A 72089-nucleotide genomic window follows, 5' to 3' on the forward strand; every position below is an offset into this window, starting at 1 on the left:
ATAATCCTAGCAATAAAGTAAAATGGCAAAGAAGAGTATAGTCTCTAACAGGTGCAAAAAACCTTTGTACTCTAAGATATCTTAGCAAATAAAGTCTAAACCCCAGAAACAGAGGAGGGCTACAAAGAAAACAAAGCAAAAGTCCACTTTTGAGTTTTGAAGTTTGCAAGCGGTTATTAGGAGTCTCATTCGGCAACCTGTCACCACGCTATGGATGTGTACAGTCCCGGGCACGAGATCTGCATCAGCAGCCTTGTTGTGAAAGCAGCATTCACGAGGGGGCCTTTGGGGAGTCAAATCAAGTAGAACTTTGGCTTACGAGAAAACGATTCTTTATTACATGTCAGGTGAGAAAACATGCGTCTTGATCTTTGAATTTTTGGGTAGCCAGGGGATGCAATGACCATCTAAACGAATTACCCACCGTCCTCTTGGATATGGGGAATTAAAATAATTTGTTCTTTAAGAATACCCCTTTTTCAATAGGACTACCTCACATTACACAGCCACAGCATCAGGGTGCCCTCACCACGTTGTACACTTTTTCCGATATGTTTGGTCTTTATAATAACTTTGTGACTATGCAGAGCTCTTCATAAATATTTAATTCAAATTATTCTGCAGACAAAAGCACCAGGGAAGAGTCAGAAAGTGACTCACTGTTTCTTAATCAGAGATGAGTGACTAGGCAGCTCTGGCATCGCAGTGGGAGAGGGTTATTGGTGCTGATTAAATCATCTGAGAATGGATCCCATGTGAGCTTGTGGGTCGCATCCTGGCTCGAGCAGGTGGCTAGGCGTGCCGCGGCGGTGTGCACCGAGCATCTGGTACCTCCCTGCTACCATTCCGGAGCAGAGTGCACAATTACGCTTGTTCTTTGCACGCAAGGCTTTGTGACTTCTGACACTTTTTTCCTCCACAGCAGCAACCGAACCCCTCAGTTCTGGCATAGAAAAAGAGCAACGAGATGTGTGACTTCTTTCTAGGGTACCATTTTCATTAGATGAATGCATATAGGTCAGAGCACCATAGGTTCGAGCTGTCTTTATCGTTAACGGCTGACTCCGCAAGGCGCTTTGCCGTCGATGCTCAAGCGCCAGACTGCCTACCTTCCAGGCACTTGGTTTCACAAGCGCAACCCACAGGCTTAAGCCAGACAGCGTGCTCGTATCCGTTTAGGAAACAGAAACGCATTTAATTTAAAAAATCTTGTGGGATAGAAAAAAGTATTTCTTGTTCCATCAGCTAGAGTATTTGTGAGAAAACAAGCGCAACGTGTGTGCTGTAAACGAGCACAAATCACTTTAGCAGTAAAATAATGGTAGAAAACAGTAGGAGTAATTTATTTCAGCTTTCAAGAGCTTTAACCATGATATCATGGATGGAAATAAGAAATAAAAAGTGATCACACATTAAAATAATTGATTGCTCATTAAACACTTTGTGCAACGTACAGCCATTCCTGTGTTCTTCTGGTATGATTTAATTGATTTCTGTTTATACTCACATTTTTATGGAATTTGTTTTCATTGATTTGGTGGCCTATAGTAAATTTATCATATTTGATTAATTGCAAGAAGGTTTCAAAATAATACCAAGCATTAGCTTTACTTTTTGAGCTTAGCCAGTTAAATGAGAGCGGGTACACTAACAGCTACGGAGGTCCTGCAGGAAAAATCGGTGAAAAGAGGTTTTCCCGACATGACACTTTCCAGCTACACCTCCTTTGAGGTCTGGTTGTCCACAACCTGCCTCCCAGCCTGGAGGAAGCCAGCTCACCCAGAGACCGGCTTGTGCTCGTGGGTGTGAGTAGCCTGGCTTTATCTTTCTTTGGCTGTCCACGTGTGCACGCTCACGTTTGTGTCCCACAGGGGTAAAGGAGGGATCTGAGCTGCAGCTGGCATCAACCTGCAGCGACAGTGCATCAGCTCCTCCGCCCACATCGGCTGCAGTAATTCCTTTGCGCACGCCGTTCCCCCGAGGGTGGACACGTCTGACATACTCATGGTCACCCGGATTGTTCCAGGGCTTCTGTAACAGGTGGAGTTTCCTCAGGACATGGGGCTTTATGTCCCTTTGGATGTACATGGCATTGCTGTGCTCCCACTAAGAGCTCACCAAAGCCTGCATGAGGGCTTCCATCCCATCCCGTCCCATCCCATCCCATCCCATCCCATCCCATCCCATCCCATCCCATCCCATCCCATCCCATCCCATCCCATCTCCCATCCCACGGGTGAGAAGGTGACAGCCTACATTCAGTTGAGCCAGATACAGAGGTGGCTAAGCTGTCTGTGAAACTGCTTGGGAAACGCTGCGCTTACTATTCATTTTAAAGCAAGCAAGAAACCCTTTTTTCTTTTTTTTTACTTAAAGTACGGGTCTGCACATGGCAGCAGGTCAGGGAGTGCTGCAGAACATCAGCCACCGCTGCAGGGACAGCAAGCCATCCCTGCTCAATGCTCTGTCTTGTGAATTGTTCTTTAAACATTATTGAAAATGACTTTAAGATGGTTTTAGCCATCTTTTTCCACAGTTTGTGAAAGTTTCCACCCTGTAACACAATAAAGATTTTATTGAAAAAATGGCGATGCAAAGGACAGCTGAAAAATGACTAATCATCATTACGTCAGTCTCCTTGACTTATCCTCATTACATGACACTTACTTTTCCTGCGTATGAAGATGTTCTCTGCTTTACATACTCTTGTATCAAATTCTGCCTTCAAGCAAAAGTTTGAGCAACAGCCCAGGAAATAAATGAAACTATGGTCAGGGGTACCTGGCTAGAGTAACCACATATTTCTGTTTTCGGATCGACTACATTTTGAGTTGCAACACTGCCCTGGAAGTTATGGCTGCTGGGTGACAGTTATTGTTACGAATTGCTTTCACAGGTCTTTCGAGCCTGCAGGATGCTATCAATCCTCAGGGAAAGTGCTGAAGGGTAAATTCAAAATCGGTTCCCGTTTTAATTTTAAATTAGAAGTATCTTCATTGCGCGGAACTGCACACCAAATGAGCCTCCACAATTTCATGTAAAACACCCCGTTGTTTCCATTTCTTGTTGGTCCTACCGTCATTTGTCCGGCGCCGGCGCCAAGAGCTGGCCGCGGTCGGTGCCGAAGCGTTGGCCCGTCTCCCCGGGGGTTCCCCCGCGTGCTGCTCGGCGTGCCGCGAGCGTTGACCACGGGGATGCTCCTGGTTTCAGGTGCACGGAGCGGGTGTCTCCTCGCCCGAGCGAAGGGTCTCCCCGCTCGCTGGTGTCCAGCAGCAGGCTGCTCTGGCACGGCTCCGCTGCCGGGTCCCTCGTCCCCGCTGATGAAATCAGCCGAGCGTTGCACAGCCCGTGCCTGTCCCGAGGGAGGGCAAGGTGCACCGGGGAGCGAGCCGCTGGATGAACCCCGTCTGCCCCGAGAGCCTCGCTGGGCGCTGCTGGTGATGCTGCGGCTGGGCATCTCCGTGGCACCCGCCACCTGTACATCCTCCAGCGCTTGACGGAGGAAGCCTCTTATTTTCAGTGTACAGTGCTCCCGTCGAGGTGGGCTCACTCGTAGGCCCTTTCATTTTTTTTTTTATAGCCCCACTGGGCCACTAAGGAGGTACCAGTCAACCAGGAAAAATGGGAGTAGCTTCAGAAATAGACTCTTCCATATCCCCTCCAAAACATATCAAAAAATGTGATGCAATGGTTTATGCATGTAACTAATACGTTATGACCCTGTCATTAACACTTACAGCTAGTGTGTCTTCAGGCTACCGTAACAACTCAGACAGTGCATAAAGAGAAGTGCAAACCCTTCCATGTGGATTAGTGCAAATGTGCAAATTAATCCTTCATTTATTTTATATCGGCCAAAATCCTTATTTAGTTTGATGCTGTAATTTCACCAAGACTCGTTATATACGGCTGTATAACCTTGCTATATACTGCTATGTAACCTCAATGAAATGGCCACAAAAAATCAAAATAATGTTATCCATTTTGGATGCGTTGAAAATACAAATATTTCCTTTTCTTGTAACACTTCAGGAGTCAGAGGAGCCTGAGTAGCAAAAAAAAGCACAACTGCCTGGGCTGTTTTGCCAGCCAAGAGGGTGGCAACTTTGGGAGCAGATGAATGTATAGCCTTCTGAGAGGCTGTGCCACCGCAAGGGACTATTGCTGACACCAGCACCGGGCAGGCAGAAACTTTGCATCCGATTTGTAAAGCTGTAGTTCGGCTCAGGGAAGTGCAAACCCCGAGAAGGAGCCGGGTTTTGACCGGTGACTTTGCTCCCGCGTGGCCTGAAGCCTGCAAGGGAAAGCATTCCCAAAGCAGCCCGGTGACACCTCCCTGCCCGCCTGGGTGCCTGTGGCCTCGCTGCTGTCCAAGAGATGGAAATGGCTTTTATTGTCCCTCGGTAAAGAGCGCTGTCTGTCTCTCTGTCTCACGCACATTCAGGCTTCCAAAGCTCTGCAAGATCCAAAGAAAGAAAGTAAGATATAAAGTCAAGATACTGCTGTTTTATTCCCCGAGTCATGCCAAAGGGGGGAAGAAAGGCATTATAAATAGCTGCAAGCAGAGGAGAAGGCTGTTGTGCTCAACGCCAGTTTTATGATGCCGAGGTGAAGCTGGTATGAGTCACTCCTATAACTTACATGGGCATGACACAGACTTTTGACATTCAATATTTTCTTTTTCACTTACAAAAGTTATAATTACCCCTTGAAAGCTTGGATCCGCTATCTTTTCCTACCATTTAGTCCCTTTATGTTTGGCACTTTGCCATTTTTCCAATGCGCGTAATCCATCTGGGCACTTTTCTGGCCCTTATTGCTCTCGTCGCTGAGTGCTCGCAGGATTTATAGATTTTGTTCAGTCCGTATCTCATATTGTCCTTGGCAATTAGAGACCCAGGGAGTCAATGCACCAGGTCACAGTCACACCGACACTGTACGGCACAACCAGCATCAGCATCAGCGTGGGTGTATATTGTATTTCGGCTGTGGGATCAAGTCCATGCTTAAGCTCAACTTCCTTTTTAACCCAGGCTGCCCGGAAAGAACCATGATATTTAAGAGATCTCAAAAATAGGGCGGAGGAGAAAAGCTAGGTTTATTTCATTCATGAAGCAGACTCCATCCTGTCCCTACGGCTTGCTAACTTGTCGAAGCACAGTGTTGTGTCTTAAAAATAGCACTGACTAATTATATTATAATGGCCAGTTCAAACAAACGGAAGTGCAAGCAAGGAAAAATATTTTTCGTTCTTCCTTCTTGTTTTTTTTTAACCTCATCCTTCTTTTTATACAAACCCTTACAAAAAAGATACTTGCTAGGGTATTTTTGCTTTCTTTCTATGGGTGTACATGCATACCTGTGCATGCACGCGCGCGCACGCACAAACGTATCTATTTCTACAGCAGTGCACAGCATCACGCCTTGCAGATGTACGGTGGACAACATTTGGCAGACGAGTCTTGGCAGCGCATAAAGACTGGTAGGATGCGTAGGGAGCCAAAACTTGGGCTCCTCTTCCAGCAAAGCTGCTGTACTGCACGGAGGCAGAGGTGTCCTGGGGAGGAGGACAGGAGCAGGCGGGATGCAGAACCGCATCTGAACGCGCACCGGGGCTTTCTCCTCTCCCACCCCGCGCAGGCACAGCCCAGGTCTTCTGACCTGCTGCCGACAACTTGCACCAACGTGCTCCCGGTGCTGTGAAGCCCACGGCACCCCCTGCTCCCGGCTCCGTTGCGTCTGTATGGCCCCAAGTGTCCTTGGGCTGCTACCGCCAGCTGCACAGAAACAAGAGACAGTAAAACTGGGGTGACAAGTAACACGAAGGCACTGGGAATGAAAACCTCTGGGCATGCAAGCCCCTGGTTTCAGCGGAGCACCGTGCTGCTGTATGAACCGGCTTGGGGAGGGCTTTACAGGCTTGGGACTATGAGCTGGGTTTTCGTGTCCTTTCAGGACCCTTACATCCCTCTAAAAAATGCATTTCCCCATTTGTAGGTGTATTTACTTTACCAGAGAGGTGTTTACTTAGTGTCAAAGAGATGAAGATTTGAGCTCTCTGAGCTCAGAATCACCTCCCTGCTACCTCCTTTTGGGGCAGGAGAGGGGCCAGCCAGAGCACCCAGCTGCTACTTTCTTTCACAAAGAAATAGTAGAAAGAGGCAACTGAAGAGGATAGCAGTTTTGTACTGCACGTGGAAACACAGAGTATTTCACTTACCTTGTCAACCTTGAAGACTAAGCTTTCCAACAAGAAAATAGCACTGGTCATGAGGCAGCGCTTGATTACCAACAAATCACATGTAGGTAGCCCATGCCTGGGCTGTATATTGCTTTAAAACAGTTGCTCGCCTCTCATTTTTTAAATGATTTTAGGAAGGGGCATTCTCCCTGAGGGAATCACACCCTGTGCACCGGCCGACGAAGCTTCGTTCCCTCCTGCGTGTGAGCCCGACTTCTCCCTGTGCTCAGGTACGGACTGGGAGGACAGACGCAGACAGGGGAGCCATTCCTTTCCAGCTGCTGGGGTGGGTCATCTTTGCCCCACGCCGTCATTCAGCAGCAGCAGGGGGTCTCCGAAGACCCCTGGGTTTTATTTTTCTGTGGGAGCGGGCGAGCAGGAGGAATGGGGAGTGCTGTCGGGTTTACCAAGAAGCTGGCGAGTGCTGCGCTGTGTGTTATAGCCGCTCTGCAAAGACACCGAGCAAGCTGTACAGCATCAGCTGATGCTTTTGCAGTCCAGGCAAAGACGACATTAATAAATGATGAAGAAGCAGATTTCAGGTGTGTCCTGGTGGGCAGAATCTGCAAGATGGACAGCTTGGGGGATGGGCTTTGGCAAATCAGTTCAATTTTCTCTGCCTCTTTATCCATGAACGATGGATAAAAAAATACAGCTCTTTTGTAAAATGCCTTGTAATATCCATTACTAGTAATACTTATTACTATACCATGCTCTGTGAGAAGCATGGTGTATTCTTACCTATGGTCCTTTTTTTACCTAGGACTTTAGCAATAATTTTGCATTCCAAATAACGCTGCCTATTTTAAAGGACATTTAAAAGCTTCTTATTCTCTATAAAACTCTCCTTTTAAAATGCTTCTTTCCTTACAACAGCGTATTAGATAGCTGTGTGCATCAAGAATACTATTGACATATTCGTCGGGGTATTTTTAGCATAGTGGAAAAAATAAAATCTTGAGAAAGGTCAGTTCTTTCACTGTGCTAATTAAATTGCTGTGGAAGGAGATTATATCACGATGGTGACCAGCAAGCTCGCCAGAACATCACACGGCAGCCTGCAGCAGGTAGCCTTTGTGAGAGGGCTGGTGTGAGCGTGGCTGGCAGAGATGGACAAACAGGCTGACAGGTCGCCTGTGAGTCACTCCGCAGAAGATTTCTTGCTTTGATGTTTTCATTTCACAAAGCGGGGCAAGCAGACGGATCTCTTAAAAAGGGATCATTTTCGTCCTCTTTTTGTTACATTTCCTATTAACTAAGTGCAGCTTTGTATACGTGCTCTGTAGTAGCAGAACGTGCCGATAAATGGATGCGTGCAGGGTGATGCCCGTTCGTCACAGCTGTCCGTGAGCCTGCGCTTACGGACAGTGTGCTGCTAACACAGATTTTGAAAAAAAACCTGAGGATGCTCCGAATAAATGATGAGACAGTAATTTCCCCCCTCCGGTGTGATGGTGCCACACAGCCTGTGTGCGGTTCACAAGAGCTGACCAAATCCACGTGTGTTTTCATACCACAGCTTTCTCAAGTTTACTCGGTGGTAGCACACCCAGCCTTCAAGCTGCTCGTGACTTAACTTGTTTTCTTCCCTCTGCCGCCTGTGTCGCTGCCTCCAGCACCTTACCTGGCCAGAACAGCCGGGAACAGGCTCCGGTTTGGGGTTTTCATCTTCCCTTATGCGGGGACCCTGGCCGACGGCCGGCAGCTCCTTGGGAAGCGCCCGCAGCCGGAGAGTAAAGCGAGCGGCTCCGCAGCCACCGCCGGTGGGGTTCGGTCACCTGCGGTCTGACCAGCCCGAACCGACGGTCGTGCCAGGCTTTGCGTTCGTCCCTGCAGTCCTCTGCGCTCCCGTCGCACGTACTATCTCTTTCCAAAACTGTCTGCACCTTCCCACCCCTGCGCCCACCAGCGACTACTCCAACGTTCGTCCCGTAGCCCTGCTGTGGCCGCCTGCGCCCGCGTGGCCCTCTTCGTGGTTTCTGGCCGGGGACCGAGCAGAGACTCATTTTTCTGAAGACGTTCCCTGATCTCCTGCAGAGCCCTGTGCCAGTTTAGCGAAGACCTTTGCGGCTGAAGGCGATTTTGGCTGGTGACCGGTGAATGGCGCAAGGGCTGTTCCCCTGCCCAGCCAGCTGACCGCCACTTTCCAACAAGTGTGAGCACGTCTTCACGCTCCCGTAAGCAGACGGCGCGGGTTGCCGGGGATGTGTCTGTTCCGTGGGGGGATCCACCCTCTGGGGTGGAACTGTCACCGTCTTTCAAGACACGGATTTTAATAAATATCTGCACAAAGCATTTTAACTCTAAACTGAATTACTGGTTTAAATACGGCAATTAAGAAGATGAAGCGGGGGGGGAGGGTAGCCCGCATATCATGTTAAGTGTCATACACTTCACGAGAGTTCCCGGGGTGGGTGTGATGAACCCACGAGCAAATGGGGGGTCTGTAGAAAAAGATCAACAGAGTCAAACCCAGGCGCTACAGCCACGGACACAGCAAAGGGAGGTGATGGCTGGGGACCCCAAAGGGATTGACTGGGACTTCATTTGGGAAAATTAGATTTAGGATCGTAAATTACTTATGCAATCCTTGAACACATTATATTTAAATTCAAATTAATTGCCCCAATCTGCTGTTGGTTTTCAGAGCTGCTGACAGTGTGTCTTCACCCTCCTGGACACAGACATGAAGGAGGCTTCTGAAGGAAATGTCTGCGGGTGAGCTTTTGCCCTGCAAACCAGGGAGCATCGCTCCCAGCATCACGCTGCTGGCCTCTCTCCCCTCTAGACATCCTCTCGCAGACTTTCTGGGTTGGATGTGCAGAAGAATCACAGCCCAGCATTTCTGAGAACGTTTCACAGCAGCGATAATTACATGGTGAAATGCAAACTAACAAGCTGCATCTACTCAGTATTAAGGATTAATGATCTGCGCTTTAGTCTTTGCTTCCCTGCAGGGCAGCAAATTTCACCAAAATCATGCTTCAATAAATGCAAAAAGTGTGATACACAGCCTATGCAGAGTGTATGTATAGAAATAAGGTTCTTATTCTTCTTCCCTGTTATCTGAGACCGGACTGAATGCTCTGTAGCTTCACTCGCCTGAGGCAAAACAAAGACGCTGACTTGCCATCACCTCTGATACAAACCCCGCTCTGCTCTCCCCAGGGGTGTTTGTCCCCATTTCTGTGCCACCTTCACCAGCTCTTTCCCACCATCCTTCATATGTTTTTCACATGGGTGAGACGATGCTTCCTGCACGCCGCGGGCCACACCACACAAAGGACTCGCAACACAAAGCTTTCCTTTTGAGTCCTCTCCGTTGTGCCACTTTTTACAGCAAAGATGTGGTGCTTCACGCACCGTTGGTCCTGACCGGCTGTCTCTGCCCGGACCTTCCTTCGGAACCATAGCACACTGGGATACCGTGTCTGCTTGCTCTTTTGATCTCATTGGCATCCCTCTCCCGTCTGCCCGCTGATGGTGGGCTCCTCTCGAGCTCCCTGGTGCCGGTTGGATGGGTGGCAGAAGGCAACAAGCTCAAATGGCAGACGCAGGCAGGGACTTGGGTGGCCAGCCTGCTTCAATCCAGCTCGGTTTATCTTCATGCCCAGGTTTTGAGCCTTCTCCAAAGCTACACGCAGCTGCCATGGTACAGAAGGGAAAATGTGGTTTATCAGAGTATGTGGAACATAGGTCAGTATGAAAACAGAGCTGCCATCCCTGTGGAGTTTCTGATAAACCCACCTCTCCCATGCCGCACCTCTGGTAGGCAATGTGCGTGTAGAGGCTGGTTTGGGTCATCATCACCATGAACCAGAGCAGAAAGAGATTCAGTCCCTCATTCAGTTTGACTTCACTTTAAAGAGACTTGCCACTTCAAAGCAAGCCTCAGTCTCTGTTTGGGGCCACTTGTGTCGGACACTTACCAGAGACAGCAAATCTCCAGGCACTCCTGCAAGCCCATGAGCTTGAAAACACTTCAAAGCAGAGTACGGGCTCTAACCATAAATGCAACTGAACCTTTTGGGTAGGGTTTTGCTGGCTGTTTTTTGTGAAAGCTACTTGAAAACGCTGCTCTTCCTTACCTTCCTTTATTAGCCACTACATGGAGTACTTTATTTGCATGACCATGGACCTGAAGTGCACCAACGGGGCATTTGTGCAGGCATCCAACCAGCCCAGCTTACCTATACCCGCTCTGTGGGAAATGGTACACACACTCAGACCTCCCCAACAGATCCAAGTGAATCGTCTGGAGCCTGTTTGAGCAGAAAAAAGGGTGGGAGAAAGGAAAAAGTGGTATTTCTGAATACAGAGAGAGCTGGGTTGCCTGGGTCATATAGGCAGGACACACCAGAGCTGCCTCTGACTCCAGATTTTGCAGTCCCATCGAGCACCTAAGGGAGAAGTGGATCCCTCCTCTCCTGGAGCACAAACCCTCTTGCCAGGCTCGCTCCCTAGCTAGGATATCTGTATTCTGGAAATACGCTGAAGGTTTCTTATTATGTCGTTTCTGTGGCTGTTTGTGTGAGTAAATCTTGTAGTCAGGCGATGCGTGAATAGTTTGGCACATATAATTTACTCAATGTATTCAGATGCGGTGTCCTGAATACTAAGCACCATGCTCTCATCAATGAAAAGGGCTGATTTTAAATGTTGGGTTTTTTCTTTCTCTTGACAGTTGGGGTTATATGTAAATCTTGCACTTGCGTGTACGTTTCAAATAAATTGCTCTGTTTTTTTTAAAAAAGAAATAATCTAGCCAGAGTTGCAATGAGACAACTGGCCTGGCAAGTCAGACTCCAAGGAGAAATATGGGAGGAAGAGAAAAGGCAGCTCTGGACTGAAACGGATGTGTAATCTCTTGCCTAAAGCCTGGAAGAAGTGTGCTCTGTCCCACCAGCCCTTGGACCCAGAACATTCAAGACTTTTCAGCTCCTAGAAGACAGTGCCAAATCCCTATCACTCACATCCAATTCTGTTAGCCATTATCAGTGGCATTGCCATTAACGCAAGAGTGCCCAAGGCTCCTTTCATTCGCACCTCTGTAGACCAGAAGCAAATCCACAGAATGAACAGAGAGTTAGAAAAGAGTAGGAGAACCAAGCCAACACACTTTTTATGAGAGCCTTGATCTTTATGTTAGCTTATTCTCTCTCTTATTTCATTCCGGGATCATTCCCCTTGGATTTATACCGTGGCTCAGCCCCCTCCAAGGATGCAGCCTGATGTCCCTGCCCGGGGAAGCCTCTCACTGTGGGTACCAGCAGCTCTGCTGGGTGAAGCCCATGGGCAAACCCTTCGCCCCACAGATGTCCGAGCCGCGATCTCCCGGCAATTTCAGAAAGGCTCCGCTCCCATGGCCATGTCTGGTAACACTTCTGCTCCCCATCCCTGGGGAACAGCTAGAAACGTGTTTGCATCCATGCCGAGAAACAGAGAGTGTTTAGTATGCAGAAAGCTTCCCTTCTTTTTTTTTTTTCCTTTTCTTTTTTTTTTTTCCCCCCTTTTCTTTTTTTTTTTTTTTAATTAGAGAGCCGGAGAGCACTGTAACACTGAGCAGCTATTATGCCACAGCCTGTCAGCTGCAGCGCTGGCAGGCGGGTGTCTGCGGGTTGTGTCTTGGGTTTGCTGATAGGAACCTTGCACAAAGAATATCTCCCGCCTTCATCAGACCCTCTGAACCAGCCTGCCGGCTCTGGAGACGGGGAACAAGGCTCAAGCCATGATTGCAAGCCTCCAGCTCCCGCCGAGGAGCAAGGAGGATGGAAATCAAACCCTGGGGCTGATTTCTAATTGGGAAGACAATGAGACATTTGAAATAAGATAGCTGCAATTAGGATGAGAGGCACTACAGAGACCAAGAGAAATGCTTCTTCATAAGAACAAGCTGGTGCTTCTCTCAAGGGGAGCATGCGGGGGGGAAAAGGTAGCCTGCTTGAAATGGACTAGCTGTATCAATTAGACAGAAAACTCAATACACAGACAGAAATCTTCTCCTCCTTTGAGCTCGCAACTGATTTCAATGGAATCAGGGCTCACTGAAAAAATAAATTAATATTATTAATCTGGCACCTTGCTGAGCAATAAACAACTGTTATTTTTCTCTTACCTCCATGTTGGGAACATAATTTTTAACTCCTTGTATAATTTTCAAAGATTCACGGAGGAGCATGGGGCCACTGCAACCTTTGAGAAGGACGAGACAGCATTTACGAATGCAGCAGTGGAAGTTAATGGTTGGTCAGGCAGCTCCTCTCCCAGGCCAGTGGTCCCAAGGGGGCTGCTCACGGGGCGGTGGAGATGCGGGTGGTGACCCCACGTCATGCGGATGGTTGCCATCCCTGGCTTGCTTCTTTCACCTGCGCCTTTCCTCTCAAAGACGGGTCAACCAGCTTGGGAACGAAAAGGGCTCGGAGGTGCTGCTCACCCAGTGCTCACACCTAGGAATGGGGGAGGAGGACAAGTGTTAACTACCTAGTCACGGCAGATGACAACTGAGATCAGGGCTATTACCAAAATTTCTGGTAAATTAACTCTTCCCAAAATCAGTGATAGAAGGCGTCCTCCACTAGCACAAAGCTCTTATCAGAAATCTCACTTCACCTTCTTTATTTCCTTCAGTGGTAATTTTAGTCTTCCATATTTAACACGGTCTGCAGGTTGCTGATATCTATAATTTTCTGATGCCACTTCAGTCGTAACACAGCTTGGATGTGACCTGTTCATCCACAGGAAGCTGGAGATGAAATTTCAAGCATTTGAAGAATACTGCTTCAGCATATGCTGAATGCAGAGCAGCTGACATTTCCCTAAAAGTTACTTACAAGCAGCACTAATTATCTTATTTTTCCGAAATTTTATGAGTGGCGTCAATGCTTAAAAAAAAATCAAGACAATCTGGAGCAGAAGGTTTTGCTGGAAATGTCGAGCAGAGCTCAGAGCTCTAGATGTTAAGGTCACAGGAAAAGGGAGCACAGAAGCTGAATTCCTTCTGACAGCCTTCCTGGTGCAGCAACGCTGAGTATCATAGAAAAGCAGAGGTTTCCATCTCTAAAAATAAATTCAAATAAGAGCATCGTGAGAGCATCTTAGTAGCACAGTGCAGCAGCAGCTGTGGCACTTTCCATGATCTCCCAAAAGCTCCAACTGGAAGGATTCAGGCCACTCTCTTTCATATATTGTTTAAATTGAAACCCTCAAAACAAGCAGCCAATAAGTGTTTTGACATGAAAAACTTGCCTTCAAGGCTTCTGCTTTTTCACATGCAATTTTTTTTTTTTTCTTCCTCATCCTACTTGTGCCTTGTTCTCCAGCCCTTATTAATACAGCAGCATTGGGTCCTCTCACAGACAAGGAGCCAGAGAGCAGCCTTGATTCTCATCTATTTCAGATCAAAGGGAAGAGAAAAAGAAGACATAACAGCATCGCCTGGACGGAGCACAATGCGTCCTTTAAAAAAAAAAGCCAGGATCAAGCACCTCTTTATGTTAGAGGAGTGCAGCAGATAGAAAGTGGGCTCACAATTAAGCAGCTGCCTCAAGCAGACACCCCTAACCCAGCGTTGTCCTGGCCCCTCGTCGCACGCAAGGGAACAACCCCATGGCAGCCCCCGCGGCAGCCCCCGGGGAGGGGACGTTGGGGTACCACAGGCAGATGAGGGGCCATGCGCTCCTGAAAACCTTGCTGCTGCATCCCCAGGGGATGGGGAAGGGGGTTTCTGTCCTCTCCTTGGGGCACAGACCCAGCCACGCGGGCAGCGCCTGGGGCCACCCAAGGAAGCGACGTGCAGGATTGCTGTCAAAGTGACACAGCCATGAATTCTCCCATTTTTTGATGACCACTCTCCTTTGTTTAAGAGACATACACGTTTGGAGGGGCAATTCAAATCCAGTGTCACTTTTTCCCCGAAATGATGCCGACATGATCACAGACAGAGATGGGACTTGACATACCTATCATATTTTATCTCCTGCCCTCAGTAAAGCTTAAAGAAGATTTTTAAGGAACCATGGAAATTAGGATGCAGATGTACTTGAATAATAATCAAAACCAGGTTTATGTTCGGCAAATGAATCCCCATATTCACACTCTACGTATGTCACCAAGCCGGCAGTGTCTGTCGTTCCCACGTACGTCTGTTCACCGCGGCACAGGGAAGGGGGTGTTTTAGTGACCGGGGCCATCGTGGTGGTCTCAAGTGCGAGCTGACTCAGATCTCTGGCTTGCTCTCCCTTGGCAAGGAGCTGTAGGAGTAAGCTGTATTAACAGCTGTACAACATGTTATCATCCCCCTCCTCTGCCGCTTCGCCTGCATAAACAGCGGGGGGACCTTACAACTGCTCCTTGCCCCCCGAAATATAAAGTCTGGCATTCCCTTCAGACAGTCTTACCAGGAGTTTAACCTGAGGCATTCAGCTTTGCCCTGAAGTGAGGCAGGAACGCATATTCCCCAGTGCCAGGAGAGATAACCTCCGCCACGGGCTGGGGCAGGCGGCTAGCCGAGCCACGATGCCTACCACTGCGGCGGCAAGGTTTGCAAGGTCCCCATTCATTACTCACCTCAGTCGCAAGTAAAGCTCAGGGTAAATGCAATGGCGTCGGTGCAATTTATGTTGAGGACGTGGTGTTATAAGAACAGATTCAGGTTATATATAAGCTTTCTGTACATCCTAACAAGTTTTGTGTCTTTCTGCAAATTAAATCATCTCTTAACACTTTCAGTAGGTACTAATGCTTTCTTTGCCCAAAGTAGAATTTGTTGCTGCTGTTCTGTGGACGTATGTTCAGTTTTGTTTGGTATCAGTAAAGTGCACTGTAGAGAATGGGATTTGAAAGCTCTGAAAAATAGTGATTGTTGGTTATCAGTAAATATCTTATCCACCTTCTCCTCCCTTTGGAGGGCAAAGGTAACTTGCTCCAAGAGAAGTTAAGAACATTCTCAGTAAGGTATTTCATTGCTTGAAAACTGACTTCCAATGGATATGAGGAATGAAAAGCACTCTGCATTTTTTATGTTAACTCACTGTCTGGATAGAGCACGGGCCTGGGACTTGGGATGCCTAGATTTTGTCTGCCTTGCTGCATGGTCCCTGGTAAGTCACTGCATCTCCCTGTTTCTCCAGCTTCCCTCTGCATAAAAAAGAAATAACAATTCTGTTCCTCATTGTAAAGCGTAAGCTGATGAATCATGCTGTATTAGTGCTAGATCTGTTAACTTACCATTCTCCCAAAGGAAATTATGTGAGAGCATCAGAGTACGTATTAAAAAAAAATTGGGATTTCTTCTCATGATTGTCTTTGCATCTGTAAAATCAGAACACATCATTATTTTCTTCAGCTGAAACAGATCTATGATTTTTGGCTTTCTTTCCAAACTAAGAGCTGACAAAGTGGTGTTAGAAATGGTGGTGGAACCTCAAGTCTGAAAAGATTTGGGGCTTTTTGTTTTTTCTTTTAACTTGCACACCAGCGTGAGACTTCTGTGTGGCAGCTTTGTCTTTTACTGTGCTTAGTCCCCTTTCGTTGTTTGCACAAGCCAAAAGGAGAGGTAGAAATGGAAGTTGACAACCTCTCCCACCCCTGCCTTTCCGAAGACCATCACCTGCCCTGGATCTGCAGCCGATGAGGCACCCAGACAGACGGACACTGGCGGGGCACGGTACCAACCTCTGCAACCACGGTGTGGGCACGCGAGTGCCTGATGAGCGTGGCACAGATACACGAGATCCTAAGCTGCCTGTCTGGAAACATTTATTACTCTGGCAACAGGATGGATTTTCGGTGAAGGAAGCAACCTGATAAAATACCAAGAGTCTGATTCAAAATCTCTTAAATTTCATCAGTAAAATGGAGGGAAGGGAAGGGAAGGGAAGGGAAGGGAAGGGAAGGGAAGGGAAGGGAAGGGAAGGGAAGGGAAGGGAAGGGAAGGGAAGGGAAGGGAAGGGAAGGGAAGGGAAGGGAAGGGAAGGGAAGGGAAGGGGAGGGGAGGGAAGGGGAGGGAAGGGGAGGGAAGGGAAGGGAAGGGAAGGGAAGGGAAGGGAAGGGAAGGGAAGGGAAGGGAAGGGAAGGGGAGGGGAGGGGAGGGGAGGGGAGGGCAAGGCAAGGCAAGAAGCAGTGCACAGACCGAGGAGCAGCTACACCAGTGCCCCAAAATCTGGAAGGGGAACTGGGTGCCAGGAGAGCAGCAAGGCTGGGGAATTGCAGCAGAGACCTGCTAAAGCAGCAGCATGGAGAATCCCACAGAGCTCATTAGAAAAATGTCAGGTGGCTGACACCCTGCTCGATTGCTTGAATGTCTCTGACAGTTTACCCTGCTGCTGGAGAAATCCAGGGCTGTTTCCTTCTCTCTCTTCTCCCCTCCCCCCCCCCCCCCCCCCCCCCCCCCCCCCCCCCCTTTTTTTAGCTCAGAGAAAGGTGCCAGCCCAGAAACCCCTGCTCAGGGAAATGGTTTTAGAGCTGTCTTCTCTCTCTCGTCTGCCTTTTGTTTTGAAATTTTCAACAAGAACTGTTTATTCTGAGAAGTGCAATAATAAAATGAATGACACGGTCACTTTGAATTCAGCAGCATCTTTTAACCACCCCCTCTTGTCTCTGAAGTCAGTTGGGTAGGTGATACACGCACTGCGATAGTGCAAACAAACATCTGCTCCAGTGGGTGTGCGCTTACTCACTCCAACATGCTCTTGAATCTAATTGGGAATTTCCAGGCATATATTGCTCACGCTCTTTCCAAAATAACTTTTATAAGTATCAAGTGTATGAATTAATCATCCTTTTAATCCAGCAAAAGCTGTGCTATATCTGCTCAATCACGAGATATTTATTTCTGTGCTGGGTATTCAGGATGGAATATTTTTGTATTTTCTTTTTTTCACAAGCGCCAAGAGGAATTTCCAGCTTAAAGAAGTACAGCAGTTAATTTTTGCACAGACTGGCAGTCAGCAGCACAGAGAAGATTTAGCAGAATGGTTGTCCTAGGGAGAGGGTAGACCCGGGGCTGTTTCTGTTTGGCTGGGTTAGTCCAGAGCTTCACACAACATCGAAGCACACGAGTACAACAGCACAAGTGTCCTGCAGCTCAGCGTTTGGACGCACAGGCCAGATAGTCAGGACCATTACTCCGTTGTGTCTCCTTTTCGGTGTGGCTGAGAGCGAGCGGTATGGCCACGCAGGCACCAGCCCAGGCGCTGGGATGCCGTTGACCATTCTGGTTGTGCTGTTGGCCACGCTGGGCCATGCAGTTGGCCGTGCTGGTATGAATTTTGGCAGGTCATTTAAGACAGGTCTACAGCGCAGAGCGCAGTGCAGAGAGCCGTGGGTAAGGATGGCCCAGGCAAGTGCACGTCTGAACGTCCTTGTCCGTAGCCATCAGCAGTTGGTGCACACCTTCTCAACAGGGTTTCTGAGCACTGGGTGAGTGTGCCCGTTGTTTGGTTCCTGTTCCCAAACTGCGTCCGGGCACCAGGCAAATTGCCAGAGGGAAGTCAGCGATGCCGTCTAACTAATGTGCAAATATCAGAGGACCTCCAAGCCCACTGTAGGAACCAGGGGCATATATCTCAGCCCACTGACACGGACATAGGTTCACACGCACTGACTGCTCCGCCTGGGATGAGCGGGAAAAGGCACACAAAAAATATCCAATTCCAGAAGTGCAGTGGCTTGTAAGAAATAGAGCTTTGCCACTAAAGGAGACGCCACTAAAGCTACTGGGGGTATTGGCAAATACAGCTGACGTGCGTGCTGAGCTGACCTGGGCAGGGCACATCTGCCAGACCCACCGCAAGGAGAAAGGATGAGCCACCGAGGAAGAGCCCCACTCCTCGGCACGACCCTTCCCAGCCACGTGCCAGGCATCGTGAGCCCTCCCGATTTCTTGCAGCTACGAGGCAGGAGACTGATCATTCACCGAGTCCTTCCTACTGAATAAAATGAAATTAAATGCAAGTAAAAGAAGATTTTCTTTCTTTTTTCCTCTTTACACGGAGAGTAAGGTTTTAAGCGGTTCTTGCAACAGTGAACATAAGGAATTTTTTACAATACAGCATTTCAGCAAAAGTTTCAGTTGCTGTGATTTGACTGGAAGAGAAAGAGCCGTACAAATATTGGCAGATTAGTGGAAGGAACCTCTACTTAAAATTCAGCCCGTTTCACTCATTATTCAGAGGTGGTCATTTAATCGTGGAGGCTGTCTGAGCAGTTTCATCAAAATGGTACCTTTTAGTCAAATAGCACAACTTTGAATGTGATATATTCTAGAATATGGCGAAATACAAAATACTAGTCATAAAATCATGTCAGATTTTTACAGAAGAAAACTGTTAAAAGAGAGGAGGTTACAAGAAAGTGAATTGTCTACAGCAATTCAAAGATGAGCTGGTATGGCTTGCCTTCTATATTGATTTTGCTTTCTGCTTAGCAACAGGATTTCATGCTAGTTATATAAAAATACAGAGAAACTTGCAAATATTCTCTTGCTGTTGCAAAAACACCCAACAAAATTATTTAAGATAACCTGATCTAGAAATGTTGCTGGTATTAATCTCAGGTGGAATTGTTATTAACTTGGAAGATTCGAACAATAAAATACAAAGCCAAAGTATTTGATCTGTGGGGAACTAACTGGAAGCACTTGCTTGTATCTGAAAAGTGCTTTGTCTTTGATTTGATTAAATATATCTTTATATGGAGTCCTGTTCAAACATATCACAGACAACAGAAGACAGAAGACAAAGAAGATGGGTTGATGGAAAGCAGCTTAGAAAAGCGGGCTGTCGGTAATGGCGTATTTCAGAGAAGAGGGTTTATTAAACATTATACAAAATTTCCAGATAAAACAAGTATTTCTATTTATGTAGTTCCACGCAACTTCCCAGCAATGTTATGGTAGCACACCTTTTGGCCTAGGTTGTTCTGATTATAAATAACACCCAATCTGACGGCTGTGGCAGGACTACTGAAACATTTATTCAAGACGATTGGCCTGAAGTTTCAAATGCATTTGCTTTGATTTCGCTAACCTTTTATGTCTCCTTTCTAATGATAGTCGATTGAGTGTATTCCCCAGAAAGCACATTTTTGCCTGTGGCTAGACACCATCATCCTGGAAGAGGCTTAATGTTTTCAGCTGTCACTGGAATTAAGTTTAGCTTGTTGGGAGCTGAATTTTCTTTGCTTACTCGATCAGCCTCATTTGCCCCACATGGTCCTCCCTCCTGTCTCCCCCATCCCATGGCACTGTGCTCTGCCTGAATTGTCTTTTCTTAGAGGAGAGGCTTGAAGATTGCTCTTTCCTGGACCCAGCAGTGGTAGCTAGGGAAATCACAACATGCCTTTTGTAGGCAGGAGCAAGAAATTTCTGTGATTGTTTGGCATGAGAAAGGTGATTTAGGGAAGATTGCTTTTAAGACATACACCCTTCTCCTTCTTTCATGGCTTCCCCCAAATACAGGATGAGAATAAATCATCCAGTGACATTTGAAGCAGGTATTTTTATAAATTATAGAGGAAACAGTTCTTCAGAGAACTGGCAGTCACCTTATGGCATTTAATATTAAAAAAAAGTCACGGAGCTGGGCTCAGATTACATGCTCAGTTCAGCAATCCCGATGCGTGTGCCTAGGGGTAGTTTTCCTGCCTGTTTAAAGAATGCAGCGTCTCCCTCCGTGCCCCACCAGCCCAGCTCATTGCTCCTTGGATGACTACTGGTTCCGCATTGCTTGCAGGGATCAGCTCTCTCATACTCCAGCATGCGATGCTGAGACAGTAGAGGTGGGGAAGGGGTCTTGTATCTCTTCTTGGCTCCCCTGTCTTTAACTGCAAATGTTAGCAGTCCTAAATCTCAACATGTACAATACCTTTGTGATCATTTATATATGTTAATGGCCTATTGTAGTGGGCTGACCCCGGCCAGCAGCCACGCATCCACCCTGCCTTTCACTCGCTCCCCTTTCCTGGGGGATGGGGAGAAAAAAATCAAAGGACAGAAAAAAGACTCGTGCGTTGAGATAATGGAGTTTAAGAAGGAAAGCAAAAGTTGCACACATAAGCAAAGCAAAATAAAGAATTCATTCACTACGTCCCATCGGCAGGCAGATGTCCAGCTGCTTCCTGGGAAGCAGAGCCTCAGCTCGGTTAATGTCTACTTGCGAACACAAATGCCATAAACACTAACGTCCCCTCTTCCTCCTCCTTTCCCTGAGCTTTTATTGCTGAGCATGATATCATATGGCATGGGATATCCCTTTGGTCAACTGGAATATCTCTATGTCCCCTCCCAACCTCCATCCCACCCCCAGCCTCCTTGCTTTGGGGCAGAGTGGAAGAGATAGAGAAAGCCTCGACACTGCGTAAGCACTGATCAGTGATAGCCAAAACACCAGTGTGTTACCAACACTGGTTTAGCCAGAGACGCGAAGCACATCACCATACAGGCTGCTATGAGGAAAGTGACCTCCACCCCAGCCAGACCCAGTACTGGCAACAAAAAGGACTGTGGTGGGTTGACCTCGGTTGACAGCCAGATGCCAACCCAGCCGCTCTCTTGCTCCCCTTCCTCAACACGGCAGGGGAGAAATGAGATGGAAAAGCTTGTGGGCCAATATAAAGACAGGGATATCACTTACCATTTACCATCACAGGCATGACTTGGTGAAAATTAATTTACCATTGCCAACTAGAAATGGAGAATGGTTAGAAACAAAGATGAAAGCTAAAAACACCTCCCTGCTTCATCCTGGGCTCAACTTCACTCCTTCATTCCTGACTCCTCTACCTCCTCCCACCTGAGCTGTGGGGTGGGATGAGGAATGGGGATTGCGGTCAGTTCATAACATGCCCTCTGACACTCCTTCCTCCTCACACTTTTCTCCTGCTCCAGTGTGGGTCCCTTCCTTGGGCTGCAGTCCTTCAGGATAAACCCGTGTCAGTGTGGGTCCTCTCCATGGGCCACAGTTCCTGACTGAGAACTAGCTCCCGCATGGGCACCTCTCCCCACACCAAAACATTCCCCATACCAAAATCAAAGTAACATCACCACAACGCCGACAAAGGTGGACAATTTACACACACAATAAAACTCCGCCGCTTGACCCCTCACAACGCTACAACAACAAAAGATTCCCCACAATTATTCCACTCTCTGCCAATGTCCAGTCCAAGTTTTGTCCGCTACCTCTCCCAATCGCTGTCTTTATCTCAAATTCCTGATCAGACCCTTCCTCCTCCTAACTAGAGGGAAAGGGGAGACCCAGGGGCACCCAGGTGCCATCCTCTGATTCTTTCTGCTGACCAGGGGGAGGACATGAGGAAGCGAGATGGTGAAGCCACCTCTAAGCTGGAAGCCCACAAACACAAACTGAGGTGGAAGACACCTGCTCAGGAGGGGTCACCTCTTCCTTACCAATCAATGGTATGGATTGATCCACCTTCATGCCCAGTGCTTCTTTGTGACTACTGGGGTGATGACTGTAGTTGGGGGCTGGGTCACTGTCGCATCCATGGCATCCTCAGAGGTGGCCTGGGTCCCTGTCTCAACCATGCTCCTCCAATGGTGCCGAATGGAGGCACGACAGGCACAGGGCAAGCCCCAGCAGAGTGGTAAGAGGTCTGGGTGTCCCTGAGGTCAGCAGGGCCAGGGCAGCTCAGCTGGTACGGCATGGGACGCTTAATCACAGGGTCATGGGTTTAAGCCCGTGGAGGGAAGAGGAGGTGCTTTACTTCTTATCTTTTCTTCTCACAATCCTACTCTATTTTCAATCAGCAATAAATTATTGCCAATTAAATTGAATTAATTAAGTTAAAAATTAATTTTGCCCAAGTCATATCTGTTTTGTGTGCCACGGTAATTGGGAAGTAATCTCCCTCTCCTTATCTCGACCCATGAGCTATTGCAGCTTATTTCTCCCTCCCATCCTGTTGAAGAGGATGAGTGAAAGAGCGGCTGGGTGGGTGCCTGGCAGCCAGCCAAGGTCAACCCACCACACATATGAAGACATTTAACAACTTTGTACCCTTAATACTCTTTTTATTTAGGGCGACATCTTGGTTTTGTTATTTTGGAATTTTATTTCCTGAAGTGCAGAAGGGTTTTGAAAACCCCACTAAAAATCCTCCAGGGAAAGAATTCATCAGTACAACAGACGCAGAGCCTAGCACAGCAAGATCCAGGCATCTTTAGTGGGCTGAGTATGTATATGAGATAAGAGAAACATGTTACTGCCATTCCATTCTGGGATCTGGAAAAGTCTCTAATGAGCAGACAGTGCAGTCTCACGCAGCACGGAGGTAGGCAGATGGACCTGTTACCGGACAGTGTTAGATGGAGGGGGTGTACGCCTATGCAAATCCGCTGTGGAAATCCTCTGATTTTACTACTGCATCTGTAAAGCATTTTCTAAAATGCATACCCTATCCCTAAAAATTGTATTTGCTTTGGCTACCACACTGCTCAGCACTGGTAAAAATGCTTCCAACAACATGCACGACATGCATGCACAGAAGGGCTGGCTCTGTATTTAAACAGCAGCTTTGGTCAGGGGCAAGTGATTTCCTTTGAAATGCCATTGCTTTATCATAGCTGAACCTCAGCTTAAAGAATATTTAAAAACTCTTTTCCAACTGTCAGTGGTGCTCCAGTAGCTCAAACACTTGCACCTTTCAAGCTGGATTTTAATCATTTGATATAAATCAGCACTTAAGTTATTAGATGAAAGTACGCAGGTAGCCCTTGAAAGCACCAAAAGCACGACGTGTGGCTGGCTGTCACTCAGCAGTGCAGGATGTATAGCACAGACACCAGAAATACTGCCTCGAGGAGGAGCAAAGCGCAGGCACAAGCCTTGCCTATCCACAGCCTGATGCTGCTTTGGCTGTATTGGTCAAACCAACATGGGGACATTTTAATTTCGGTTTAAGAACGGTTAGACTTAAATTCATTCTTCATTGACCTAATGCAAGCCAAAGTTAAGTGTTTTAAGCTGAAAAAAGGATGAGAGGAATTTTCCCCTGTTTGAGCAAATCAGCCTGATTTCAGGCAAGTTTTACAGAGGGTAGGTGCATCTCCTGGCGAGGTGACCTTGGACACTGACGTGGCCTCAGAAGGGCAGTCGGGTGCCGTCCTACCCGGTCAGGTGGAACACAAAGAAATGCCCTGGGAAGATGGAGGTGAAAGCCACACGCTTCCACTCACCCTGTGGTCACCTGTGCTTGGGGTAACCACCAAAAGGAACTTGGTAGGTGACAGGCGCTGCTCTCCTCTCTGCAACAGGCTGACCATCTAACGTCAGCCCTTACTTGCCATAGAAGGCGTTGTCAGGCATTGGAACAGGCTGCCCAGGGAAGTGGTTGAGTCACCATCCCTGGAGGTTATTTAAAAGATGTGTAGACGTGTAGATGCTTAGGGACATGGTTTAGTGGTGGACTCGGCAGTGCTAGGTTTACAGTTGGACTCGATGATCTTTAGGGTCTTTTCCAACCTAAATGAGTCTATGATTCTGTTCTGTTCTATCATTCTTTTCCCTCACGTGTGTACGTTACGGGCCCAGCACTGACTTCGGTAGGAAGCACTTGCAATTTAGTTTCTCACAGTTTTCTTCAGTGAGACTACCCTTTCCTCACACAAGAAAACCTTCCTGAAATGTTAACCTAAAATCATTAGTTATTGTCACTTTTTGTTACTTACTCATAAGTTCCAAAAAATAAGAAAGAGAGAAGGAATAGACAATTTTTTTAATATAGCTTTTTATATAGCTCTGAGTGGGGTTTAATCTGTTTACCCATGTATTTTTACTCTCCTCTCATGTATTCATGCTCTCTGTTCTTTCCGGTCTTTTCTCTTTTTCATCACACTTGAAATGGAACATGAAGAGGAAGAACACTGTATAAGAGCCATTTAAAAATAATTAATCAATGTACTCAGTCTTCTAAAAAGACTTCTACAAAACTGCCCCCTTTAAACTAAATGTGTAACAAAAATAGTAATTTTGAATTCTCAGCAGTGTTTTCATCAATGCTAAATATTATTTATGCTGTTATTAAAGTACATCAACAATTTATGAATTTATTGGTCCTCGCTTAGGGATTTATTGAAGAGCTTGCAAGTGAGGACAATGAAGTCCTTTACTGCAAGTAAAATATTATTAAAAGTAGAACCCAAAGATGTAGAATTTAAAAGTGTTGGGTTTTATATCTATGTAGCTGAAGTTGATAAAACGTTCCCCTAAAATACCTCCTTGCTTTGATCACCTCTGTTACCGGGATTACAAACAAACAGGATATGAGCTTGCAACTGTGCCTCTTTCTATTGCCAGCAGTAAAATACTTTGGGGGTGCTTTGTCTCTTCCAAACAGTGACATTATTGCTGTTTTTCTGGGGCTTTCCGCCTCTCCTACAGTCCTGCCTATGCATTTTCCAGGCTTTTTGCTTGAATTAGTTGGAGCCGTAGAGTAAACAGAATTAGCCAGGTTGCTACAAATGGACGGTTGTTCGCCAACTGCTTCCTGCTTGCCTGAGAGCGTGCAGCGGGTAATGCCTGGTGTCATTAGGCCCCTATTTAACCGCGTGTATGGCCGGGAGGGCATGTTTGTGTTTCATTTATACAGATATGATTAGCTGTTCTCAGCGTTCGTCTGCCGTAAAACTGAAAATGTGTCATGCGCTATTACCCAAGCAAATGTAATGCCCCCAAAATAAACATGCCCCACTAGTTTGCAGGCAGTAATTGACGGAAAAACAGGTGTTTCCCATATTCTGTGTGATTGCCTACACATATGGCTTCTTTTATACTATCCTTCAGTTACTTTGTAGTGTTGGCTCCTGCAGAAAAAGAAATAGTGTTACTGAAAAAGAGTGGGTTTCAAGAGTGTTCTTTGGTCCACAGCCAAATTAAATATAAGCAGCGCAGCGCAGTCCTTTTTAGTATTTAAATAATTAAACTACAGCAGCTACCACATCCACTTTAGCCATCAAACTGCGTTTCCAGCTACTCTCGTTTTAAAATGTGGTGCTCTGACTTAGCAAATTAAAGCTACGTGCAACACAAATTCCCATTTGAATGGTGTTAACATCCTCAAATTGGACCTTTCAAACAGAATCAGCAAAATAATATCAACACCTGCGTAACCGGTTGGCTTTATATTTTACAACCTGAAGTTTTATCTTGCAAAAGCATTTAGCTCCCAACAGCTGCGTAAGATCTACTGATCTTGCAGTGTTAATAACGGCCAGATTTTATAATGAGATGCGGGCAGAAATATCAGCACTTATTTTCTGCAATGCATTGTTCTTCTAGGTGAATGCACTTGGAGGAGAAATTAAAGAAGGCAGAAGGCGTCGTTGCTCACGGATGACGGCACAGAGCAATTCCTCAGCGGTCAGGGTGAAAGTCAGAGGTATTCTGCAAAACTGGCAGCGAGCCTGGCCCGGGAGCTGCTCCGTGCATGCTCAGCCGGCAGAACAGCCCGAGAGCCAGCCTCAAATTGTGAACGCTGGTGATATGCAGGACCCGAAACACTCAGTCTAGGATTGGGTTGATCTTTGATCCCCATGCATTGATCTCTTCCCCCAAACAAGTGTCTCCGTCTCTGCATCAGTATTTCTTTCAGAGCAGGGCTTGCCGTGGACGGGTCTCTGCTTCGTCCGTCTGTGGCAGTGGAAGATCCCTAGCACCAAGACCGGGTCTCATCTTTCTCTGTCAATTCAGCGGCAGATTGCAGGGATGTAGTAACACGTTCAGGACGTGTTCCTCCTGCTTCGTAAACATGGCTCTTCTGGTTTCCCACAGTGAGGGCTTATCGTTTACCCATCAAGAACAACCCACCTTTTAACCTAATTCAGTTTCCACGTTGAAAGAAGGCTCTGTGGGTAGAGAAAAAAATGCTTAGTTTCATTTTGCAAAATCAAATCGGTTGACTTCATGAAGTGACATCAGAGATGAATTTGCTCTCTGGCTTTTACCTTGTGACTGATTCAAAGCGAAATGTCATTAGACAATACCCTTCTTCATCAAAAAAATTCTTTCAGAATAATAAGATGATAAAATGATGGCATTCCCCTGAAGCCTTTTGATTTTTTCTGCAGATAAACTTAATTCTTTTACCTGCCTTTGGTTTTCCTTATGCTCTGTTCCGGTTTATCTCTGCTCTTCCATTATTTGCCTCAGCAAGAAAGACAATTGCTCCTCTTCTACAAGGTGCACAAAGATGAAAGAAGGCGCCTTTATCTCTTTATAGCTTCCTGGGGTGCTTTCATTTCAGTGACAGCTTTCTCACTTCACGAGTTGCAGGGTTTCATGCCTGTGCTTCCCACCTTGTAATCAATACATTTCTCAGGGTACCGGCTGCCGTGCAGAGGTGGTGAAGCTTTTGAACTCCCCAGCCTTCCCCTGCATGGCAGATTTTGCCTGACCGCACAGTTCTGACTGGTGGCAGGACAGGTTTGTGGCCAGTGCGGACGTGGTGAAGCCACACGTTACCAGCTGCAGAGAGCAATTCCCACGCCAGCCTCAGCCCCCGCTGCTCCTCCCCGGCCCCTCTTTCCAGTACAGCCCCCAGCAGTCAGGAGCGAGTGCCCGGAGCGATGCCACAGCAGTTAAGCAGAGAGTTGCGCTCAAAAAGATGGACTTGAGCCTTGAAAAAGAATTGCTAGGTTTAAATGTGTTGGCCTTACTAACGAGCAAGGAAATAGGGTGTTGTGTGTAAGTGCTTGGCTTTTCAAAACCAGTCCGTCTCCCTTCTTCATGGACGTCTCTTTGAAGGATCAGAAATGCAGGTACAAAGACACAGCCATGGCCTGAAACCTTTACATGCCTTTTGACAAGGAGGAAGCAAAATGCCTGTCAGTTAAACGCCTAGGCATGAGAGAGCCGGAACATTGCCTTTGGCTGTAGTGGGGCTAAGTTTTCACTCAGGGTGTGTAAGGACATTTCCAACATCATTTTCATCCAGATGTCCTGGAGCAAGTTACCGAACATTGACACAGAGTTCTTCAGTGTACCCCTGTGAGCTAAGTGTGCTAGAGGGGAGGCATCCAGAACATAAACAGGTGAAGATATGTATTTATACTTGCTGAAGCAATACGAGATTTGAGAAAAGACTCCTGCCCAATGGGTTCTGATTTTGAGTTCATTTACGCTGCTGTCATATACTTTCCTTAATAAAAAATATTTTAGTAGAATTACTGCTGATTTACACCCTTGTTAGGCGAAAATCAGGACTGAGGGGTTCCATTCACGGCTCTCCTGCAACCAGTGGCTACAGTCCTTAGGATTTCATACTCAGTATTACACACTGTATTGATGGACATCTTACCTCTGTGCAAGGAAACATTTTGCACTTGCTCTACAAGAAGACACTTCAGCTTGGGAAATGTAATGATTCCCACTCAGCTACCACACGCTGGAAAAAACCTCAAGAGCTGCTTTACTAACAATTCTCCACCAGATGCAAAGAGGTCCTTGTCAGAACGTAGATCCCCTAGAAGCACGTCTGTCTTGAATATCATGTTAAACTGAAATTATACACTAGAAATAGTATTTTTATAGTTGGTCTTGTGTTTGTTTCTCATTTTACACTCAGGCAGAATACCATTGGGCGCACTAGGGGCTAAGTAAATCTTTCACTGATAAACAACAAACCTAAGTTGTTTTTGGAGCATGAAACAATTATCTTTGACTCCACCTGATGCTGCTGAGCAAGCTGTTCCTTTCTATTGTGCTATTATTAGATGGGAATGTAGTGGGTTGGACAGCATCCTTCATTAATGGATGGGATAACCAAGTTTGTGTAGCACATATAGCTCATTCTCTAGCACAGCTCAGGGCTCTCTACACAGCCCATCTAACTGAAGGGCTAGCACAGGCGGCTATCCCAATAAATAAACCCATGTGAATGAATTAATCATTTAGAAAAGAGTACCGAGATTTTCAAAACACTCTTAGGGATGTAGATGTTCTAACCACTACTTAAGACTTGGGAATATAAATTGTCATTACAGACACATGGCTCTCATTTCACTTCTGTATGCAGATAATGCTTCTGCACAGTTGCTTAATACAAAATGTAAAATTCAAGCCAAGTTGCAGTCTCAGTGATGAGAAATGAGAGGTAAAAAGCCCTTTGAGTAGAACAGCAGTGGTAAAACTGACACAGGAAAAACCCGCGTGGACCCAGCAATTGCTTGGCGAGACAACCGCATTTCAAGAGAGCCTCAGAAACGTTGCTAAAAATGGAACAGAGGGATCTTTAAGGCATCTGTCCAGGAAAGTGAAGAAAATACATTTTTGGCAGTGAACACTGAGAAAATCATGCAGCGAATGCAATAAATTAAAACGAACAGAAAACACATGTCCTAGTCGCTGGCTTGACTTTGACAAACCGTGTCCTGTCGTTACACCATGTTGCAGAAAGTGAGTATGGGTGAATACCAGGATGGGGCTGTAGTGTCATTTTATTGGTATTCTACGCTATATTGATATTTATTGATATTCTGTTGAGGTTTCTGGTATCCTTATTACATTCTCATGCTTCTTCCCCTCCCTTGCTCCATTCAGATTCCTATTATTTTGGGCTCCCGTAGACGTCACGGCTGGTACTTCAGCTGCAGTGGTTAAAATCCCCTGATCCCTACGGGAACGCGTGGGTGCCCAGGAGGCTCTCGGAAGCGTACCCATCCTGGCACAATGATGTCCGAGGCTGAAATTTCAGACACTGAAACGCTGGGCTTTCACAATATTTTCCACTCCTCACTGTTTTGTATTTATGTGTTCCATTATCTTCCTATTGTAGAAGCCAATGAAGAGTAGGGCAGGCATATCTGTTGCTCTATAATAAACAGCAGGAGGAAAGCAGTATTGAAGCACAGCTCTGATACCTAAAAGCAACTTAAAATTTCCAGTTTAAAAGTTGGAAGAATCAAGCAGTGAAATATAGTTAACTATAAACTGAAGCTGCTAAAAGGTTCAGTTTCAGAGGCAGAGGCAAGAGCATCTAGGGAACATTAGGAAATTTTTAGAGGTGTTTTCTGACACGTGAGGAAAGACAATGAAATGGTAGTAGGAAAGCGACATGAAACAGGAGCTGGGAAAATGCAAATGCAAAATAAAAACATGGGAAAAAGTGGGTATTTAACAAATCGCAGGATTTGCTGAGAAAGTGCAACGTGCAGACCACTGGATGTGATTAAAAAAAAAAGATAGTTTAAAATTACTTTAAAACGAGTAATTGTACTTCAGGATAAAGATATTTGTTATATAACCAGGCCGGGTAGCGGTGCCAATTAATGCAGCATACCTATGGTGTGTCGGAAGTATCAGGGGATGATGCGCATTAATCAAGCATTACCGCGCAGTAGGTCCCGGGTTATTAGCTTAATTGAAAAAAATGTTTTATTCGCCCTGCTCCCTCCTCGCTCCGAGGCGGGAGGCGAGCGCTGCTCCTCCCAACCACATCGCGGGGCGGGGGGGGGGGGGGGGAAGAAAACCCACCCGCGAAGGGGTCGGCGGCGAGGAGAGGGCGAGGTCCGGGCTCCCGCCTCACCTTCGGCTCGGGGTGACTCTTACCCATTACCTAGAATAATGGCAACGAAGATAAAACAGCACAAAGCCAAGCCCCGCGCAGCCGTCCGCTCTCTAGCCCCGGGAGCTGCCCCCCCCCCCAGCCCGCGGGGACCCAGACCCCCGCGCCCCCGGTCCCGGGGGGGGGGTGTGTGTGTGTATGTGTGTGTGTGTGGGGGGGGGTGAGGCGAGAACCCCGCGAAGTTGCCGCCGCGGGGAACGGCCTCCCCCCCGGGACCCGCCCGGGGCCAGGCGGGCTTCGCCCCCGCCGCCCGCCCGCGTCCCTCCCGTCCGTTTCCGCGCACGCCGCCCGCCCCCCGGGGAATTACCACCCCCTACCCACCCCCACCCCCACCCCCTTCCTCCCCCGGCTCGGGGGCCAGGTACACTTGACGTCAGGATGGCTGTCGTCGTTTTGACGTGTAAACACTCATTTCCATTCCGGCTCCGGAGGGTCTGGGCGCCGCGCAAGCCCCGGGCAGCCGCGCCACGCCACGCCGCGCCGCGCCGGCAGGCAGGGACCCGCGCCGGGCCGCCGCCGCCGCCGCTCCTCCCGCGCTCGCCTAGCAACGCGGCGCCCCGCCGCAGCCCGCCTCGCCGCCGGCCGCCGCTCCCCGCGCCCCGCGGCCATGGACGGGCGCCGTTGGGCCGGCCGGTGCGCGGCCCTGGCGCTGCTGGCCGCCTGCTGCCTGGCCCGCGGCGGCAGCGCCGAGCGGCAGTTCCTCAACGAGTGGGCGGCGGAGATCCCGGCCGGCCCCGACGCCGCCAGAGCCATCGCGGAGGAGCTGGACTACGACCTGGTGGGGCAGGTACGGCCGGGCGCCGGGCGGACCGCAGCCCCGGGGGAGCTGCCCCGCGCCGGGGCTCCTTTCCCTCCCTCCGCGCCCTCCCTCCTCAGGGCTGCCCCGAAACTTGCGCCCGGCTGCCGCTCGCGGGGCTCCGGGGAGTTTCAAGCGCCTTCTCCCCCCGCCGCACCCCCCCCGCCCGCCCCGGTCCCGGCTCCGCACCTGGCGGGGAGCTCCGCCACCGCGGCGCTTGGCTGGGGACGGCTCTTCCTGAGGGGACCGGGCAGGGCGACTCGGCTTTCCCTGAGGGGATCGGGCAGGGACAGGCAGGGCTCCCGCTCTCGCTGAGGGGACCGGGCAGGGTCGGGCAGGGAGCCCGGCTTTCCCTGAGGGGGTCCAGGCAGAACACCTGGCTTTCCCTGAGGAGACCGGGCAGAGACAGGCAGGGCGACTCTGCTCTCCGTGAGGGGACCGGGCGGGGATCAGGCAGGGCGCTCCCGTTCTCCCTGAGGGGACCGGGCAGGGTCGGGCAGGGCACCCCCGTTCTCCCTGAGGGGACCGGGCAGGGTCGGGCAGGGCACCCCCGTTCTCCCTCATGAGACCAGGCAGGGTCGGGCAGGGCACCCCCGTTCTCCCTCATGAGACCAGGCAGGGTCGGGCAGGGCACCCCCGTTCTTCCTGCGGGGACCGGGCAGAGTCGGGCAGGGCACCCCCGTTCTTCCTGCGGGGACCGGGCAGGAGCAGGCAGGGCACCCCAGCTCTCCCTGAGGGTACCGGGCAGGAGCGGGGCGCGGGCAGCCCTGGCTCCGGCCCCGCGCCGCCCCCGACCTGGCCCCCCGCCATCCCGCCTCTCCGCCCCGGAGGCTCCATCGCCATCGCGGGGCTTCTTTCCAGCAGGCCCTCCTGGCGCTTTTTTGGGATGCCGTGACGTCAGCGTTGTCAGGGATGAGTAACCGCCTTGAGGTAACAGCCTCGTCCCACCTCCAGACGAGGGTCCTGTGCCAGGCAAGCGGGTCTGGCAGCGCTGGGGACCCTGCTCCTCTGCCGCAGAGCCCCTTCCCTCCGGCGCCGTGGCCCGCAGCCCCTCCGCCAGGAGCAGGCTGAGCGCGGGGTGGAGGTCACCTCTCCTCAGGTGGGCCCGGTGCTGTGGGCAGCCCCTTCCCGGGTCTCCTGCCCGGACGGTGGCCCCACGTCCCAGGCACGGTCATGTTCTTCAGGCTCTCAAACCTAGGTGCAATCCCACCTCTGTGGGTTTGTTCTTTCTGCCTTTGGAGTCAGTGGATTCGCCCCCACCGATTTCAAACAGCCCCTCCTTAAATGTTTAAAGACAGCGGGGTGCACCCAGCTCTCCGGGTGACCAGCTATTCCGCAAGGGAAAACGCCAGTTCGGTAGGTGCCTGTACAAACAAACCCTGCAGTGAGGTTTCGGAAGCCACACAAAGCTTTTTACACCTGTTCAGCTGAACCCCGGGAAGAGCAGATAAAACTGGCGTCTGGCCGTACGTAAAACCTGTCCTTCGAAATGTGGCCGTGTCAGGGTATGCGCATGAGTATACTGGTCACTACCACAAGTACTACGTTACTGAGAACTGTAGTAGTAATGACTGCTATTTCGCTAGCTTAAATGGAATTATTCCCCCAGTTTCTTCTTGCAGCACACTGGCTGTGATAAGCACTTGCTACTTGAAGAGTGTTTTTTAGTTTAGATTAAAATATCTAAAGGCTAGTTTCTTGCTCTTTTCTTTTGTCTTTCAAGCAGAATGAATTCGGTCGGGTTGTGATTGTTGATATTTGTTTGCAGTGGGGAAATATCTCTCGATAGTTAAAGTACGCCTCTGTCTTACAGATTGGATCACTCAAAAATCACTACCTATTCAGACATAAAAGCCATCCAAGACGGTCTCGAAGAAGTGCCATTCATATCACTAAAAGACTTTCTGACGATGAGCGGGTGAGTGTGACGTTTCTTCTTTTTCGTGCTCTCTGTTTGTTCTGTCTCCTTATTGCTAGCTTTGCAATGAGGTCACAGGCAGGCTTTCCTCGGTTTGCAAATCTAATATATTCAGCCATCCATACTCGTGCTGAATAATACTTTATTATTCTGTCATTAACAGGCAGAATCTGACCCTCTCTTACCATATTTTTTGCAAGTGCTTTCCAAATTAAGATTTAAGATATGCAGCATTGCAGAGGCTTGGAATTTCAGATGTCGATGTGTCGCTGATGAAAATACAAACGAGGAACCACAGGACTCGATTCAAAGTAAAAATCCATAGATGCAGTAAGTTTAATCAGGCCACGTCCGTGCAATTACCATGGGAATTAGGTTTGATTTAAAGTGACTGAATATTAAAAAAAAAGAAAAGTAGGGGAAAAGGGCTGAGGTTTTGCTGGATTTGCTGCTTCTATGACAAGCTAAAACCCCTTCTCAAAGGATCCATCACACGTTCTAGGCTTGCAGTCTTTTAGTACACTGGGATCCCACTGCAATCAGAGAACAGGCACACTGGAGAGCCAGGGATCTAACGTACGATCCACTGGTGAAGCAGACTCCCCGTTTATTTGACTTTATTTAAGAGAGAAGCTTGTCTCTTTGTAAACATACTGAAAAACTGGGGTGGGTGGCACATTTAAGGAACAGACCAGAATGCTGTCAGCCCCTCATAAAACCAATTTCCAGCCAATTTCAGAACAGCGGAATTTGAATTTCAAATCAACATTATTGCAGCAATCATTGTAAAAATATGAGCAGTCCAAAACATGAAGTAGGCTAGTTGTGAAAACCAGCAGTTTATCGTATAAGGACAAATCACTTGAGAATGAGCAATTGGTTATCTGGAGGTTTTAGATGCAAATGTCATCTAGGAGGAAATATTCTATATGTAGCTAGAAGAATTAAAGGAGGGGGTGGGACAGTGCATTTGTTTTGTCTGTTCTGTTTCAAAACTGCACACTCCCATCTATCTCCTTGCAAACATTGGTTTAACAATTAAAGTCTTCTAGGTGAAATCATTCTAAACTGGGGACGTTCAAAACCACAGCTTTAGTGTAAATTAGTGTTCTAATTTATACCCGTACCTATGATCAGATCGTCAGTGCCATCATAGTACAATGTTCAGGAACAGAGTTTTGGTTGCAGTTTGTCCCTGTTTTGGTCTTACTGCATCGAATGCATCTCATACGCAGGGAAGCATGGCCGTGTTTAGTATACCAAATTCTAATATTATAAGCAATATGGAAGCAATTGTGTTACACACATTACCGCCAAACATGATGGCAGACTTACATACTTGGATCCAAAAACAGAGATTCAAAGTGCTGCAGGTGATTTGCTAAATTTACTCCAATTTCCCTTTTATTTACCATCTAGTATGCAAATTAACTATGTGAATGAATGAGATGTAATTATGTCATTATGTAAGTATACAAACACAAAGCAATCATGTAACGCTGTGTAGTTATACATGGACCTTTGCTCCAAAGAGCTACTCTTGTTCAGCGACAACCTATTTAAACAGATTTAAATCCAATCTTTAAAAAGGGAGAGAGAATGGAATCCTGCTTTTGTTTGTATAACGCCTTCATGAATTTTACGGTATGTTAAGTGTGAAAGCTGGGGTAAAACTTGGCTCTGATCTGAATATTTGTCTGCTTCCTATAGATGTCCCAGTGTTTGTTGTAAAACAGATAAAGGCTGTGAATATATTGAAGGGATATAATAATCTGGTTCCCTAACTTCTTCCAGTATTTGCACTAGTTTCCAAATTTACTTTCTTGCAAGAGATCTGAATCAAGATTACTTTCACTGCTTTATGTATCAGTGGCTGGAGATTTGGCACAGGGCCTTCAGCTTTTGCCATAGATGGATGGTTGGAACCTCACCCAGCTGCTGAGTGACAAACATTTGGCTTGTTTGTCTGACATATGTGCTTGGTAGTTTCGGCTCATTTCCCTCAGTGCAGTTGTCCACATCGAAAAAAATAACAAGCATGGAAGTTGTCAATGGTTAATTACTGTTGGGTGATGAAGAGGCCAAGCTTTGCTGTGGGCAGGGAAGAGAGATAAAGGTAATTGCTCTAACGTGCACAAGTATGTATGGCCCTGGATATCAATAGGGCAGTGTAAAATACTGATACTTGCATGGGTGTATTCAGCTCCTGTCACTAACTGCAGTTTGTAGGGGTTTTCGCACTGAATATATAGCAAAGGGAATAGTATTAGAGAGCTTTCAGTAAACACGACTGGTGTAGCTACCATTTTTAAGGGTTTGTGTTCTTGTAGTGGATTTTCATTAGGCTCTCACTAGGAAATCATATTTTAATCAAATCAGGACTTTTTTTTATCATTATAATTTCTGAGTCACTCTTACTATTGTTTCGTATATGGTGATAGATGTAACGACCATAAAGCCATTGGATCACAGTAGAGAAAAATAATGAAATCTATTCAGACGTTTAAAGCAAAAGGTTAGAGCCAAGGCATCATCCACTTGAAGCTTATAGCAGGATCTTGGCTATCTACTGAACTTGAGTTTGCTTTGCTCGTTTGGAAATTGGGATGAAAAGCGTCAACTTGATCTGTGTCAGAATGACTGTCCAGGCATTAGCAATGAATAACATTTTATTCCCATTTCCAAAAGGAGCACACAGCACAGAGAGAGGTATCAGAATCCGGATTTGATTTGAACTGGACTTAGTAATGCATTCAAGGGAACCAGGTGGGATACACTTTTAAAATGCAACCCAGTGACTTAGAGGTTGCTGTGTCGGTGTACAAATGCTATGCAACTCATTCTGTCGATGCTTTAGCAAACACACTGAAGCATTTTGGCTTTCATTTGCCTGAAGTGGAATTATGCCAGTGATGAAGTTAGTCCAATATTCATAGCTTACTAATTGATCACACTTCAAAACACCACTGGGAAGGAGACTTGAAGGTCCAGCTGGGCTATGAGTAACAGCATCATTATGATTGCTAGACTAAAGCCAGAGATAATCTTTCTCCTTTCCTTTTAACTCCCAATAGAAATAGATGAGGATTAAAATGTAGGTAGGAGAAAGAAGCAGGCTGTGGTTTTGCTTGTTTCGGTAACCACCACTGCTTAGATAACCTTCTAACTGTACTGCACATTTGATATAAAAGCCTGCATTGTGTGGCACTCACAGGAGTTCTACCGATAACTTGTACTTAATGATTTTCTATGAATTGATTCTATAGTATCGTGATTTCACCAGGTCCTCTTCCCTGAAGTACACTGTACTACTGTATAAATAAACCTCCTCTCTGCATCAAACATGGCTCATTTTGCTTTAGGCATCAAAATTTTGCTGTGTGAGGAAAACCCTTATCCTCTAGGCTAAGAAAGTCCTAACCTATAGAGGCTTATTTGTCATTTTTATACAAATAATCGTAGGTGTCATGGGCAGAGCAGCAATATGAAAAAAAACGAACTAAGCGTGCCACCGTGAGAGACTCCGCAGAAAATCTTTTCAATGATCCTATGTGGAATCAGCAGTGGTATCTGGTAAGAGTTTGTTTCATTGTGGAACTGGTGATGGTGAATTTCAGTTGTGCTATCAGCTGCATTGTTTTACTAGTACCAGAGCGATTGCACTGAAGGGAGTAAATGAAGAGTCCCTCTCATTAGCATGTGCTATAACAATGAGAGATCTCTGTGCATAACATTTCCAGGCAACCTTCTATTTTCTTTGAAGTGTCATTTGTGCAAAGATTCTAAAAGCCAATTCAGGCCACTGCCTAGTATGGGGGTTAATATTAGAAGGTGTAACAGTTAAAAGCTACCTTTATGATAATTTTAAAATATTTGCTGTTGCCATATAAGAAGTCCCTTATCATGTCTAAAGCTGGCCATGTATTTCGTTATTAAAATTGGTAGTGCGGAGTGCGTACTCCAGAGGAAAACAAAAGCATATGCGTGCATGGGACAAGCACCTTCAGCCTCTTGGACTAGGATTTAAATAGAAGAGCGTCTCTACAGCTCACATGTTCAAAACCTCGAGGAAAAGAAATTTTCTGAGCTCTGTAGTTTCTGTCTGCATGTGACAACTCAGAAATACAGTTGATCATTTATGTTTTATATGTTTTTTTCGAGAGTCTGTATTTCCACTATGCATCTAGCTGTACCTTCAGTCTAGGCTTCATGGCTTTGACTCAGAATAGGAATGGGATTAAAGGTGGGTATAACAAATCAAGAAGAAAGGTCAAGCACAAATGTGGCCCAAGTGGCTGGAAATACCTTTCTCTTCTTCAGTTCAGCTTAGAGAAAACAGACCAAGCTCTAGGCTGTTTGTATAATGCTTTGCCCTCTCTTTCCTTTGTTTGAGCTAGCAAAAATAAATTATAAACTGCATAGCATAAAATATTTCCATGAAGATTCCTGCAGACTTCTTTTCAATGTAAAAAATGGTTATCTTTAAGAATTTAACTTTTCTTTGAAGCTGAATATTTGTTTGCTTCTTTGCCTGTTTCCAATAGGAAGCAGGAAATTTCTGAGATGTCTGTATTGGACAAATACACAAACACACACAGAGTTCCAAAAAGCAGTTTTGTGAAAAAACCAATGTCCTGCTCTCCAGGAGACATAGTTCCTTTTTCCACCTTTCTGTGGTTTTCACTTCTTTTCCCTCTAGTTTTCCCACATGAGAAACAGAAAAATCATGCTCACCCTTGTTTGCAGTCAAATTTTTTCTGATTAAATGCATAAATGTGTTAAATATTTTCTTCCAAAATATGTTCCTTGTCTTGTGGTAAAAAACTTATTATTACTTTATTATTATGATTTGATGGCAACAGTTTTTAGCTCTATTCAGTGTACCTTCACACATCACCAGAAAAAATGATTATTTGATGGATTCTAGAGAACAAAACTTGAAACCTCAAATAATTCCCTGAACGGCAGCAGTCAGAAAAGAAAGCATAAAATGAAAGAAAGGTCATTCCCATAACAAATTCCTTTTTCTAAGCCTCATATTTTATGCAACGTTCCTTTGGAAACAAAGAAATGAAAAAGCTGCGATCAACTAATGTAATTATGCACAGAGAAACAGAAAGAAAATGCTTTTTTTTACATCTGTGTTTTTATGGGGTTGTAAGCAAGTTTTCTAAATTACATGTATGTACTGCACATTTAATATTAGAGAGGAAAAATGACCCATTTAGGAGCTCCTCATCAAAGAACTTGCTGTGGAAGAGAAGGCTGTAGATGATTCATGCTTCCAGTTGATTTACCACAGGAGCAGTAATGAGGGTAGTAAACAGAAAGTTGTGATTCAGCACAGTTGTTCCTAACCAAACGACTACCTTAATTGTTTTATCCATTAATTATTTTGCTCTGGCTAACTTGAATGTCAAGGGAGAAAACACATTTGGAGAAAATGCAGTTCACTGTACTGTGGGGCACTGTCTCAGCTTCTCATCAAGTGAAAAGAACAAACATTAGCAGGTCTGATTATTAACTCAACGTTCCAAGGTTCATCAGTACCTCCCTACCGTTCCCATGTTTCTGCTGCCTACCTCCAATAAATACAAGATGCTCTTTATTCAGAGGTGGTCTTCAGGGATCTTCAAGCAACGGGGTAAATCTTTCAGTGCTACAAGTATTTGAAGAAACTAATTTTTGTTTTATCTTTGCAAAATTTGAGCAAAATATACAAGTTCAGGCTGGGATGATTTAGAGCACCTTTAAAATACAACTTTGGACCTGTGTAGCATAAATGGATAAAAATGTTGACATATTTTAATCCTTTCTGTCCCCCAGCAAGATACAAGAATAACACCATCGCTGCCCAAACTGGATCTCCATGTTATTCCTGTATGGCAAAAAGGGATTACAGGCAAGGGTGTTGTCATCACAGTGCTAGATGATGGCTTGGAGTGGAATCACACTGACATCTATGCTAACTATGTAAGTTTGGGTATTAGAATGCTATGGAATAAATTAATCAATTGTAAATTTGATATACAGACACTCGTCTCCAGCTTGCTGTCTGTTCTGTAAGTCAGCTCCTACAGTACAGAGACTGAAATATTTGCCTTAGGCATAATTTGGAACCTGGTCTGTGTCACAGGAAGCTGAATGTTACTTAGCAATGATAGTGGGGTGGTTTTTTTGTTGTTTTTTTTTTTTCCCTCAGTGGATTTAGTTCCCAGGCATGTTTGTATACAGTGGTTTACTGCTGAATTATTAAAGCTCCGTGAAAAATTTATGGAATTGTTAATGCCCATCAAATTCTACCAGCTTGCTTGCTGTCAACATGAGGCACACCAAATAAATAAATACAGACTCTAGAACCCTTTTTGTTGCACATTTTATAATGCATTTTCTAGTTGTCCGAATTAATTCTGTTTTTTTTTAATGTAGGATCCAAAGGCAAGTTATGATTTCAACGACAACGATCATGATCCCTTTCCTAGATATGACCCAACAAATGAAAACAAGTGAGTAGCCTCCCAGTTGTGTGAAGAGAACAAAACAGTACGTTATTAATTTTTGTGTTAGAACATGCAAATGCAGAAATATCTATGTATGTCCCCTATGACAATTATATAGTAAAAGGAATAATTTGTATAACAATCACAGGATGGATGAGGTTGGAAGGGACCTCTGGAGGTCATCTGGTCCGAGCCCCTGCTCAAGCAGGGAGACCCAGAGCCAGTTGCCCGGGACCACATCCACGGCTTTTGAGTATTTCCAAGCAGGGAGACTCCACAACCTCCCTGGGCAACCTGTGCCAGTGCTCAGTCACCCTCACAGTGAAAAAGTGTTTCCTGATGTTCGGACGGAACCTGTTGTATTTCAGTTTGCACAAACATTTGCACATAACGTTGGCACAAACACTGGAAACTAAGGAAATTAAATTCCCAGATGAAGAGCTTCATAATTGTAATCTCCCTATAATGTCCTGAATTTCTTCCTATCTTTGTATATGTAAAGTACTGATATGTTTCTGTAAGCTGAAGGGAACGATCTGTTCATGTCACCATGTGTGTTTCTAGAATGATAGCTCCCTAAGCAGATTTTGACTTCAGTTCTCTGCTTTGCACTGGGAATTTTAAAAGAATTATGTCTCCTATGAAGGGCTCTGGAAGAGACTGTGTCTTAGAGGAACTTACCAAGAAATCCATCCCTTCAGGTCAGCTTTTGTAGCTAAGGTCACTCTTTTCCAGTTCTGGCAGTACCTTTTGGACCAATAGAATAGCTTCTAGCTCAGTGCATGCAATCACAGGTGAAGTCATGCTTCTGACCTCCTCTCATAGGGGTATGACACACGATCAGACACTGGAGGAGGTTTCATTCACTCCCGCGACAATCTTTCTGTCTCTTCTGAGGCATATGGAAACTTTATTTAGACCATATTTGGCCTAAATGTCCTCAAGGTAATAACCTAGGAAGTTTCAAAAGGCTTGAACACAAGACAACCAGCCAGTTCACTTAGTGGACTTGTGCATCTTGGAACGAGAGAGGAATTTTCTCTGATGCCCTCTCTAGAGCTACCTCTTTGATACTCTGCAGAACATCTTGATGGGTCTGTGACACCTAGGCGTGTCCATGGTAGCTCAGGGAGGGATTTTGTCCATCGAAAGAGAGGAGGATGGACCTCTTTAAAAGCTGGTACTCAGAAGAAGCCAATTTCTTAAACCAATTAGGATGCCGGTACTCAATAAAGATACAGTAAGAAACTGAGGTTCCCTATTGTCTATCAGACAATACAGTAGAATCCAAAACGTAGATCAGTGTATAGGGAAAAAAACCAATCAATCAAAGGATAAATGTCCCATGAATAAGACATTTGAAAAATGACATTTCTACTTAGTTACAGTGTTATTTAAGAGCAAGAAGCCATTATCCTCTTGTTCCGATGACATTATCTCTTAAATCTACCTGTACTACCTCTAATCTTTATTAATAAGTAAATGGAATTCAGCCCAGAAGCATTCAAACACTTCATTGAATAACAATCTGTAGTATTAAATAATACAACTCTTTTACAATCACACTTACACGAAGGTTTTCTGTATTGTGGAATAAGAATCACCTATGGCAAAAAATAATTGCATAGAAAATAGTTGGTTACAAGAAAAATGTAGCAATGGTGAGGATACTTTAAAGACTCACTTTCTGAAATCCTAAATGTCGTGGTTTAACCCCAGCCGGCAGCTAAGCACCACGCAGCCACTCGCTCACTGCCCCCCCACCCCTGGGATGGGGGAGAGAATCAGGAAAAAAAACTCGTGAGTTGAGATAAAGACAGTTTAATAGGACAGAAAGGAATGAAAAACAATGATAATGATAATAGTAATATGACAATATCAATACTAAAAGAATTAAACTATACAAAGCAAGTGGTGCACAATGCAATTGCTCACCACTCGTTGACCGATGCCCAGTTAGTTCCCGAGCCGCGATCCCCCTCCCAGTTAACTCCCCCCAGTTTATATACTGGGCATGACGTCATATGGTATGGAATATCCCTTTGGCCAGTTTGGGTCAGCTGTCCTGATGGTGTCCCCTCCCAGCTTCTTGTGCCCCTCCAGCCTTCCTGCTGGCTGGGCATGAGAAGCTGAAAAATCCTTGACTTAGTATAAACACTACTTAGCAACAACTAAAAACATCAGTGTGTTATCAACATTCTTTTCCTACTAAATCCAAAACACAGCACTATACCAGCTACTAGGAAGAAAATTAACTCTGTCCTAGCCGAAACCAGGACACTAAATAAATGCAGTCATTAAAAAAAGGGTATCTAAATGTGTGATTAAAAAAGACTTGTATCATATTTCTGTCTGTAGAAGTTTAGCAGCTTCTTAGCCCCATAATTTTACGCTACTTTTGCACTCTACTAAAGTACAGGTATCTAACAGGTCTATGGACTTCAGTGTGACTTAGGTCAGGTATTTATCATCTCATCATGATGATCCTTTGATCATTAAGTAGATAAAATTACATTGCTTGAAGCCTAAGAGAAACAAGTATTTTTGTATCATGTAGATACACCTCAAAAGCTATTCAGTAGCTGCATTGCATTCATTAAAAATTGCACCAAATCAAGAAGGTCAGGGATGAGTCTTTGTGTACATTACACAAAGAAGTTATGAGTAGTTGTTCATTCTTGCTGTATTTATTCAGGCATGGGACACGGTGTGCAGGAGAAATTGCCATGCAAGCCAACAACAGAAAATGTGGAGTTGGAGTAGCCTACAATTCCAAAGTTGGAGGTAAGAAAACAGAAATAATTAGATGTCTAATATGAATGGCAACCAGACAGATCCTGTGAAGCACTGAGGGTTTTCAGCTACCATTAATCTGAAATACAAATGATTGGTCCTTCTCAGAAAGCATCAATCTTGCAGTATTACGCTACAAAATCCTGTCTGGCCATAGTGCAGTGTTACATCTGTATGACAGCATTTCTTGAATGTCAACATACTCTCTGGAATTTGGTTATCAGTTGAATACGGGTAGAATATGTAACAACAGCAACAACGATATAGGTGGTGGTGATGATGATGATGATGATGATAATAATAATAGCAACAACCTATATTGTGCCCAGAGAGAAGACTGTATCTTTTAAGGAATGATGGACTCACTTCTTATAATTGCTTATCCTGGAAGGAGGTGGCATGGGGGAGGAGAGGGATTGAGTAGAGTGAAAGTAAGAATATACAAATTTATACCCACTCTTGCTTGCAGCATATTGTTTCCATCTGCACAATTACATTCGAAAGGTCATGTCAGTCAAGATACTCAAACTGCTGTGGTTTTTATTTCAACAGCTTACTTCTCTACTATCATCATAAGTTAATTTTGAAAATAAGTAGAGTTTTGCTTGCCCGTCAATCAATATTGCCATTTTTTTTGAAGCAGTGACTAGAAGTTTAATCCATTAGAGGTTTATGAAGTAGTCATGATCAAAGTATCAGTTGCAAATGGTTATTTAGCTCAGAGGAAGATACTTGTACAGTCCTAGTTTTTCCATTACTCTCTCTTTTCCTTTTAAACAAAGGGACGATGAGTGGCAATTGACACCCATAACTGCCGTTCCCACCATTTCAGTCTTATGTTTGTAGGTTCCCGTTTACTCTGCTGAGCTGTCATAGATGTCAGCTTTGCAGTCTGCCTTTGCCATAATGCATTATGCTGTCATGGTCTGTTTAAATAAAATATCTCACTCATAAGACGAAGACGCCAAATTTTCAAAGCAGGGCAAAATGGATGAAGCTGCAAAGACGTCTGAACTCCCACTGTGCCCATATTTTAAGGCACTTGCATCTACAGAGAAGATTCTTCCACAGTTATTTGCATATGCTCTGCGTTCATTTGCAAATGCAAACTACAGATTTGTGCGGGGTGATTTGTCTAGAAAAGGAAAATAACAGGAGGAAGACCAGTCCAGCAATCCACATTACCCAGAAAGCTGCTTATACCTGGGCGGGGGAGGAGAAAGACTGGAAAAGTTGAAAGAAATTGTAAGCTGTTATATGTGACCAGCCTGATTAAGATAGGGATGTAACAAAAATATGTTCAAAGAGCAGTGGAATATAGGAGAATTCTTCAGAATATTCAGATAAATTTGGAGTGGCTAAACGTTGGAAGGCTTTTTTGATGTTCCAAGCTATACAGGATTCATTTCTTCACAGGCTTTTTTTCTTGTTTTTTTTTTTTAAATCCATGAAATGACACATTACACACTTCAATTTGACATTAGTTCAGGATGACTTCTTTAAGTGGCTGTTTGCTTGTAGCAATTGCCATACTGGATAAATCCAGTGGTCCACAGCCAATGCCTTCTCTCTGATAGTCAGCAATAGCTGCTTTAGGGAAAGAAACCCTGACATGTGGAATACCTTGTTCTCTAACCTTCAGCAAGAGAGGTTGGTTTAACTTTGCCTTGAAGGGTAAAACAAAACATTCCATTCAAAATTCTTTGTTTTCCGTGAAAATACTGACTTTAGTAATCCTGAGTGTTCTCACTAGTCACATCAATGCCTGGCCCTATTCTGAAACCTTGATTAGTCTCTTCAGTACTTTGTGGCTGTGAATCCTATAGGCTTTTCTGTGCGCTGTGTGAAAAAAGATACTTCTTAATGCCAGTTTTCAAAGTGACACCTTTCAGCATCCTTTAACATTCACCTCTTGTTCTGTATAGAGCTAAGAAAGGTGTGTGTATCGATCACCTTTGGAGTAAAGCAGGGTGTATGTATTTTCACACATACCTAACCATAGCACTGTGCTACGATATTTCTCTGGTGCTGCCATGGAAATCAAATGATTAAGAAGCTCCATTTTACAAAGGACTGGGCTGAGAGTTCCCGCACAGTGACGTGTTGCTAAAAATAGCCTTCTGCCAGGCAGATACATGTATGTGTCTGAAATTACCTTGGGCTTTGCCTGCTTTTGATTTTGTGGGACTGATGATGGGAGCAAGCATGTGCAAGAATAGGAGAGTTTATGCAAGAGGACGTAATTGGAATCTGCTTAGGGAATTATCACTGCAGTCATCAAATCCCTGAGTTGACTTAAACAAGTGGGAATTTTGGTGATCACAAAGACAAAACAGCGGTTTTTTTCCTTGAACTGTTTTCGTCAGTGTGTTGTCAGTGTTCTTGTTTTCTTCCTTATTACATTATTTATCTGCAGAGTTGGCTTTGTCTTCTTCTGTGGGAAATATCTGTACACTACTGTCTGCATTCCCAGTATCTCATTATGTGTTGCAAGCTCGCACTGGAGCTTGCAGTCATTTCCACACAGGCAGATCTTTGCTCACAGCGTGCTGGTATGAGAGAATCTCACAATTCTGAGCCAACTGAAAAAAGAGTATTCAGAATGTTATGAGTTTAAGCCTATCCAGGGTAAGTGGTGTTCTTAGTACCTGAGGCACAGGATATACCTTGATTCTTTTCCCAGCTTTGTGAGTGATAGTGGAGTAGCAGTGGTTGCGCGGATTAACTCCTTTGTCTTTTTTTGCTACTAATTAATATGAAATAATAAAGCCCAGCTTTATCTCAGAGGTATTACGAGTCTTAGAGGCCAGCCATTTGGGAAAAAAATCATGCTTGCAGTCTTTTTGTCCCTGCTTGGTAGTATAAAAAAGAATAAGACACTGAGCTGCAAGGGTGAGGTGTGTGGGGGGTGTGTTCTTTTTTTTTTTTTTTAAATAGAACGACCACATTTTGCCTGCCGTGCTTTGGAAAAATCTGCATTTTGTGGAAAATACTAGAAAATGAGTACTCATAATTCACCAACTGCCAGTAATGGTGCAGCTGCTGTAGTACTAACTTGCCAAGTTCAAGAGAACCCAGACATTTTTATTGCTTGAAAACATAGGCTGAATCCTGACTGCTGTGGCTCTTATATTGCTGCTGTTGCTGGGAGAGCCATGCCATAGTGGGAATTTTGCCAGACTTCTGCTATTTCTATCCTCCTCCAGCACTGGCCAGTGGTAGCAGTCCTACTGCAGAGCTAGGGATTTGCAGAGTGAGAGATCCAGTGCAGATGAACCTCTGTCTGCCACTGAATTTTAAGTACCACTGAGATCAGGCTTGCTCTGAAGAAGATTAGATCATGCAGTTCCTAATAAAATGTTAATGGCTAGATATCTCTGGCATCTCTGGATTGCTCACAGTAGAAAAAACGCGGCAGTAAAACAACAGTGAGAATTTTTTGTGGTGAAGATTGAAGAGCTAGCGAAATAGCAGCGTCACAAAGACAGCAAAACCTTAATGACTGTGAGGACAAAGTGTTTTAATGAGAACATTCAGAACTACATCTTTGAACTAAAACTCTTGGAACTCTTAAAGGTAAAAGTAATGTTGATAAAACCTATTTAATTTTAGTGACATGCTACCAGTTTGAGAAGTCTTTGCTACAGATTTAACAGAGAGGAACAGAGTCAAGAAAGAGCTCAATGCAATAAGAAAAAGCAGGAACAGTAAGCAAAACGTCATCTTCTTGGCTCTCTGTAGAAAGACAGAAAGAAAGAAATAAGAGGCAACCAAGATTTTAAGAGGGTTTTTTAAAATGTTTGTAGAGAGCGCTGAGCTCTGCAAATAAAGGGTAAGTGTACTGTTTCAGACTGACATGAATTGTCCTCCGTATTATTTACATGAACAGCAGTAGGCTGTGGTTGCAATAGTTATGGTTTAATTTTGCTGGAAACTTTACAAACAGTTAACAAAGACAAAGAGGAGGGAACAGAAAGCAAATCCAGTCTGCTTCTTTTTTTCTGTTAAGGTATACGAATGCTGGATGGAATAGTCACCGATGCTATTGAAGCCAGTTCAATCGGTTTCAATCCAGAACACGTGGATATTTACAGTGCGAGCTGGGGCCCTAATGATGATGGTAAAACTGTGGAGGGACCTGGGAGACTGGCACAGAAGGCTTTTGAGTATGGGATAAAACAGGTATGATACTTAAGAGAAGATACGATAAAATGTGGCAGAGAACAGATTTTTAAAATGGTTGATATCAGGAAAGAAATGAAAATGGTTTGTGTTCTCTTTGCTTAAACGTATTTGAAAAGGAGGAGATAGATTTTAATAGTACAGGTCAGAGAAATTACCAGCCAGAACAGGACTTTTAAAAAAGCACCGTTAGAGCTTTCTAAGCTGGTTTTAAGCTGCTATTCTCCACAGGTAAGCTTTCTTTTTCCATCCTTACTTTTGCTGCCTTTGACTCGCCCTACCCCCACCCTTCTCTGCTGCTTGTTTTGCACTGAACAGTAATTGGATTTCTGCACTGAAAGCCTATAAAATTTAATACAAAATTTCTGCTTTGTGAATATTTTGCTGTCTGAAATAGTGATCTATTTTAGCACCCTGTGGATGGGCTTGTATTGTGTTAATTGCATTAGTTTATAAATTGGTGTGTATCATGATCCAATTAAAATGAAGATAGTAAAAATGCATGATGAAGAGTATTGGAAACAATGTTTTTACAGTTCTTTTCTATGTTACCCTCTTCAGATCTGGTTGGGTGATAAGTAGGGTGCAAACTGAGAGCTACTGGGGATGTATTAATAAACTACTCTTGCTCTTGCTAGTGAGGTGAAAAGATATCTAAAGATGGACAGGTACTAATACAGAGAGGAAGACTGAATCAGAGATGGGAGAGTAGAGAAATGGAGGAAAGCTTGAAGGACAGAAGCAAAGAGAAAGGATTTTGGAAAAAGGGCAGTTAACATTAGCAGACAGAAGGAGAGAAGAAGAAAGAAGAGTCTGACAGCTGACAAACATACTCTGAGGGAAGAATGGAGACCGAGAGGAGTGGGCTGGTGATAAACAGAGATCTAAGTCCATAGGTAGGCAGCAAGAGAAGAGGGAGAATTAAAGGCAGTAATTAAGGAACCAATGTTCAGTGGTCTTACTCTGAAAAAGCAAGTTGTTTGGTGAAGAATGTATCTTTTTTTTTACAACTTGTTTTATTTCACAAGGGGAGCAAATTCACCCATTCATTTGTCAGGCTTCCTTTTGCAAGGATCTGGATGGTCTCCATTCTGCTTAAAGCAGCCAGAGTTGGGGTTGCCAGCAGCTTTCATCCCTGATGCCTTCATTGCTGGCCTGGTAAAGCACTTAAGCGTATGCTTAGCCTTAAGCATTTAAGAGGCGTTAATAGCACTCTAAGTGAAATCAAAGCAAGTGTTTACATATACCAGTGCTTTTCTGGACTGCAGCCTTTATTCTCTAAGGAAGGTACTATCTCATTTTCTGTGATTGACATGGCTTGTCCTTCACATTTTAACAGTTGTATCACAGAGTACAGCTTACTTTTCTTTATTTTTCATGTTTTAAGTGCTGCAAATGTCTTAGCACTTGCATGAATAACTGCAAATCTCATCTGAGTGCGATGATAAAAATCTATATTTCAACTGCTATTTCCAGTGAATGTACACATATGAATAATGAACAACATATGAACTTTTGCTCTTCACACGAAATGGATGTTTTTTTCCTCTGAAGGACTAGCACAGCTTAAGACTGGATAGGGTGATACGTGTTTCCTCTATGATAGCTGTGATGGCTTACATGCTGTCAGCTGCCAGCATCAGTTGTTAGCTGCTGCTCCCTCGTTACACACTGGAGACCCGAGCAGGGAATGAACGTGGTTACGTCTGGAGACGGGGGGGTGCTGGCCCACAGATCTGTAAGAGAAGGGAGGGTTTTCAGTCACGTGTGCTTGCTGGTTCACTGTGTTTCAGCAAGTGAATGCCAACTGCAAAAGGCTTCCTTACAAAAAATAAATTAGTGGAAAAGTCGTATCTTGTACATCATTCATACTGCTTAGCCATACCTCTGTGATTACAGGAAAGGCAAGTGACATAACCCCTGATAAACTTGCTATTTCTTAAAAAAAAATGGGCATTTTTCCTGGAAATGTTCAGGACGAAAACATCAGCATTTGGGAAAACTTACCTGTTGAGCACAGGCTCTGTTTTTAACTTAAAAACCTATTCTGAGGAAGGTCGCTGTGCCTGGAACACTAAACCTAGACCAGTCAAACTAAGAGATATACTGCAGGGTGTGAAGTAGGACACCTAAAGTAGCTGGTTTCTTCTGTCTCTGTCTTCTACAGTGCTTATGGAAAACTGTCTTTTTCTACCTGAAAATGTTTCCTACATTAGGCTTCTGGGGGGGGAGGAGTTGTTAAGAATACGTTACAGAGACTGAAAGCTCTTTGATAACCACTCATTTCCATTTTCTCTAGGGCCGAAATGGGAAAGGCTCCATTTTCGTATGGGCTTCTGGGAATGGAGGCCGTCAGGGTGACAACTGTGACTGTGACGGTTACACTGATAGTATCTACACTATCTCCATTAGCAGTGCTTCTCAGCAAGGCCTTTCTCCCTGGTATGCCGAGAAGTGCTCTTCAACTCTGGCCACAGCATACAGCAGTGGGGATTATACTGACCAAAGAATTGTAGGTTGTTTTTACCAGATTCAGAACAAAGATAGAAATGTATTATATATGCAAATAACAAGTGAGAGCTCTTAAATGCTTGGTTTCAAATGCCTGCTTTAAGTTATGTGTTACATGCTTAGTGCTTTTGCCTTGCAACACTGAGGGATTTGTAATCCAAAAAGTGATTGTATTCCTGGAACATCTTCTACTGTAAAGCAATGGCTAAACAAAATCATTGTGTCAATGCAATTAAATCAGCATGCTGAATTTGTCTGCTGTTTGTGTATCACAGAGGTCTCTGTGTGAAGTTTGAAATGGTCCCATTCTTCAGAAGGGGCAGATGAGGAGAGATTTAGAGTAAAAGGAAAAAGAACCTGTGAAGTTAGTGTACCATATGAGTCAGTACCTCTGGTATACTTTGCCATTAGCTTTTGTAAGATTGTCAGCCCCTGAGTTCGCACTTACGACAGCAACATTAGTGCTTCCAAACCTGTAGAAGGTACTCAGCAAGCAGGCATATCAGCCTGCGTGCCTTCATTAACTGTGCAAGAAATAACTTGTACTGAAGAAAATTGCTGTGATAAAATAATGTTGAAGTACCTATAATTTCTGTTCAGCCCTGGTGGATGCTAATTTTACAATAAACTACATTGATGGTGATTAAAACAATGTCATTCCAAGTTAGCTAGGAGATCAGTCCTTCCTAAGTGGCTTCTCTTCATAGCCGAGATGTAGATACATGGGCAGATGAGTTTGGTATTTAATTTCCAAATAAAACATGTTTCATTGCAAATTATAGTTCTTCTGCTGAAGAGGGAGCAGAACACCAATACAAATCCTATGAGTAATTTTCTAGCAAGCAGTAATTTTAAATGTTCTAGGCCCAACACAATGATCTGTTTTTATGATTCACCAGTAAGCCTGAAACACTTATTGTGAAACCTTAGAATAAAATAAGATATTCAGTGTGGGAGTATTTTGTTCCAACACAAAGCGTTTTGATACAAAAATTATAGTAGAAGTAAAAAGAATGGATTGAAATATGAACGGATTTAAACATCCATCACTTTTTCTGCTGGTTAGCAATGTATTAATACGCACCAAGTAAAGGATACATGGTTATGTTGGTGAGTGTGAATACGACTGTATTTACAACTATTTATTCATGCAATCTATTTTTTTTTTTGTTTTCTGTCAGACAAGTGCTGATCTTCACAATGAATGTACGGAGACTCACACTGGGACCTCTGCATCTGCACCACTGGCAGCAGGAATTTTTGCTCTAGCACTGGAAGCAAAGTAAGATGTTACACAATTACCTTTGAAACTCTGCTCTCTTAGCCACCCCACCATCTTCCCCGAAATGTTGTCTGTTTGAAGTGGCACCATCTCATGCTGCAGCTCCACTTTTTGTCAGTCAGACCTGCCCAGCCTGATGACTAAAATAAGCAGCTGCTTGCCTCAACACCTTCCTAGCAAAGCAGAACCAACCTAAGTAAAACGTGATGACCGGGGAATTTTAGTCCATTTTGTGCATTGGCAACGAGTGTTTACTGAGTTCTGGTCAATTGCACTTAAAAGCAATGAGGCTGCACAGGTATCAGGAGAACATAATTTGAAGACAATAGGTTGCTGGAGTTTAAATTAAGTCTTTAGTCAATTTACAGAACCTTTACTGCCAATGATGAGACATAAAATGGAAGGTACTCAAGCTTGACTGTCAGAGCAGGCAGGGAGCAGGCAGGTTCAGATCCTGTAGGGCTGGTAGTCAGAAAGTATGACTTTCAGAGGGTAAGAAAGAACAGGACAGGACAGGACCATGGCTTTTTCACAGAAAACACTTCAGGCATTAGGGCGTAGGCTTAGTACTTGAGTGGTGTAGGTTCAGCTCCATTTTCTATGGCATACTCCTTTGATGACATAAGCCAAGATACTTAGGGCCATATTTTAAAGGGCAGAGTTAATCACAGATAGAACCAAATACCCAGCGAATTTTCAAAGTCCGGGTTCCATAAAGACTGGTGGGAAATACTAGTTTTGCTAGTTAACTTTAAATGCCTGAATAATTTTGAAGAATGGGACTCTAATCTTGCTAGGCACCCATTCTTCATTTACACAGAAATCTTGCCTACCTGGGGAAGTATTGTGAGGATAAGCATGCGACATGCTCTAAATTTTAAAATAATGGGATGCCATATACATTTGAAGTGTGTTCTGTTGCAGACTAATAATTGAGAGAAAAATGACAGATAGATCCTGAAACAATTAACCAGGAACATTTTCTCAACAGCCCAAATCTAACATGGAGGGATATGCAGCACTTGGTAGTGTGGACCTCAGAATACGATCCACTGGCTGGAAATCCAGGATGGAAAAAGAATGGAGCAGGACTGATGGTCAACAGCCGATTTGGGTTTGGACTACTCAATGCCAATGCGTTGGTAGATTTAGCTGATCCCAAAAGATGGAAAGGCGTACCAGAAAAGAGAGAGTGTATTGTCAAAGACAAAAGCTTTGAACCAAGGTAAGAATTTGCATTAGCGGTAACTAAGCTTATGTCTATCTTAGTAAAGCCTGAAGGATAGTATTCTGCACAGATTGCTCTGAACCAAAGAGATTTCTTTTGATTCCTTTGGGTTTGCCTTAGTGTATTCCTCAGGGGCAGGCAAGGAGTGTTTGTTTGCTTGCTTTTTTTAGTGTAAGACTGATGGAAATTACTAGCATGAGACCTTAACAAAGAATAAGATTATTATGTCTGCTTGTGCAGCCAGCGTATGGATGGATGATACTGTGAGATTGAACCCGATCAGATAAGATACGAATGTTTAGACCGCTATCAGAAGATGAATAAAAAGATACCAAAGTCCCCTAGGGATTTAAAAAAAAAAATGTCTGTAATCAGTCTCAGCAATTATTCTCCTGTGACATGCATAGTATATGTTGAAATCAAGGTGATATATTGAGCTTTAGTCACATCTGTAGCACATCTCTTATGAAACACAAGTGTCTCAAAGGCTCACTGAAAAGACTTACCAGCCACATTCACAAGTGCTCCCAGCATAGTGAGCCCAGACTGAGCTCAACATACAGGTAAGTTATAATTAGTCACTAAGCTGGTTAATCAGTAAGGATATCGAGATGGTTTTTGTCTCCACTTGTTCACTTACGGATCTGTTGTCTAGAAAAATACAGCTGTTTCAAAGATTGAAATTACACTGTGTGAGTGCACCAAAAATCTGTCTGTAGAAACATATTACAGTGTTTTGGAGTGTCATTGCTTGGTAACCTTATTATTTATGCTATTTTACTATCAATTTGCTTTTATGAGCTCTCTCCTTTCCACAGAATGTTGATCCAGTAGTGATGTATGTAATACTTGCTGCTTATGTATTTTTATTGCAGTCCTCTATGTTACATTATAAAAACAAAGATCCCATGATTCTGAATTTAGAATTATTTATGTGGAGATTTAGATGTCCCATTCTCATTAGAAGTAATGGAAATTGTGCAGAGAAAGCTATGCACGGTAGCCTTCTGTTCAGAGAATGTACAGAATATGTTAGCTTTTTTCCTTGAGATGGCATTGACCACAAAGGGTTAAAACGGCTGTGCCTGCTGCAATATTTCAACTCCATGATAACAGCTCTTCTGGATATTTGAATGAGGCAAGTAAGTGTAAGTCTGATACAGTCGTGTGATGTAGCTGCCTGCAAAGACTGTTTTTTTGTAGTCTCTGTGGGACAAAGTGTTGACAGAAACCCTTAATTATCAAACTTGCTTACTTGCTTCCAGAGTGTGTTGCACGAGTCTGTCTTATGCAGTGCCTATCACTTGGTCCACTTCAGTAGTATCTGTGCTTCCAGAACTTCCCTGGAGCATTCAAAGAAATAATAAATGTAGAATTCGTCTTTACTTCTTCCTTTCTCATCATTCTGAAATGGGTGTTAAATGTGTCATTTGCACTTCACATAATGATCCAGAATCAAAAGTTTCTGTGAGTAATCAAAGAACTCCTGTAATTTTGCCAGATTATTAAGAGCAAATGAGGAAGTCATCATTGAAATTCCCACAAAAGCCTGTGAGGGTCAAGAAAACTCCATTGCATCTCTGGAGCATGTGCAGCTTGAGGCAACGATTGAGTATTCCCGTAGAGGTGATCTTCATGTCACTCTGGTATCTCCATCAGGTACAGGAGGCAAAGACATGCTTTGTTTGTGTTGCCGTAGTGTGTAACATTTATTTCATTAAAAACCACCTCTGTGTTCTTCAGTGGTTTAAAAAGAGCTAAATATATCGTTAGACAAATCTAGTGACCTCCAACAGGAGAGGGTGAGGACAAAGCATCCTGGGAACTAGAGAACTGGTTCTCTGAAACCCCTTTTCAGCCTTCGCATGTTCTGGGTTATTTTTGTGAGAAGAGGTTTGAAAATCGTACTTCAGAAAATGAAGGCACTGTTTCTAATACATTTTCGTTCTGGCAACAGGACCTATAGAAACACAGTTCCTGGCAGACAACAAATTATACTTCAATAGTGCTTATCAGCCTTACTGTGATTTAACAAACTAATGGAAAACTGAGGAAATCTGACTCTGTCGGTTTCATGTAACTGTGTCTTCCCATTGCTGTATTTAAAAACACAGTGTCTCTGTTAGGCACTTTAGTACAGCTATACTAAATGTGCTAGAATGTGGCAAGCTATCTTGACAATGCCCTGAAATAACACCATAAGGAGAAAAAAAAATAGAAAGGAGAATGAGTGTAAACAACTTTGTAGAGAGTAAGATCTGTTAGATCAACTGGTATTATTAGAAAAAAAAGTCAAGCTTTCAGATATGAATTTAAACATCAGGCTGATCTAATTTACTGATACTAAAGGCTAATCCAATACTTCACAGAAAATAAACCACTAGAGCCTTGTTCATATCATTGTTGCAGGACCTCACTAGAGAGCAGGGTTAAGATACTGTATGTGCAGTATATTTCCAAACCCTACCTTGTGTGGGATTCCTTTTAAGCCTAACCTTAATTCTTCCTTTTCTGAGTTTACCTTTTGCCTTATGGGAGCGATGTTACTGTGAGGTGTTTTACCCTTGAATCTTGGTGGTATTTTCAAATTTAATTCCGTCTTAGGTAAGTTCTACTTTGGGAGTAAATATATGGACTGTCTGTAAGTACATCATGGAGATGACAGCAACAGTAGCTCTCATTCTACTTTTATAGAAGTATTTCCCTCCCAAGACACTGTTCTGGTGCTAATATGTAGGAAGCATGGCTTCATCTTAGAAAAACACCCCTTTTTGAAAGACTGACGACAGTAGTATGTTCTTCATCTTTGTATGTATTTCTGTGGGTTTAGCTGAGGTGGCAATAGTCAAGTGCTGCTGCCTCCACTGTAGTATCATGTTGCCTTCATGGTTAAACTGTTTTTCCCTTGGTTCTTGCTGTTTTTCCACTTTCCTGCAAAACAGTACTACCAAATGTATGTCATTCCTTTTCTATGCTTATGGTGTTACCTTTAAATATTTTTATAGCTTGTGATCAGGCTCCCTGGGGCTTCTCTGCTCCTTATTATGTAAATATAGCTCCCTTGCTCTCTCCTTAGATGCAAACAAGCACAACAAATTTCCTACTGTGCAGTAGAATCTCTTCTGCTGCAGAAATACTTTGTGAACTGCAGCATTTTTGTAATAATCATAACAATGCAAATGCTTTTCACCCTGTTGGATTTCCAGGCTGTAACACATTACCTCCACTCACCAAAAAAAAAATACAGTGATGAATTCAGGGTAAGGCTTTGGGTTCACAATACTGCATGAGCTGGTTTGCCTTCAGAACTTCTCTCTCAGAAGTCTCCTGAACTGTTCATCAGTGGAAAAGACTGCTTGTGTCTGACCTCTGTTTCTTATGCTTCTTTATGTGCACCCACTACTTTTTTGTGTTAGAAATTGAACTCTAAGCAAGGTGTACCTTTTTAGTGTGACCTAATATGATAGTTTTTATGCTCTTAAATACTGCTGTGAAAATAATTAAAGGAACCACTGATCAGAAATAGCATGTTTCCCATTCTACAAGCCACTGTTAAATAGTGTATTTTCCAGGTTACCTATGCACTAGATAGTGTGCAAGCTGAGCAATGTGAAAAGTAAAAGCGGGTGTGTATGAACAGTCACTACTGTTGATCTTGCACTAACACAGGGACCAGCACTGTCTTACTGGCTGAGAGAGAGAGATAAATCTCCCAATGGCTTTAAAAACTGGGACTTCATGTCTGTTCACACATGGGGAGAGAATCCAACAGGCACCTGGGTTTTAAGAATTACTGATGTGGTAAGTATGTCTGTATGTTAATTAGCTATGTTTGGAAGCTAACACAGATGAAACGATCACTAACCACTACCAAGCATGTTGAATACTGAGTCTTCTCATTAAGCAAGCTACAACAAGAGTTTATTTAAACTAAATATCCATTTGGATTAAAGATTAAAGAAAAAAGATAGGGTCAGATTTTCTTGTTCTTTACATAAATGCAAAGCATCATCCTCATTTCGCTGACATGTACCTGTCAAAAAAATTTCATGCCTGTGTTTTTCACACATTATATGTCACTGAAAGAAATCACTTAATATAATTTTCTGTGATTCATGGAGTGAAATATGTAATCGAATTAACATATGATTAACTGCAAATTAGGTTTTTCTGCAGAAAAGAACACAGGATAGATGTAGTCTTCTCTTGGTGCATATGCGTAATTTTCATTAACTCAAACCTTTTGAATTAATGAATTTCTGGTGACCTCAGAGAGCTATTCTGATGTATACCTTTCCCTAATTTCTTTCTGAGAGTAATTACTGCTGAACAACGTTTAAGGATTAAAGCCAAGAAGTCTACAGATATGAAATAAATAAGTTTACTAAAGCCACCTGGGGATATGGATTACAACAGCGAGACACCAGAATAAAGCTGCTTGATAGGCAACTGAAAAATCATTCTCTTCAAAGAGAGAGTGATCAAGCGCACTCATCTCTGGAGAATTTCATTGAAGTTGCCTGTTAATAAGCTTGTCATTAGGGGTCAGATCCTGCCAGAAACTGAATGCTTCCTATCAGACACTGAGCCTCCAACCCCTATTGGCCTCAAATTGTAAACAGGAGGATAATGTCAAGTACTAAGCAGATGGACAAGGCAGTAGAAGCAAATATTATTATCAACAGTGTAGTGTTAATACTGCAGGCTTATAGATAACCCCATGGTTACAGATATCCTGCTCTTTGTAATTAATATAATGCATTTTTTGGAACAAAGTTAAGAAGAGCATTTTGTTTGTAATTATCTCTCGTTTTCCATTTTCAAGTGAGAGGTTCCTGAAACTTACAATAAACCAAGCTTTTTGTCCTCAAGAGGTAATGCACTCTTTCCTCAGCTTGTAGGGTTTTGTGATTCCTGAAATAAGTTTTCATATTAATGACCCTAACTGAAATCACAGATTCCCATGCAGAGTTACTCATAATTTAGTTGTCATGTAAGTTGTGTATGTAAACTTTGGTATAGACTTCTATTAGAAAAGAAGAGCTTCAGCAGCTATCATCAGTCATTAAATAACTGAGCAGAAATTCTGAAAGAAGCTTTGGTAAAATAAAGTTTCAGTGTTCTCTGTACTTGTCTCTTCCACTTTCTACTATTTAAATACTGCCACCAAAACTAATGGACAAAGCAACAAAGTTTGTTGCTCACTTCCACATGCTGTGTTTCAGATTGTTGTTGTACAGCACTATAGAATATTATTCCAAATTACTGTTTCAATGGTAACTTTGTGAGGAAATTGCCAAGGAATGGCTTAGTGAACAAATAATAAAACCACAAAATAATACTTCAGTAATTTTTAGCATTCTGTGTTATGACAAAATTCCATTGATTCTTACATGATTAATTAATATGTTGCATCAAAATGTGAATATTTGGAGTAGTTAAGCCATTGTATTAAATCCCACTTTCTGATATATCCTGTCTCTAATATATCACTCTTTTTGTGCTTATAAATCATTGTCTAAATCTAGATGTTGAAAGCCTTATAATTTATTTTAGTCACTTCTATCTACTTTACGATCAAGTGTCCTGTTTCCTCTTCTTATGTTCTGAGAACCTATGCTAATGCCATGCTTGTCTTTTAGTCCAGAAGAATACAAAATGAAGGAAGGATTGTAAATTGGAAATTGATTTTGCATGGCACTACTACCCAGCCTGAACATATGAAGCAGCCACGTGTATACACATCCTACAATGCTGTGCAAAATGACAGAAGAGGAGTGGAGAAGATGACAGACTTTGTAGAGGTAGTGTTACATTAATTTTTTTTCTTAGGTATTTTTCAATTTATAAGAAAATGATATTTTTTCCTAGTAAGAAGACACATATTCATTCAGTATTCATTTCATCTAGCCCCTGACCACTTTTGAGTTGTGTATAGTAATTTTGTCCATGTCAACAACTGATATTTTTATTAGTCTCTGTTTTCATATGCCAACAGCTAAGGGTTTTAGGATGGTAAGAGGATATTGCTACTAAAGCAGTGAGCTCAATAGCTGATGGAGGTGAGTGGCACAAGGAGGGAGGAAGACGCCTCTGACAGACACACTAAATTTATGTAATTCTAGTGAGAACAAGTGTTGCATCCAGAAGGAACTTTGCCTGCTGGAGTGCTTCCAGGGAGTTTGGAAGGAAGTTAGTAAAAAAAGACATCACAAAAATCAGGGACTCACTGCTTCAGAAGGTTTGGTTAAGTGGATCTGTTGCTGCTAGCTCCTTTGTCACCCCTTCTTTACCTTTCAGGTAGAGTGCTTTAAACATACTCCAGGCTTCTGAGAGTGACAGTGGGTTTCTGGATGGATGGGATGGTAGTATTGTACATTTTCACAATGCTTGATTATGTCAACATCTTCGGAATACTTTATTAATCACATCACATCAGTTTGTCTCCCCATTAAGTAATTAGGACATCCATAAACCATAGAGAGATTAACCTTCCTCAGCCAGGTTATGAAGGAGAATATTGAGGGAGACATGATGATGGCTTTTAAATACCTTAGGTAAGTGTTCGCAGGTGCGTCAGCCATGTGCAAGAAAATAAATTGGAAGAAAGTAAAAGTGAATTCAAGAGGTACTGTCGGAGAAGATTGGTGGACATAGCAAAAACCAACTGAAGATAAAATGAGCGTTCAGGTAGAAAGACAATCCTAGTGTAAATGAGGAAGCTGTGCAGCCACATACTACTGTGTCAGTATGGGAGGCATAATAGACACTGCTGAAACCAGATCATGCCTCTCTCTGACTTCTCTGTACATCTGCATCTGGCAGTAGTCTTCCAAGGTTCCCAAGATGCATGCCATGGCCACCTGTTAGCCATACTTCACTGTCTTTTCTCACGTGAGAGCACCTACAGAGGAGGTTATATGAAAGCACCGGTTCAGTCCTTTTCACAAGGGTATGTGGCACAATCAGAGCTGCCATCACCACTGCATGTATTTCCTTCACTTAGACTGCTGAGGAACCGTCTTCCATAGTACAACCAGAAATATCTCTTAAGACAGGGACAAATTCTGCTAGAAAATGACATGTTGTATCCTGCTAATGTGGAATCTGAATTTATAACTTCCTACATTGTGGGGGGATTTGATATTTTATACAATATAGTCCTTTTGATAGTCTGTTTTGGTGTATAATGGTCGAGGTCTTTTCTAGATGCTAAGTGGCTCCTGAATGAAAAAATAGCATCTACCCACACATAGATGGAAATCACTGATCAGAGCAAATCTTAATCCAGTCAGTTTTTCATTGACGCCTAACCTTTTTTATGCTAATATGTATTCTAGGACCATACCACACAGGAGAATCTGAGTGAAAAACCCAGAGTCACAGATGATACCAGTAGTAGCAGTGACAAAGCAGAAGATAAAATCCCATCAGAGGCTATGCTACATTTACTGCAAAGTGCTTTTAGCAGACAGATGGCTCAGAAGCGACTGCCAAAGAAGACTGCAAGTGAGAAGTTAAATATTCCATATGAACACTTCTATCAAGCCCTTGAAAAATTAAACAAGCCCTCCCAGTTGAGAGACTCAGAAGAAAGTCTGTACAGTGACTACGTTGATCTTTTTTACAATGCCAAACCATACAAGCATAGAGATGATAGACTGCTGCAAGCCTTGGTTGATATTATAAATGAAGGAAACTAAACTAGAGAGTATGGCACTGAGTTGGAAATATTCATTCACCCAACCCCACCTGTAGGTTTTTTTCAGAAGTCTGTTGTATGCTCTAGTTGTGTGATTGCTGCTTTGATTGCTTCATATTTAATACAGATATCAAGGAAGGGGAAAAACGGGTGTGGGAGGATAAGGCAGTAAACTGATGCTTTTTAGTAATAGCTTTTTTCGAAGCCTTTCTTCATTACCACCAGAGTAGATTTGCCCCCTCAGGCATGAAATGCAATAGTATTCCCCTGAAAACCCTAATGCTCTTATTTTAAACAATTTTCACATTACTTATTCTTCCACCCTATTCACTTAGCATGCAGTAGGATTCAAAACCTGAATTACCAAGCAGTTTTGAACCAAACTGCGAAAGCTATGGGGAGATACTCTCATCCCTGGATTTGTAGTGAATATTGCAGTCTTTCTTATATTTGGCATTTATTCCAGAATTAACACTTGCAGCCAGTACTGCTTCTGTCACAGTTTTTTTGTTCCTTCTCCAAACAACAATGCTCCCTTACCCTTCTGTTCTCCCGTGAAGGAGCAGCTGGGAGGCCGGAGTTGGACTGGAGCATCAGTGAACACTGATGAAGCTATTCATGATTTAGACTACAGGCAGACATACACTAACATAAAGGAGCCCCAGATGAGGCATCCCAGACCATGGGATGGCATTCTCACCACCTAACTTTAACTACCTAAGTGAAGTGGCTGAGTTATGAGCCTGGCCTTTCTAGCCTGTATGAAGACAGAGGCTCCTGTAGATAGCATTTCAGAGCACTTGGCTAGTCTTTACGGTGATTCTGAATTACCTGATGGAGTACTGATCTATTTGTATCGACTATATGAGCTTTGGGGACCAACCTCCGACCTTTGGAGTCTCAGATTTCTGAAGTTAAGTAATATAAATGCCTTCTGAGATCCCTACGTCTGCAGCAGTCAGGACAACAAAGCTGGGATCGCTTTGTCCTTTCCTTGAACTGTGGCCAAAATGGAAGAGAAAGGATAACTGTACCAGCAAAGTCCACTTAAAGACTGGATCTTGGAGTGCCTGTGGTAGATTGTAACATGTCCCAAATACCTAGGAAGTTAAGGCAAAATGGATGGGGAGAGGTGTGAGATTAAAAAAAATACCCTGCGAAGGGACTCAGAAGTGGAGGGAAAGAGCACATGGAATGTGGAGGAGGGAGAGGAATAGAAGGAAGGAGAAGGTGGAGGAGGAGGAAACAGAGGTGGCTGTCAGAAAGCAGCAAGGGCAGGCGGCTCCCTAACATTAGCAGTATACTAGACAAACAGTTTTCCACACATACCTCCTTAAAGTCAGAGTCAAGACTGACATTATTTTGCTTTTCATAATTTTAAAAAACTAATGCACTGTTGGATGCTCAGAAATTGGAGGGGATCTAGAACAAGGAAATGAAGATTCCCAGGGGATAGTTATCTCATTGCAGTGCTAAAGATAATCCAAACAAGTGCTGACTGGTTTTTACTTTTCTTTCTTTGTCATCTACTATTGAAATGTGTTTTCCAGACATTCTAGAAATATTTGATTCTCCTTCACTGTCTATTTCTTAAAATGATGCAAGTGTCTCTAAGACAGGAATTCAGCATTTTGCTCATAATTCATCAGTTCGGATAGAGATTTTTCAAACTTCACACTAAATTCTGTAATTTAAAGGTAAATCTGTTTACTGTAACACTACTTAAGTCTTCGTTGATGGAAAAAGGGACTGCTTAAAGACAACTTTGAAAATTGTCTTACCAAACTTAAGATTTAAAAATCTCTGCTTATTCATTCTTTGTGACAGTTTCATGCCTATCTTGGGCTTAGTCTGCTTTTTTGCCGGCTTTAAATAGATTGAGCTTAGTTGATTTGAAGAATTCTTCTGTATTTCTAGTCCATACTTCAAAGATAACAACTCCACCATTGAATGTCTCTTACACTGAATCGCTCCCTCTTTACTAAGAAATTTGCTTAGAATGAGAAGTGCTTAAAAAAATCCCTGCAAGTGGTCCAAATCAGAAAGCTTTCTTGTGCTGTCCCTTCAACACTCAGGCTTTCTGGCAATACATAACTACTGAACAAGCAAAACGTAAAAATTTCTGATTGCTGCTATTGCAGAGTGAAAGCACTAACTTATTTCCGCTAATGTCTAATTTTCAGAACTGGGAGTTAATCTCCACGATAAATATTCCCATCTGGTGAGGTAGGACCACTTCTAGTCCTGTGCAATGAAGCTCAGAGGCTGGTTCCCTCGGATAACAGCGATTTTAGCCAGTCCTCGTTCAGGTATGTTAGAGCAACGAAAGTACTAGCAACACTCAGTCAGCCCTTGAAAGAAGTTTTCAGATTAAGCGAGTGGAAAACATAGGACCCTCCTTTGTTTTAAGATCAGTTCCCATGTTGTAGCCAAAGTTTCATCAGAGGACGAGTTTAAAATCTCTCTTTTGAATGTTTCCAACCCAGAGTAGATTGTACAGGAGTAAATTATTTTTATTGTTAGTCTTTCCTTGGTGCCTGTGTGGGTTTTGTGAAAAATGTAAAAGGAAAAAAAAAATGTTTTCTCTCAGAATTTTAAATTATATTTTCGTTACAGGTATTTATAATATAGCAAAGATTTTATTGAACAGACAGAATTTTAAAAGGCATAATAAACTATATTGAAGAACCAGATTTTTCTTGGGAAAGAGACAATTTCATCCAATAAAGGTATTTTTTAAAAGGCATGTTCCAACAGCAACCACAACATGTATGTGATGTGATGTTAAAATTTGTCTACTAGTAGCATAATACAGTGTGTTAGCAGAGCTCAGTGTGTGGTCTTAACATTTGTAAAGAAAACAGTAAGATAAAATCAAGCTATTGACTTAAAAGGACTGGGAAATACAGTTTAGAATTAAAAATAATGGCTTGAGGAAATAACCAGAGGTTGGGTGGAGAAAATGTGTGATTTATTGAAAATGAAGACTTGCAGAGGATTTCTTCAGCAGGAACACTGGAGTGCTTACTGTTTACAGCTGCAGCCAGAGTAAGATTTGCTGCGGACATCAGTGGCAGCAGCACTGTCTGTAATTCAGACCCAATGGCTCTGAATTACAAAATTCTGCCTATTTCACATACAGGCATGTGTGTCAGAAGCACTATAATGAAATAATACAGCAGAATGAGTCAGGGGGTTGAATTAAATATGCAGGTCTTCACTTCCTTGCATCAAAGCAGCAGCAGTTAAAATATTTGTTGGTTCTCCCCACACACACACTGCTCGCATTTCAAGCCGAAATTTCAGTAGAGAAACAAGCCCTTATATACCCTTACATACTGGAAACAGTTGTGGAGAACTGCTTTTTATGGGTAGCTGTTTGCTTTTCTGTACTAAGGAGTGGGCTCTGTGGGGACCGTGTAGCCATGCGCACAATTTGGGGTGTTCCCAGGGCTGCTCTAACCTACGCTGATGCCCAGACGTGACCAGAAAGATGCAGCCGTCCGCCTGGAACCCCCTTCTCCCGCTGTGAGGCTGAAAGGACGTCATGTTTGAGCAAACACTGTGCAGAGATGAACGGGTCTGCTTTCCAAAGCTTTAACTTCTTGAGGACTTGTGGGTTATACTTTGATTTAGTTTGCTTCTCAAGTCTCAACTAACTACTGGTCAATTAACAACACCTGCTTTGTCAAATGCTGTAAGGATAATTAAAACATTTTATGTGCTTTCAATAAGCTGCATTTCCATAGCAGAAATACTTTTAGTAAATACTTTTAGTAAATGTGCATAGAAAATAGATTTATGAAGTAGCATAAAAAAAGAAATCTAAGTCTACATTTGAGCAATATTAACTAGCTTCCACACTGAACAATGGATTTTCTCTCAAGTTGGCTGGGTTTTTAAATGTCATACTGCATTTAGCGGTTTTGAGTTATCCAAGCAGAGTTGCTGATCAGTCGTACCTTGTAGCTCCATACTTGGAAATTTAGTTTTCAAAAGCAGTGTCCTCTTCCTTACCTCTCCCAAAGTCACTTCAATCTGAAAACAATCATAAGCATTTTCAGTAAAAAGAAAGCTATTTTAAGAGAGAACAGGGGACTTTACAAATACAGTACTCGCTTTAGAATTATCTTAGTATCAGAAATTAGGAGTGGATGTAGTCTGAAAAGAGCACATTCACGGGAAGGGGAAACATCTGAATGTTGCTTATGAGCTCTTAGGTGCAGATCACACCGTGGAGGTGACAGCCACGCTTAACTCCTCGTGCATCGGAGCAACAGGAGGAGCAGCGCTGTCCCTCAGAGACGACTCCTGCAACAGCAAACCAACCTCTACCACTGCCGTTTTCCAGACACTACAAACCTAAGGAAGGTTGGCTCCTGAATTAGTTCAGCTCTGAAAATAATTATAGTTTAAAAATTAGAGGAAAAAACCTGGTCATTGTTATGCAACACCATTTTTGTTTTTGTGCGGACACAGAGTATCTGCACAGCCTAAAACCTTTCTGTTTGATCAAATCTTTCCTTTCAGGAAGTCTGTTTCCAGAGCTCCTAGGAACCATGCCGTTCACAACAGCGTTTGAGAAAGGGACAACTCTAGAAATGTGTATTTTGCTCTGAATCAATTACTTGGCTAGCTAATATTTCTGACTGCAGACTGAAAAGGCTCAAACTCCAACCCTACCAGGCACTAATAGAGATCATTTCTGTAAATATTTTTCTGTTTAATGACACAAGTACTCATTAAAAATATTGCTTCTCTTATCGCAATTTATGAGGATAATGTAACCAGAAAGAACAAGAAATTTTGCTTCCAGCAACGCAGTAAATGCCCAGTGGAAAAAAATAGGTCAAATATGTTCCAAGTTCCACTAAGACACCAGAGAAAAATAAATAGATAATATGTGAATATGGGCAGTTATCATGAAAATGTATCTTAATGGTTATATCATTTCAGCTATTTGACTACCTCCAATCAAATGTAGCTGGGCATATATCTCTTTCTTTCTGATGTCATATTCTTTCCCTAAAACAAATGAATTGGTTGCTGTTACATGTACCATTTTGTTTGACTATGCCCACGTTATCAGTTGGTGTTTCAAATCATAAACATGCAGCATAATGCGGTGCCATATATTCTGATAAGGAAATGCACTTAGGACTAAGGACGTGCAGCTTTGCATACGCTGATGGACGAAGTGCTCAAGTGAAACAGACCTATAAAGGTTAGACAAAGAAGAGAGCCATATGCCAGCTCCATTAGACCTGGCGAATTAGTCCTGCGCTTAAGAATAGCGATGGTGTGATGCAGAGCATCGCAAACATCCAGGAAGTCAAGGCAATGCTCAGTACCACAGTTCAATAGGGAACTCAGTTGCCTTCATGCTAATTCACAGTTTGTGAGGGACATACTAAAAACTGAGGGTTTAGAAAAATTATGAGTTTCTCCTTTTCTACACTGTATTTCGGTTACCCCGCTTTAGAATGGTGCACCATACTGGAATGAAACTTTTCTGGAAATACCTGTAGATATTAAAAACTGCTCCTTAACCAGCGACTTACATCAGGCTGTCTGAAGTCAATGCAATTAATTGCTTGTATTTTTACGTGAAAAAAAGTACGTACGTGTTTACATGACTCCCTGTAAGCTCTCTTTGATGGCAGAACATAGCAACTCTTAGCAGGAACAGCAAGAAGGAAGAAGCTGCAGCACTAATTTGCTATAACAGAGTTCAAAGCTAAATTTCAGCTCAGATTTTGCATCAAAGTAGTACTGATAATAATGGAGGTTGTTTTGGAGGGTGGCAGAGGAGGAGGGGAGATTTGTTCATTTGATAATCCCTTTAACAGCTGAGGTACATTTGGCAAAGAATTCTGTATTTCTGCAGTTGCACTAATGAAAAATAACCCTACTTTTATTATGCAAAAAATAGCCGTAACTCTGTAGGGAGGTTTGAACAGTTTAGACAGTTAAGTAATGCTGGCTTTGTGAGACAACAGGTAAGTATTGTATCATGCTCTGTAAATGCTGGGTCTTGGGTCTTTTGTGAAAACACTGCAGTCAAAATTCCTTCACGCTTTGAGCATGGAATTTTAAATTCTTTAGGAAAGGGTATTTGTAGTACTCTGAATATTTCTTTAGATTTCCTTTAAAATCAATAGAAATAGTCTCCTTTAGAGCATTGATAGAATTCAGAGGTTGTTACGAATCACACCGTAGAGGAGACTGTCTCACCGGTACGTGGCAGCTCACTTCTGAATCACACGCCTAATTCAGGCGCTGAATTTACATGTCTAAAGTTAGGCAGTGTGAATGTTGTCCTCATCTCTTTACCCCCCTCTTGCTCCCAGTCTGGTGCTGAGCCGTGCTGAGCACACCTGGGTGCAGCTGCTCAGTGCTTTTGAAAAGCTAGGCTCAAGCTGTTAAGCATCCGTTCAGGCAATGGGGCTCTCCAGTCCAGTGGCCGCTACAGAAAATTTACCAGGATCTCCCATTTCAGTCTGAGACTGTTCTCTATAAAGACCATGTGTGACCCCCCCCTCCCCAGGCTTGAGGAAAATCAGCTCAGAAAACAATGGGCATTGTTCAGTTTAGCAAGTCATTTAAGCACATGCTGCAGGTGATGTAAAACCATTAAACGTGTGCTTAGTCTTAAATCACTCGACTGTCCTGGTTAAGCGTATGTATGGCATCAAGTACCTGGCTGAGCGCTTGGGTGAATCCGAAAGGATTGCTCCTCCAGCCTGCCTCTGCACCCGAGTAAGGGGACGTGATGTTAAAGATCTGCCTAGTTATTGCAAATGTCTGCTTGCGGTTCTATATTGAGTGTCGTGAGTCACGCCTGGATTTCCATACAGGGTGCAACTGAGTTTCATGCGTTGCTTGCATTGCAGTGTGCTGGGTCTCAACCTGGTATGGTGAGTCACTTTCCCTCGGGGAAGCGCGTACAAGCCCTTCTTCATCGGGGAAACAACACTTACAGAGCCCCAGGCAAGCCCTGTACGTTTGGAGACCTTATAGCCATACAGGTTATCTTCGTGTTCTTACTAAACATTTCAGATGTTCGGGCGTTTCGAACCGGTGTGACCTTAGTCTTCTTAGGAAGGTCAGAGAATGCTATTCATTTAATAAGAAACTAGACCATAGCATATTATAATAACTAATTTAGTTTCATGTTGCGGTGCTGTACAGATGCATTGGGATTGAAGAACAGTCTGAAGACAGATGTGCTGTTACGTACTTTGACATAAATTTTGAGTAACTCCGCTGTCCTCATAGGCACACTCCAAATGTTCTCATGTACCTGAGAAATGAAACTAGCTGAAAATAACTTGAGTCGGGTGTTATTCCATAGCAGTGGAAAGGAAGAGAAAAGAAAGAGATGACAGATTGGAAACAGACCCAGACAAGAAAGAGTGAATTTTGTGCTTTTCCATTCTCTTTATTCAAGCAGTTCTCAGTTGCATTACCCTGGCTTCAAAGGACAAATTTTAAAGATCTTTCTGCTGCTGATGCTGATGAGTCAGATATGGTTTGTTTTGTAACAAAATTCATTGCTTTCTTGATCTCTCATGTCTCCCTTTCCTACCAGAATTCTAATTATAAAATCCAAAGCCCAGCATTTCCAGATATTCAGGGTTCATCAGCTCTGCAGTTTGTGTTAATTAGCTCAGTTCCTTGACTTCGCCCTGTTATTTTATACTAACTGAGAGTCTAAGCCGTTATCCATTTTTAGGAACATTCATCAACATGTGCTTACCTTTAGAGACGCTCAGTGTTTACTTTTCTCAGCAAAGCTAATGGCAGTTGTGTCAGCTCAGCTTGTTGCACTGTTCAAAAACCCTACGCACACCTATCTGAAGCATGACCACAACACATGATTCTTGCAAAGGTCTGTTGATGAAGGGGTGTGTCATTGCTGAAACTTTAAAAGGAAACAGAAGGAAGTAGGGGCCCAGAACTTCTTTCACCTTTCGATGGCATCTGAGGACCTAAATCCCTCAGGATTTTTTTAAACCCCAGCCCATGTTGCATCTCTCTGGAACAAAATATCCCTGCACGAATTGCGAAGCGTGGCTAGGGGATTAAGCACTAAATGGAGTGTAATCACCTTCTGTTAGCACAAAGCCGAGGCTCAGCCTGCGAATGTCTTCTGTTTGCCTGCATCTGCAGTGTGCAGAGTCATACAATTAGTTTCTTTGTGTGGGTGGAGGTAACAGTGGAAGAGGAAGAGATTTAATTTACTGCGTTGCACTTTGCACATAAAAAAGGCTGATGTCTAGCTCACCCTGTCTCCTTACAGGGCCCGATCAGCTCGTCCTTTCCTGAGTCACGGATGGAGCAGATCTGCTCATGCTCTTCGTTTTCATCAAGCAGTACTGCTGTCACTCAGTCTGTTCGAAGAACCTGATGACGAAAATGAGTTAACCACCTCTTAGGCTTTATACGTTTTGAAAAGAATGATCTTGCTTCAGGGAGGCATCCTCCTTGCCCTCAACCCTCAGTGAATGGTTGAAGGTGATTTTGCATTAGAGGCTACCTGCGTGGAACGGATCACACGATGTACAAGAACTTACCAAAAATGCATCTTGTTCCCTAACCTGGGAAAGCTTGAATAACCTGTGAAACCCAGAGTAATTCTCGCAGTGTTGACAGAAGCAGGCTGGTATTTCACCTGGGTCCAGCCCAGCCCTGCCCAGCCTAAAGTCTTCTGCCAAAATGCCCAGATAAAAAGTCCTTTCTCTCTGCTGATCTCCACCCTGCCTACAATCAGCTAAGATTTCATCTGTGCTGGGCTGTGTTTTCGGGTATGGCTTGTCCAGCTGCAGTGATTATCAACGAAACAGTGGTGCTGCCACTGTAGTTCATACTGACTCTCCAAACAAAACAAATTATACCAGAAGAGCACTTATCCTCCTGGTATGTGTTTTCACCAAGACATTCTAGCAGTCCAAATATTTCTTGTCTCTTTTACATTTCAACAGAAACATTGTGGTTTGGATTCCAGTGCATGTGAAATTAATGACAAAACACAGTATCTCCTGCATGTAATTCTCTTTGCCATCAACAGGACCTACACATTGTGTGCAAGCTTTGCCGGTCCCGTAACATGTGGGAATTTATTGGTTCCCTTGCAGGTACCAAAGCAGACTTCAGATTGTAACCAATGTGAAATAAGGGCATCCTCAGGACTAGAAAGCTGTAAATTAGCCAAGAGCTGTGAGATGTGAAACAGAACTACCCAGCCTGAAAATAATGGTCATTCTCCTCTAGAATTACTGATAACATACACGTACAAGCATGCACATATCTCTATATAAAACATCCTAAACCTTATAAAGGTAAGCGTCACTAACTCCTCTCTTGGGTAGCATTAGTCTTCCTTCAGTGACGATGTTTCATGCTCGTTCTTAGACAGCAACTGGAGAGCAGAGTGCCACAGCTCCCTTGTTCCACCAGCTGTCCTAGGGTTTAATTTTTTCCACCCTGCAGATGGCCAGGAGAAAGATGAGCACTAGCACTTCAGCTAACCGGGCAAGTAACGCAGGAGAGGCAAGATCACCTTTTGTTTACCCTGAAAGAGGGGAAGGCTGAGTCATCTTCAGACACATCGCATGTTTAGTAGCTTGCTGTGCCATCTGTGTGACTGCTGTTCAAAAACCTTCCGATTCGGGGTTATTCTTGGCATGCCCTAACTACTACTGCGGACAAATAGGTTGCTTGGAAGCCCCTCAGCCAGATTAAAATGTTATTTATGATATTTTTAGGTTTAGTTAATATATGAATCCACAGCAGTGCTTTTCTCTGCTTAACAATACCCTGGCCTCATCAAGATAAACACAACCTGACCAAGATGAAGCTGTGCTGTATGAGACATCTAGCAGATAGGCTGTGTAGGACAGTCCCTACTCCGAGCGGATTGGAGTCGGAGCAGAATGCAGCGAGATGAAGCGTGAAGGCAGGATAGGGGGGTCAGACAACAGTGGGATGCTTTGGCAGAGACTTCTCTGCGCGTATAGATCCAGCCAGTCTGGCAGTCATCGCAGTAATCGCAACTCCTTGTCCCTGTCCAGTTACCCAACAGCTGTTCTTTACGATTTGGAATGGCAAAGACCATGCCTGTGATTATGGCATTCAGGTTTGGCGCTCTTGTCGTGATCCTTCACATGCAAAGAAAACGTTTTTGTTTTCTGAAGAATCACAATCACCCTCAGGAATTTTTCTTGGCAAGAATGACTTGCTTGCTTCTGCTGTGAACAGAAAGACTGCAAGCTTTGCAGGGAGCTGCCAGCATCCGTTCCTGGATGCTGCTCAGCACCTTCCTTGACACAGCTCTGCTTTCTGCTCAGGACAGGCAGAGAAACCCATATCCCACCGACGTCCGATCCTCACTGCCTTTGCTGCTCCTCTGCTAGGGCAGGGTCTGCCGGGCAGGGTCCGCAGTTTCGGATGGGCAGCTCCCTCCGCCAGCAGGTCCACCCGAGTCCCTTCTTGCCATCCAGAGATCGTCTGAAAAAGGGAACAGCTAAAGGTTTCTGATGACCTGTAGGAAGCACTTCTTGCCAACACTGTGCAGCACCTACTGTGGACAAAGGGATTCCAGCATGTCCCGCAGAGAGAGTAAACTGGGGAAGAAGAAGATGGTAGCATGGTGTTCGCTTCCCCAGAGCCCACCTGGGCAGTGGTTTTGCCCACAGCTGGGTGGCCATGAGGACCTGGCTTGCGTAGAGTCCTAGACCTCGTGGCAAAGCCAGAGAAGACCCAGCAGCCTCCCTACGACTGTCGCTAGACAGGCAACAGCTCACCTCCCAGCCAACATGCATTGCCCCAGGCAGCAAGCCTCCCGCTCCCTTCTGGAAAGCAAGGCGGGGAGTTTGGGCCAAGGACCGGAGGCATGGGTGAGCAGCCATGGGGTCTGCTGAGCTTCGTGGTCTTCTGCCATGGCGGGTCTCCCTGCTGACGGGGCTCAGCCTGATCCAGCCCAGGAGAGGGCCAGGCTCCACTCCAGTATCACTCCCGAGCTTCCCACTTGGTCCTGGTGGGAGCCAAGCCTTGGGACAGGCGACTGTCAGACATGTATTTCTGACATCACAAATAGCCAACAGCACCAGTGGATTCCTCCTTGCTCGTATTGCGTGGAGGAATTAACTCTTTGCGGTACCTAATTTTTCCTGCGAACTTGAATGGATTACTTCTTATGGGCTTCAATTTCCATTCTACATGGCTCTGTTGAGATAAAAAACACCCTGTGGGCTTTCTGCCTCCTTGTCTGCGTTGTTAAGAACTTTAAAAGTCTTGTTGCATCTGCGTGGACAAGTGGGGTACCTGGAGAGATGCTCCCTTCGTGCTGCTGGACTGCCATGGCCCTGCTGAAATTCAGAGCAGGGTAAGTAGAGGTGGCTGTACTGGAAATGAATTTGTGATACACCTGAATTATCTGACAGCACTGTCAGGAAGAAGTTACTGAATTTCTCCAGGAATTTTTAAAAAGTTTTTAGCAAGGGGGTATAGCTAATAAAATGGGAAAGCAACACCTGATTCTTGCTTTGGCTCAAATCCTGAACCAGCAAATTGCCCATGAGTTTTTGGATCCCAAACACCCTTCCTTTTACTGCTTGTTAAAAGCCCTACTGCTGTCTGTGCTTGCCATGTGCCTGTGAAAACCAGCGTGCAATGCACGAGACTGCGTTGAGGGATGCCTTCGTCTGCAAATAAGTAAGGTCCGACCCTGGAAAAGATGGTGGCAGACAAGCTGAAGAACAGCACCCATGTTAGAGGGGGCTGCTCCCTTTGTAGGTTTTCTAGAGGATTCAGGTTTTCCAGGGGATTCAGCAAGAGCTGGCTAATGGGAAGCTGCTCATCTGGCGTGGCAAGGGGCTGCAGTCTGCCCCCAAGGCATCTGAAGGCATTAACTAGGCCTCTTGCATTACCTGAGCTATATGACCAGAGTCTGCAACCAACTATAACTGCTTAGAAATATTCTTTCCATGCTGTCACTCTGCCTTTCTGTGACCAAATGAATTAGAAGCCTTATTTGTGTAAGGCTGATTTTTTTTCAAGCAGGTATTAACGTTGCCTCATTACCATCTTGCTAACTATGTAAGATTTCATAGGTTTTCGCCTTCATTAGAATTTAGTCAGATTGCTGTTATGTTCTCAGATGTGGGAATTTCCATATACGCTACGGCCCAAATAATTTGGGAAGAGTTGCATCTTCCTTGCTTGACAGGCGAAGCTGTGTTTTCAGTGCTCTGAGCTGCATTTTGCCTTCCTACGCCTCCTCAGATGTAGGCGATGGCCGTGCCCTGCCGTCCTTTCCAAGCCGTGGCTTTGCCAAGCTGTGCTATGGCAGCGAAGCTGCAGCACTTCCAGGCTCTTCCCGGAGATCGAGCCGCCCGGGTCCTTTGCCACCACATTTATTGCTCTTTTCTGAAGTCTGGCAGCGGCAGAGGTGCACAGGACGGAGCAGATGAGCACGATGGTGCTCTCCAAAATGGTGAGCCTTCCCTGTCAGGGGACGCAGCCTTACGCGTCCCCGGCTTTCGCTGGAGCGCCTTTGCAGCACAGCCTGGTGCGTGATAACTCGTCTGCTCTCCTGCTGAAATGGCTTCCCATGTTACTGCTTCCTAGGTTTCCTCTTACTGAAGTGATGTTTCCTCTGGCTGCAATTTCCTCAGGTTTCTCTTTATTAAAATTGTTTTCCACCCGCGTGCTTTGTGCCTTTTGTTGTTCTCTGCCCATGATTCTGGTGTCTGTTGCTTTGCATTAATTTGCAGCTCTCACCAGTGCTAACTAATCCTCCCAAGTATCAAAGCTCATTACATGCTGCTTGTTTCTTCTTCTGGATGATTAATGAGGATGTTGAGTAGAACGAGCCCTGACACCTGTCCCTTTGCCATCGTATTAAACAAACCCTCCCCAGTTTGCTGTATTGTCACTTATCATTTTGTTTACGGTCTTTCAGCCAACTCTAAAATGAGTGTTCCTTCCAAGCCCCACTTACATTAATTTATCAGAAGGAAATTTCATTAGTGTGTCAAGTGTTTCACTGCAGTCCAAATCCGGTTGTTTTTTGCTCTCCTTCAACCTTGCCCTCTAGTGCTTATTTGGTGTTTCTTTCAAAATAGGAAAATCAATAATATTGTCAGGCAACACTTGCTTCTTGCTGCTCAGGGGTTTTTGGCCATCTAAATTACTGGCGGTACAAATCACCGTGTGTAGTCTGTGTTTCACTTCTGTGCTAGGATTCAGCTAGTCTTCCCAGTGACAAAGATCATCTGGTACGATTACCTGGTACAGTGTATTGTTTCTTAAGCACAGCCTGCTGCAGATGTCATATTTTCACAGAAGCATGGAGTG

General features: G+C 44.0%; 1 protein-coding gene across 1 annotated transcript; it reads left to right on the top strand.

The window, feature by feature from the left end:
* Positions 1 to 30425: 30425 nt before the first annotated feature.
* Positions 30426 to 58731, top strand: PCSK1 (proprotein convertase subtilisin/kexin type 1). The gene is given in 15 exon segments (XM_050912998.1): positions 30426 to 30605; positions 32428 to 32532; positions 35995 to 36105; positions 38359 to 38505; positions 38962 to 39038; positions 41728 to 41816; positions 45835 to 46007; positions 48307 to 48519; positions 49700 to 49800; positions 50792 to 51025; positions 52530 to 52687; positions 54698 to 54719; positions 54721 to 54829; positions 56671 to 56832; positions 58369 to 58731. Coding segments are annotated over 15 exon segments (2244 nt in total).
* Positions 58732 to 72089: the final 13358 nt, after the last annotated feature.

Source organism: Gymnogyps californianus, chromosome Z (genome assembly GCF_018139145.2).
Source record: "Gymnogyps californianus isolate 813 chromosome Z, ASM1813914v2, whole genome shotgun sequence".
Classification (NCBI taxonomy): domain Eukaryota; kingdom Metazoa; phylum Chordata; class Aves; order Accipitriformes; family Cathartidae; genus Gymnogyps; species Gymnogyps californianus.